Source organism: Scleropages formosus, chromosome 3 (assembly GCF_900964775.1).
Source record: "Scleropages formosus chromosome 3, fSclFor1.1, whole genome shotgun sequence".
Taxonomy (NCBI): Eukaryota; Metazoa; Chordata; class Actinopteri; order Osteoglossiformes; family Osteoglossidae; genus Scleropages; species Scleropages formosus.
Window position 1 is genome coordinate 1,766,362 of NC_041808.1, and position 64,778 is coordinate 1,831,139.

The window sequence follows — 64,778 nt, forward strand, 5'->3', positions numbered from 1 at the left end:
CGGGTGTTCCTATAATAAAGCCCAGTAAGTGCACATCCCATGACGAAAAGCTGTTGCTAAGCAACAAATACATGATCCTGTGCAGTTGGCTGTAATGTGTTGTCTGAAAACAGCTTCCTTATAATGAACACAAAGTTTATTACGTATATATATATGAAGTGATTTACGCCCTCTGTTCTCCTTGTTTTTTTCTTGTGTTTTTCTTTCCTTATGTCCTGATAATTTATGTCATAGGCTGCTGAGAGGATTCACAGAGTAAGAATTTCATTGTACGGTGTAACAAACTGTTTACTGTACACATGACAATAAACTCTTGAACTGAAGTCATTTTCTCAATTTATTTGGTCATGTTTCTCATAATAGTTCACAGAGAAAATATTTCCTTTTTAAAACACAATCTTAAACTAAAAATGTTTATAGTTCAATTTTTTTCTAAGCAGGTTAAGAACCTTAGGCACTTATCACTACAAATTGCGTTTTACAAGGAAAAGTTTTCCTAGAATGGAATGTTTAAATGTAAAGATTAATTTCATGTATCAAATGCTAAAAAATGAAATTATAAAATGTGTCAAATATAAATTGTTTCCTTTTTCTTTCTTGGTTGTTTACATAAGAAAAAATGATTTATTTACCAAGGTGGCTGTTTCTGAAAAAGCTTTTTCCATGTCTGGGTGCATTTTGTGTGGGCAGGTATAACCCTGGCAGGTGAACGCTCAGGTTGTGGTTGTTGCTGTTATTGTCACACCGACAGGCTCACTGGTGTCTCCTTCGGGTGCAGAGGTGGACCCTCCTGACACCACAGCTGGTCCTGCGAAAAAGACTAGGATATACCTCACAGGAGAAGAATAAGAAGCCTCAAATCTAATGATCCTCAGGCTCTGGTAGCTGCTGGTCCGGTGACTCAAAACCACTTTAATCCTTTGTACTTTTTCTTTACCCCTGGGTGGGATACTTAATATAGTCATAGCAGAAACATTTCTCTGAATAATCGGGCATTAAAAAGTGTAGGATGGAAGATTTGTTTGGATTAAAGGAACCTCAACACAAATAAATGGTCATCAAAACTGTTTATAGAGAGGATTGGAATTAAAGGCTGGAATTAACATTAAGGAATCACATTTGCGGGCTCCTGAAAGCATTGGGGAGGTCAGGGACACAAGGTAAAAGCTTACATTTATTCGTCTTACTGATGCTTTTCTCTAAAGTGACTTACAATGTTTAGTGACCCACAGTTATTTACCTATTTACAGAGCTGGGTAATTTTGGGTAAGTACCTTGCTAAGGCTACTACAGGTCTAGCCAGTTCACTACCAGCTGGGTTAGGGTTAGGTTTTGGGTTAGGGTCAGATAGTTTTCTTGGACAAAGGGAGGGACTTCTTTCCACAAACTCACCTTCTCTTTGGGACATACTGACAACCTCATCCTCTGGGGAGTTTATGTTCTCCCTTGAAAGACTGTGCTGCCTACAAGAATGCACATAGCTATATTACAACTTCTTATAAGACTTCAGCCTTATACGTGAAAAGGAAATTTAAATGTTAAGAAATGTGAATACATTTTTACATTTATAGATTTTGGAAGCTTCCTTAGAGCGCTTAAGATTTGAATCTACATTCATTTGGTAGGTTTCATGCAGCATTTTCCAGCTGCCTTTGCAGATTGCAAAACACAAGGTAATAAATAGTTGTACTCTATGAGAAATTTCTTATGATATGTGATACTTACATTCCAAAGAATATGTGATGAAATCCTGGAGGGAAAAACATAACAGAATATTAGAAAATCATGTGTCATGCATTTAACATGTTCAGATTTCTTGCATGGTTAAATTACATGTAAATGATTGTTTTAAGTCTTTGTGTCATTTTTCAGTGCTGTTACCGGATTGGAAAATAATCTCAATAGCAGAGTCACTTTGGAAGTTTTCCTAAGGTGCGAGTGATGGGCAGTGATTGGACAGTGATTGTTACGGAGAATGGCTACCTATTGGGTAACTCACAGAACTTTCTGGAGATAGATGTGCAGAAAACAAGTGCAGACTCAGTATCCTGCATGTATCTGAAGTGTCATGTAGGAATAGAAAGAGGCCACTACTGTGATCTATATTGCTGCAATTTCAATGCTTCACTAGAGATGTGCTGTTATCTGCTCTGTTAAAGTTATTATTTCTGATTAAGACAAAGAATCTAAATGTTATTTTTATTGTCATTTAAATTGTGTTATTGAGTGAATGTTAATTAAGAAGCAGTAGCAGAGGGTGATATTCTTTTTGATGGGTAAAGAACCCAAATGACAATTTTCTACCATGTCTTCAGTTAACCACACAAGATGATGTCAAAGCCCATGAACTGTGACTGTTTTGTATTTCAGTTAAATTTGAATGTGTGCAGTGCAGCCTGCTGGACACGTGAGCCTCCAACGGGCCTCATGCCCTGCAACAACACAAGCATGGTCAGTGTCACCTGCAGGAGACCTGAACCCTTTTTTCTTAAATCTAAACTAAGAAAAATCATCTACAAATGTTGGTGCAGGGAAACTGCTACTCCATTAGACTAATAATTACTCCACTAAGACTCATCAGACAATAAGGTAGAGCAAAAAACAAAGTGTATCCATTATATGGAAGAAAGTGCCACTCTGCACTGCTTCTGGACAGCTTTTACACTGACATAGTAATGAAATTGTGGTGGAGTCAATTCTTTTGAAATGCATACAGTTGGCCCCTGACTTATGAACTTTTCGAGTAACAAACCAGCTCTCGTTCATAAGTCGAGGACCAGCTGTTTCACCTTTTCATCCATCACATTACTCAGCTTTATAAATTAAATTTAAAAAGTCAATAATGTTCATTCCGAGAATGATAACAAATGTTTTTCTGATGCTTAATTCATGCATGTTCATTTTTCTTTTGTATAATATTTGACATGAAAGGAGTCACACAGTCTTCATCTAACTGCATGTATGAGTGACACTCACGAGAATTGCCGTTTCGGATCCTCATGATATACAAGAAGAGTAACATGAAGCCCACAGTTGCCAGTACCATGGTACTGACCACAGCACCAATGATGGTGGGGTACGCATTGAAGGGTGGGTCCTCTGAAAGACACAAAAATCACTCCTAATCAAACCACTGCTGTACTGTCACGATATTTTTCAAGACTGGGTTAAAACTGATGACCTGTCTGCACCATTTGACACCATCAACCATCAGATATACTCTCCTCTTCTAGTCAGCTTGAACTCAAAGCAATGGCACTAAGATGTTTTGAGCCCTACCTATCTGACAGATTCTATCAGGTGGTCTGGTGGACCTCTCGTTATGCTTCTCTGCCTCTCTCAACCGGTGTCCTGCAGGGCTCGGTATTGGGTCCTCTTCTCTTCTCGATCTACACCTCCTCCCTCGGCCCTGTCATAGCCTCCCATGGATTCAAATACCACTGCTATGCTGATGATACCCAGCTCCTTCTCTCCTTTCCACCTGGTGCGTCAGACATCTCCGCACGCATTGCTGCCTGCCTGTTAGACATCTCTTCATGGATGTCTGATCACCACCTCCAACTCAACCTCTCAAAAACAGAGGCCTGACCTCCTGTTACCATCTATTGATCAAACTGGACAACTCAACTCATTTTGCCTACCTCCTTGGCTAAGAGTCTGCGAGTGACGATTGACTCAAGTCTGTCTTTCTCTCAGCACATTGAAGCCACAACCCGGACTTGCAAATATATCCTGCATAATATCTGGAAGATCTGTCCTTACCTCACAACTTACTCTGCCCAACTACCTGTCCAGGCCATGGTGACATCCCGTCTGGATACTGCAACTCTCTCCTGTGTGGGCTTTCCACTACTGCCATCAAGCCTCTGCAGCTGATACTGAATACTGCTGCTGCCCGAGTTGTGTTTGACTTGCCAAAGCGTTCCCATGTACATATCTCCTCTACTCGTTTCTCTGCACTGGCTTCCCATAGCTGGCCAGATCAAATTTAAGACCCTGGTTATTGTCTACAAATGCATCAATAGAACTGCTCCCAGATAGCTACAAGACTTGATCAACCGCTACACCCCAGCCAGACTACTTTGCTCGTCTACTTCTGCTTGCTTCGTGGTCCCGCGCACGAAAGGTAAAGCACGGACTACTGTCTGGAGGCTTTGCTCTTCTGGATTAAACAGCGTCAAGTGGGACATTGGTTCCAACGTTTCGCTTTTCTTGTTGGAAGCATCGTCAGGGTGTGACCACATCTTGTAGAGGTTAGATGTGAAATGGAGTGTTTGATGAGGGTGGGTGTATTTATGGGCGGGAACAGGGTTGGAGGTCGTAGCGGGTGGTCCTAATAGGTGGTGCCCCCGCTGTGTTTTCCCTTTGCGCTGTTTCTTTCGTATTACAGGACAGCTCGCTGAACTGAGTTTTAATTAGAGGCGGTTGGGTTGTTGTAGGACTGGCGTGAAGACTTGAAAGAATTGTACGTAAATGTCTGTATATCTCAAAAAAAAAAGCCTTTGCCCTGAGCATAGCGCTCAACAGTATGATTTCATCCATTCTCTCATCATGTCCTTGTGACATGCTACAGAGTATCTGCTGTGGGTGTCTTCTATAAATCAGGGAAAGATGATCCACCAAGTCAAAAATATGGACAGCAATGAATGTTTAAGCTGTACTGGATGATGGAACACAAACACAGAACATGCAAAAAATGGAGCTAACTTCAGAGAAACACAACCATGCTCCTCAGATGTCCCCCTTCTTTGGCCCTACCAGTCTCTTATAGTAATTGGGGATGGCGTAGTGGTTTATAACTGTCACCTTGTTGCAGGTTCAAATCCTACCTCCTGTTGTGAAACCTTTGATTAAGGTACCTACCCTAAACTGATACAGTAAAATTACTATACAGTATAAATGGGTGAATAACTGTTGGTAGTTCAGCAAAATAAGTTGCTTTGGAGAAAAGTGTCTGATAAATGTATAAAAAATATTACTTTATGAGATGAAGAAGGATGCTCTTCTGTTCAAGACTAAGACAGTTGTGAAAAACCACAACCCCCTGGTAATTTGTTAGGATTCAAACAAAAAGAGAAAACAAAGCTCTTACACAGTTACTGTAAAGCTATCTCCTCTCCTTACCCACAAACATATTGAAAACATTTGTTTATATTTAATGATGCAAATCCTGAGTAATAATTCATCATTACTTGTCTTTCAAGAGACTGGTGCTGGTCAGTGTGTGTGAAGGCTATGAAATGCAGATGGCCACATTGTATTGTATGGTGTATGTGAATTTTGGGACAACATTGTACTATATTTTACAGTCGGGGCATGCTGCGATTTGAGCACCACACAACTACAATTGGTCATCAGCTCCTGAAGAGTGGTCTGAGAGTGGAAGGGAAAAGCCCCTGTTTGCCCCATAGATCTACAGTACACCTATAGTGAATGATGAGGAATGATGGAAGAGACCGGTGATGTACATGGATTTCTACACTCTATAGTGTAATCGGTGTTTCATTACACACTCTTGGTGAGTGTAAATGCTCTTGTTTTTCCTGCGTTCCACTTGCCTCACCTGGAGACTTGACTTCTGAAGGGTATCCTAGGGTGCGGTGATTGATGGCCAGAATGCGGAAGGCATAGATGGAGGTGGGGTCCAATCCAACCAGCTTGTGGTAGCGACCATCTGGCAGGATACTGGTGACCATCTGCACCCAGAAAGATGTCTTGTTCTCTTTGACCTGTGACCCTTGTGTTCTCAACCCCTCCACGATGAACCCGGTCAGGTTGCCTGTCTCCTTGACAGCCCACTGCAAGTCTACTTCTGTGCGCTGATGGCTGCTGTATTTGATCTTACTGATGGTCACGTTTGGGGGAACCGGGTATCCTGAGTTGGGTCATAAGAAAAAAGAAGCAGGTCAGTGTGATGTACAATATTAGAGCATCTCGTTTGGAGCAACCAAGTGTGAAAAGGTGTTGAATTTTCCAGCATGAATTTTAATGTATAGTACTTGGTGGAATGTGAGGGTTAGGGTTTAGGCACAGACTTGATAGGTCTACAGATCTTATTTTTCTTACTCTTGATGAGAACTGTGATGGGGATCTCAGCGCCTCCCACAGCATTGCTGGCTGAGCACCAGTACTGGCCGCTGTCCTGCACTCCATCTGCCTCTCGGACCGTCAAGTTAGACCAGGTGGCCTCGCGGTACAGCAGGTATTTGCTAGGAGTGTCGCCCACCTGCTTCTTATGGTTGTTGAACCAGGTGATTTCGGTGTCAGGATAGTTGGCCTTCAGGATGCATGATAGTTGGACATCGTTGCCCTCATAGACAGACACCACTTTAAGCTGAGTTGCAAGAACTGGGGCCTCTGTGGAGAAAATAAATGCCAAAAAATCATTCTGAGTGCTGAAAAATCATGAGCATAATCGTTGACGTGAAAAGGATGGAGTCAATATATCACACAAAGTGATTTATTCATTAAGTTGAATACCTCGGAGCCTAATAATACCAGCAAAGTTCCCGATTTCCGATGGGGTTGTGCTCCACGAAACCCATCGTAAGTCGAAAATATCGTAAGTCAAAAATGCATTTAATACACCTAATACACACCTCTGTGTGGCAGACTGGGAGATGCAGATCGCTGCCGCTTCCCAGCATCGTGAGAGAGTATCGCAACACTATCGCTTGCCCGGGAAGAAATCAAAATTCAAAATTCAAAGTACATTTTCTACTGAATGTTTATTGCCAGCTCACCACTGTAAAGTCGAAAAAAATCGTAAGTCGAACCATCGTTAATCGGGGACCACCTGTATACTGGCATAGAATTACTTCTGTGTGGCATTCAGTTTTAGACCAGTGACTACTATATCATTAAACTTTAGCTTCACTGTTTCCATCAACAATGAGCTGTGTTGAAGTACAAGGTGCAGGCTGACAGGAGGTGGAAGGCCTTGTTTTTCTGTTCTGGTCATTAAGAGCTGCAGTTCTACACATTGCTAAAAGTTTTGTCCTGGATATTGAAAACATAACTAAAATTACAAAATACATTTTAATAATGCTAGACTGTTATTATGTCAACCACTCTAATTTATTTGGCCATTTGCTCTAAGCAATCACAGTGAAAAACATTACTTGTGTTTAAGTATTCAACTGTAATTTTAGGGTTAATTTGTGCCAACCATAAAAATATGGATTTTTTTTTACAGTGCAGGTGTGACAAGAATTTGCAGCAGATGTGCACATTATGTGACATGCTGTCCAAATATTTGTTGTAAAAAGCGATTAAGAACTGAGGTAGAAGAAAAACCCACTATAGCTAGAGAAAACCGGAACTCCAGACCCTTGCCACGATCACAATTTTCAAAGTGGTTCCTTACCCAGTCTCAAAGGACAGAGCTTGGTGGCAAGTGCGAGTGGATGCTTGGCATGGCATACAAAAGCCTTCCCGCTGAACGTGACGCTTGACCGGAGGATCAGGATGTTCATGCTCTCCTTGAAGTTGCCCTGCGTGACCCCATCGTCTGATTCCCACCAGAGCAGAGATTGAGGGAAGCCTCCCTCCCAGGAGCAGGACAGTATCAGATACTCATTGTTACGTGTGGGATGTACATAGCATTGGGGTTCGCCAAGGGGCAGCACTGCGAACACAGGTGGAATTATTACTAATACCATTTGGGTAAGAACGTGCATACGTCTGTATGTATGTACAGTCAGCCCTCGGCTGAGTTGCGATCTGTGTGTATGCATGTGTGTCTATGTATTCTTTTCATTTTCGAAGCAGCGGCAAAACGTTATGAGTACAATCAAATTCATAACACAAAGACTAAAAATGCAAAATTTTTAAGATGTGGACAATCACCATTGCCCAGGATCTGAGAAGTTCCAAATACATGACTGGACAGACTGAACTTCCACTTAGTATAAGAACATTTGAACATGTCCAGTTCCCCATACTTTGAATTATATTCACAACCCAGACAGTAATTTGGGTATTTATGAAAACAATAATGTGAAGGATTGTATAAAAGATACATCTGCAAGAGGTACTGCTCTGTCATCAGCTCTTTCACACTGAAGCATATATTTAAAATAATTGCATAATATTTATAAAGCCTGCTTTCTCGCAGATAAATGGAGCAAGGAAATTATATTAACAGTATAACTATAGGAAAATTTCCTCTTGTACGCAGTACAGTTTTATACTACAGTTGGTTTCCTGAAATTATTGACATTCATGCCAGAATGTGCTAGCAAATAAAAAAACAATGTTGCAGTAGCTCTCACATGCAGTTGTGCTGCAGCTGTAGGAGGCTGGTGATGCCACATGAGATCCATGGCAGGTGAAGGTGGAGTTGTGTGGAGTTGTGGATCCAGGATGAACCAGGGTGGTGTTGGTGAAGGATGGTGCTGTTCCATTTGGAGTGATGAGAGGAGAGGACCAGTAAAGAGAAGCTGGAGGATAACCTCCTTCCCAGGAGCACCAGAGGGCCACGTCTGTGTAATTGTTGGTTGGTCGAATAGTACAAGTGGGACTTCCATTGGGTGGATCTTCAGGGACACCATAAAGTGTATCAAAGAGCAGAGCAGTCTGGGTAATGAATTTCCATACAACAGCATAAACCACACATGTCCCTTAGATAATGGGGTTGATTAGTTACATGAACCTCCTGCACAGGGAAATCACATGAAAAATTGGGATGAAAATAAATGACGGATTTGTCTCCTACAATTCATGAAAACAGCAACTAAAACATTTAACTTATGTCTTTCTAAATGTAAATGAGAGCTGCTCTAAGGCCTTACCCAGTCTCAGAACGCACACTTTGCTGGTAGGTGACAGTGGATGCTTGGCATGACACACAAACACCTTCCCGCTGTACGTAAAACTGGCTTCGAGGAGCAAGACGTTATTGTTCTCCTTCAAGCTGCCCAGGTAGGACGTGTCGTTGAAGGTCCACCATAACAAGGCTTGTGGAGAACCTCCCTCCCAGGAGCAGGACAGCGTCAGGTTTGTGGAATAGACACGGCACTGGGGCTCACCGGGGGGCAGCGCTGAAAACACATGCAAAGTAGTTGTTAGCACTGTGTTAACATTTATAAAAAGAATAATATAAGTGAAATCTCTGAGAGAGGCGATCCTCTAAGATTAATACTCACAGTAATGCATGGCTGTCAACATTTAAATATGATAAGTATGAAAAAACATTGAAATGTTTATAATACAGGGGGTGCGGTGGCGCAGTGGGTTGGACCGCAGTCCTGCTCTCCAGTGGGTCTGCGGTTCGAGTCCCGCTTGGGGTGCCTTGCGACGGACTGGCGTCCCGTCCTGGGTGTGTCCCCTCCCCCTCTGGCCTTACGCCCTGTGTTACCGGGTAGGCTCCGGTTCCCCGTGACCCCGTATGGGACGAGCGGTTCTGAAAATGTGTGTGTGTGTGTGTGTTTATAATACCATAACAACGAGAAGAAAAAAGTGATTGACAGCTCTGGAAGTTACAATACTTGGAATTTTATGCTCATTTAGGACCAGAAACTGCAACAACATCTGGTTATTCTTCATTAATCATATGTCAAAATATAGAAAATAACTGTAGAATCCCTTGCAGGTGTGAAACAAGACAAAGGAACAGTGAAAAGCTGAATCCTGTGGCAACTGTTTTGTCATCGCACAAACAGCTGAAGCTTGTGTGAATCGCGGTTCTCTCCCATTTAACTGATTTATTGGACTCATTTATTTTAACAGGAAAAATTTACTAAGTCACTTTGACTTGGACATCAAAGGAGGTGCTTTTTTTGCCAGCTTATTTTCTTATAACGGCAAGTATGTTTCACTCACATGCAGTTGTGCTGCAGCTGTAGAAGGCTGGTGATGCCACATGAGATCCATGGCAGGTGAAGGTGGAGTTGTGTGGAGTTCTGGATCCAGGATGAACCAGGGTGGCATTGGTGAAGGATGGTGCTGTTCCATTTGGACTGATGAGAGGAGAGGACCAGTAAAGAGAAGCTGGAGGATAACCTCCTTCCCAGGAGCACCAGAGGGCCACGTCTGTGTAGTTGTTGGTTGGTCGAATGGTGCAAGTGAGATTTCCATTGGGTGAGTCTGCAGGGACACCATAAAGTGTATCAAAGGGCAGAGCATTCTGGGTAATGACATTTCTTTCATTCAGGTAGACTACTGGATACTACAGAAAGCAGAAAACTCTTGGATTCCACTCGAAATTATTTGGCTGATTAAATTTCGTTAATCCTTTACTGAAGTTCGACCAATAAAGCAGAGGTAGAGCTCTCGGTGGAAACATTCCAGAATTCTCCGGTCTTAATAGTTTATGGTCGTCATGGATTTATTATCTGGCATCCTGTGTGCCACCCGAGAGGGAGATGCTACTAGTGCAGCTGACTGAAATCCGTACCTTTGCTCTTTACTAATTTTTGTCTTACGTGACTAAAAATCATAAATTAATATTAATATTTAATACTTGCAATTGAAGTTTGAATTACATTTGTGGATTGAATTACATTATGGATTTTATTTTTCAAGCATTTGTATCATACAGTCTGCAAAGTTTCAAAATTTTACTAGTAGGTTTTTGGATTTAATATGTAAGTAAAAACTACAATATTTAGATTCATTTCCAGAATATTTCTAGAAATAATTACAAGAAAGCATTTGGCCAACCCTACAGCAGGGATCTGCAACTGAGTTTCTCAACATTGACAGTCCTATGTGCAGTGGATGGTAGCAGTTTAGCCACTCCCACTCACAGTATGTGCTCATTAGAGACAATGACCACCAGGTGCAGCCAGTTCTGAGGATTTGGGATTTTGTAAGAATGACTGGAAATTGAGGTTTTCCTCTTTTGGAGAAAGTGGCTGGTGGAATACTCTTCTGGTAGTAGAACAGTGATATTTTGGATATTCTGTTTTTTTTTGTATTTTATACACACACACACACTTTCTGAACCGCTCGTCCCGTATGGGGTCGCGGGGAACCGGAGCCTAACCCGGTAACACAGGGCGTAAGGCCGGAGGGAGAGGGGACACACCCAGGACGGGACGCCAGTCTGTCGCAAGGCACCCCAAGCAGGACTCAAACCCCAGACCCACCGGAGAGCAGGACCCGGTCCAACCCACTGCGCCACTTGCACCCCTCCTTGTATTTTATAGTCTATTGTTAATTTTTTTATTTTACATTTACAATTATTCATTTAACTTATGCTTTTCTCAAACGCAACATGCAATGTTAAGGTACTTTAAATTATTTACGCATCAATACAGTTGATTCATTTTATTGGACTTCCATTTCTTGGATTCCCCAGAAAACAAATGCGTGGGTATTGCATCAGATCAAACCAAAGATGTCATTGGAAGCTCAGATGACAAGGCTTCGAGTCTCTTACTTTGGACACATCATGCGGAGACAACAATCAACGGAAAAGGACATCATGCTGGGCAAAGGGAAGGTCAATGTAGAAGAGGAAGGCCTTCTACATGGTAGATCGACACAATCACCACAGCCATGGATGTCCCACTTTCAAGTCTTAGCCAGCTGGCAGAAGACCAGACACATTTCAGGACAACTTTCCATAGAGTTGCCATCGACTCGACAGCACCTAACAATTTTATTGGAGCAATTTAGGGTAAGTACCTTGCTCAAGGGTACCACAGCCAGGTGGGGATCAAACCTGCAATCTCTGGATTTAAAGGCAGTGACTCTGACCACTACACTTCCAGCTGTCCGAGTTAAACTTTGACTCAATTTGTTTGTGATCTTTGCTTTTTAGAGTTGTTAAAATCCTGAGAGCTGCTTATTTCTTACAGAAATACCATCTGATTTTTAAGTTTTTGGTTCTTTTATTTAAAGATGATGGAAAGAAAAAATAAAACAGCATAAATCCATCCACCACTGCTCCCTGGGCAGTCCTCAAACACAACATGTCCTGACGTGTCACAAGGTGATATACTACCAAAATAATGACTTCAGGAAAAGAATGAAGGACTGAGGCTGAGTAATGCCTGTTGATCCTGTCAATTTATATTTAAACAAGAGCTATTTTAAGCCCTTGGACTCATGGAAATGCCATGAAGCTGACACCAACTTAGTGACCACAGGCATGGTTTCCAAGGCAAGGGAGGAATGGAAGATGGTTTGCTGGTGTCTTAGCCCTTACCCAGTCTCAATATACACAGCTTGCTAGCAGGTGACAGTGGGTGTTTGGCATGGCATGCAAACACCTTCCCACTATATGTGGAACTAGCCTTCAGGACCAGGGTGTTTGTGTTTTCCTTTGAGCTGCCCTGCGAGGATCCATTGTCGAAGGTCCACTGCAACAGAGCTTGTGGAGAACCTCCTTCCCAGGAGCAGGAGAGCGTGAAGTACTCATTATTCAGTGGAGCATTTGCATAGCACTGGGGATCGCCTCGGGGCAGCACTGAGAATACATGGAAAAATATTATGGGTCCAAGCAGGAAACCTGATGTACCCCTAGTGCTTTAAAAATATAAAGGATGTAATTGCTAGAAGCACTCTTCTGAAACTGATGTCTTCAGACTGCAGTATGTCTTTATAAAAGTAAACATGTTATAAATTGCCTCATAAGTGAGCTTCCCTTCAGTAGCTTTCACTCACATGCAGTTGTGTTGCAGCTGTAGGATGCTGGTGATGCCACATGAGATCCATGGCAGGTGAATGTGGAGTTGTGTGGGATCCTATATCCAGGTTGAACCAGGGTAGTGTTGGTGAAAGATGGCTCTGTCTCATTTGGACTGAAGAGAGTAGAGGTCCAGTAAAGAGAGGCTGGAGGATAACCTCCTTCCCAGGAGCACCAGAGGGCCACATCTGTGTAGTTGTTGGTGGGGAAAATGGTGCAAGTGGGACTTCCATTAGGTCGATCTGCAGGGACACAGGAAAGTGTAACAGAGCAGAGCTACCTGGGTAATGAAGTTCCATACATCATGAGCACCAGAGGGCCATGTCTGTATAGTTATTGGTGGGGTGAATGGTGCAAGTGGGACTTCCATTAGGTGGATCTGCAGAGTGGTGAGGTTCTAGAAAGCAAAGCATCCTGGCTAAAGGTCTAATCTATTATTATGGAGTAGTTTACTATGAGTGAAGGGCATACTCCTGGACACCTTTCCAAACTATTTATGTGATCTATTGCCATATTGCATTATTCCATCCTTACCCAATGTCAGTATACACAGCTTGCTGACAGGTGATAATGGGTGCTTGGTGTGGCAGACGAACACCTTCCCACTGTATGTGGAACTGGACTTGAGGACCAGGATGTTGGCATTCTCCTTCGGGCTTCCCAGTAAGGACCCGTTGTTTGAGGCCCACCAGTGCAATGCTTGAGGGAATCCACCTCCCCAGGAGCAGGACAACATCAGGTACTCATTGTTCAGTGTGGCATTTGCATAGCACTGGGGATCAGCAGGCGGCAGCACTGAGGAAATACGGAAGAAATGTTATGGGTCCAAGTAAAAAACTTGATGGACCCCTACTGCTTCTGTTAATTGTTTGTGGTCCAAGCACCGAAACTGCAAGTACCCCCCCTCACATTTGTTCTTTGAAACGTAAGGTCCAGCAATGAGGCTTTTGTATCTGATATATTATTGTTTTTTCTAAAAGGGATCAGAGCAGCTTTGCAATAATTTTACCAATCATGGCTTGTTGATGTGAAAGACTAGAAAGTTCATAAGTTTTGCATCACATCTTAGAGCAACAACAAATCTTAAAAGTATGGTGAAACTCAGCTTTCAGTGCTTAACAATTTACCGTCCTGTCACTCTAAAGTTTGTGCAAGTTTATCAGCATCCAGGGGGTCTCTGCTATGCAATGTGAAAATGGACTGAGATTGCAGAGTAAATTCGTTCTATTTTTCCATGACAAATTATGGAAAATGTTCATAATCCTTATTGCCTTGTAAGTTGGTGCAGGAAAATACCAGCAGCTGTCAGGACAATAGAAGGTGCAGGTTTGAATCCCACCTCCTGCTGTAGTACCTTTGCAAAAGCCACTTACCTTAAAATTGCTCCAGTAAAAACTACCCAGCTCTATAAATTGGGAAATCATAGTCAGTAATGAAAGTACTTCATGTAAGCTGCTTTGGCGAACAGCTACATGAGTACAGGTGGTCCCCGACTTACGATGGAGTTACGTTCCTCAAACCCATCGTAAGTCAAAAATATCGTAAGTCGAAAATACATTTAGTACACATAACCTACCGAACTTCATAGCCTAGCATGCCTGCGATGGCAATTACGGGCTTTCCGCCTTCATGCTGGGCAATTGTATTGAGCTTCTTCTAAATGTCTGTGTGTGTCTGTGTGTGTGTTCTTCTAAAGAGTAATTTCCCTCCTCCTCTTCTTCCCACCAGTAGCAGGAGACACAGATGGGTGTTTTTGTGACATTATGGATGCACAAAACACAACCGGATGGCAGACTGGGAGATGTGGATCTCTTCCACTGCCCAGCATCATGAGAGAGTATTGCACAGCATATCGCTTGCCCAGAAAAAAATCTAAATTTGAAGTACGGTTTCTACTGAACGTCTATTGCCAGCTCGCCATCTTAAAGTCAAAAACATCATAAGACGAACCATTGTAAATCGGGGACCACCTGTAAATGTCATGTAAATATAAGGTTCTTCACAACTGATACTTATTTGTAATTTCATGTCAATATAATTACAAATAACTGTTACATGAGTAGTCACTGAGTCTCACATGGGGTTGTGCTGCAGCTGTAGGAGACTGGTGATGCCACATGAGATCCATGGCAGGTGAAGGTGGAGTTGTGTGGAGTTGTGGATCCAGGATGAACCAGGGTGGTGTTGGTGAAGGATGGTGCTGTTCCATTTGGACTGATGAGAGGAGAGGACCAGTAAAGAGAAGCTGGAGGATAACCTCCTTCCCAGGAGCACCAGAGGACCACGTCTGTGTAGTTGTTGGTTGGTCGAATGGTGCAAGTGGGACTTCCACTTGGTGGGTCTGCGGGGGCATGGCAAAGTGTAACAGAGCAGAGCATTCTGGGTAATGAAGTTCCATGCATCATTACAAACTGCACAATTCCCTTCCATAATTGGTTTAATCACACACACACACACATTTTCAGAACCGCTTGTCCCTTACGGGGTCACGGGGAACCGGAGCCTACCCGGCAACACAGGGCGTAAGGCCGGAAGGGGAAGGGGATACACCCAGGACGGGACGCCAGTCCGCCGCAAGGCACCCCAAGCGGGATTTGAACCCCAGACCCACCGGAGAGCAGGACTGCGGTCCAACCCACTGCGCCACCGCACCCCCTTGGTTTAATCAGTTCTGTGAAATCCTACCCATTAGATGAATTCCTGTTGTGATGAGATTAAATTAAATGAAAAATTATGATCAAACTAATTTCTCCTAAAATTCACAGAAAAACCAAATTGAAACTGTTGATTTATTTCCTTTAAGTGTAAATGAGAGCTGTTCTGAAGCCTTACCCAGTTTCAAAATGCACATCTTGTTGGCAAGGGACAGCGGGTGCTGGGCATAACACACAAACACCTTCTCGCTGTATCTGGAACTCAACCTGAGGACCAGGATGCTGGTGTTCACCAAATTGCCAAGCAGGGATCCGTTGTTGAAGGTCCACCAGAGGAGCGCCTGAGGGAAGCCCCCCTCCCACGAGCAGGACAGCATCATGTACTCATTGTTCAGTGTGGCGTTGGCATAACACTGGGGCTCCCCGGGGGGCAACACTGATAACCAAGAACATTTATTACTATTGGCTTTTGCATTTTTATTAAAACAAGGTCTTGAACACACTCTTCACATCGGTGCCTTCACCATTTCCTTGCAGTTCAGTAACGTGAAGCTTCAGCATGAAAAACTTGACATTCAAAGTTATATTCTTTTCATACATATTGACATTCTGCCAGTGCTTTGGTAATAAATTACTCAGCATGTGCACGACAGGGTACTGTACAACAAAAACTTTGCAAAAGTATTCAGACCTTTCCTAAGTTTTTCATGAGTCCCTTTCAGAATCACAAATGGAGCATTTAAGTTTTGCTTTGTGATTATTTTATTTGATTTTATTTCTTTATATCATAAACATCCATGAGCAAAACTGGCAGAATGTCAGAAGAGTACCCTAACTTGCACCCTCCGCTTGTTGGATGGACTCGGAATTAACGTCCATATTGCACTAGACAAGCGTTAACTGATAAATGAAGATGTATTAAAAGCAAACATTTTTTTACTGGAACTATTTTTATTTTTTTTTACCATTTTAAATAATTTGACCTTATTCAAGGAAATTAACCTAAAGGGGTAATTTTGTGAAACAATTTCCCCTGTTATTTGAGGACTGCGTGGAAAATTTCAAAATGTGATAGCAAATAATTGCAGAAGCAGTTGTCAATCATTGAATCTCACTCACATGCAGTTGTGCTGCAGCTGTAGGAGGCTGGTGATGCCACATGAGATCCATGGCAGGTGAAGGTGGAGTTTTGTGGAGTTCTGGATCCAGGATGAACCAGGGTGGCATTGGTGAAGGATGGTAGTGTTCCATTTGGACTGATGAGAGGAGAGGACCAGTAAAGAGAAGCTGGAGGATAACCTCCTTCCCAGAAGCACCAGAGGACCACATCTGTGTAGTTGTTGGAGGGGAGAATGGTACAAGTGGGACTTCCATTGGGTGGATCTGCAGGGACAGACCAAACTGTAACGGGTCAGAGGATCCAGGGTGAGGAAGTTCCAAACATCAGTTTGAACTTCAAGAATGTTGAAAGAACAACTGACTTCTGAAGGCAAGTAGATATACAAGGATGACCAATCACGAGTAGATGAAGTTTAGAGAAACTCACAGTAGACGTAGAGGGTGATGGTGGTCTTGGAGTTGGTGTTGAGGTAATAATTCTGGGCCAGGCAGGAGTAGTGACCGGAGTGCATCCGCAGTATCTTGGTGATGTTGTACTGCTGGCCTGTGTGGACCTGCGAGTTGTTGTAGAACCACACATACTGGCTGGGTGGGTTGGAAGAAGCCTGGCACATGAGGGAAACGGTGGTCCTCTCGACGGCCGAGTACCCCCTCTCAGTCACCGAGTACGGGGTGACATCGATGCGAGGCACATCGGGGCCAACTAGAAGGTGAAGCACACCAAATCAGATCTTTCAATCAATTCCAGTTTGCATTCTTATTCTGAAGCTATAGTGGAATATTCATTGCAGAAGATTAAAAGTTAATGGTTTATTCCTAACAGAAATGAGAAAGCAGTAATGTTTAATGTTGGACGTAATCACCACTAACATAAGACCTCCAGCCAGATGCCATCGCTACGCTGTTGGTTGACTTCGTTTGTGGCCAGGCACCAGTACCAGCCCGTGTGGTTGCGGTTGACACTGGTGATATTGACTCGGTTTATGTTGCCTTCAGCAACCTTTGTGGTGGTAGTGGCTTCAGCATCACTGCTCTTGTGTTCCCATTTGTAATTGATGGGTGTGCTGCCATTCTCTAGGCTACAGCGCATCCAAATGGGTGTACCCTCCACCGGTGAGCTGTCATCGACCAGAAGGTGTGGTTTGGACACTGGCACTGTGGACAATGGGAAGTGGAGCAGCAGAAAGTGGTGGAATGGTTAAGGCACCGAGTTTGTGACACAGAACAAAATTTCAAGAGGATATGTTACTCCTGCAGCAGTGTGTCCCTGTGTTTTACATGCATCCTAAATCCACAGCCAGAACGATTTGATTTATGAGATTCTCGGTGTTTGAGTAAGTGAAATGGAAGACCCATACCACTGACCCTAAGGGTGAAGGTTCAAATCCCAATAACTGAAATGACTGTGAAAGGTATCTACCTTTGCCTCAGTAAAAATCCACCCTCATGAATGGCTACACAGCCAGTTTGGATGCTAAGAATTTTAACAAATATAACTAATGGTGAATTACATTAGTGGTTTGCAGCCAATAGTTATAGGTGTTTCTTACCGAGAACAAGTAGCTGGACATAGTAATAAATGAGCTTGGCACCCTGGGGGGTGTCGTAGAGGGCTTGGCAGGTGTAGAGCCCCTGTGCGGCCAGGGGAAGTTTCTCGATCAACAGAGAGGCGGTATTTGTGATGACGTTCAAATCGCCCAGGGTTTTGGCCAGTGACTGCAGCTTTGGGCCCTGGCCGAAGTTGAAGACGACCGCACGTATGTGCTCAGTGCCCGGGATGGTGTAGCCCCAGATATAGACATCTGGCACCGTAGAACCACACTCCAGTATCACAGTCTCCCCTACTACTCTTTTGGTCTGGAGCTCTATGTACACCACCTGCCCTGAATCCAGGATGTCAAGCCCTGTATATGAACAGGAAAACATATCACAATCAAAATGAGAAGGTATTATGTATGGTCCTCTGAGTAGATTAAAATAGTAGTGCATCAGTGTAACACTTGTCTTGTTTTTATTAACTTCAGACTACATTAAAGCACTTTTTATTCAGTCTTGACAGTTGGATCCAATAAGCGGTGTTCGTCAGCCTTCGGTCACTTTCAGCTTCCTTCGTCTACACTGTAAGAAAAGGCTTAATACACATGCCCATCAGTTTATTTGAGTTGAATTCTCTAAAAGTTTCTGATATATAGCTATAACACATAAAAAAATTTTTAAGGGTTTTTATTTTTGTTTTTATTAAATTTGAGTTTTGACTGAAAAATATACAAAGTACTGTTTATCTCAAAAACATCTGAATGTGTTTATTGCCAACTAATGAACGGATGTGGCAACACAGCTCTCACTGCACAATAGACAAATTTTACAGTATAAGGATGAAGAAAAATATGCTTTTAAAAAATGTATGCTTGAAAATCCATACTTTGAACATTCGCAACATGACAAACTAATTTGTTTATTCAAGTGGGCACAAGAACAGAGCCACCTCACTGGATGACACAATAATAGATCATATTCCCTCAAATAAATTTAAGACTAAGTGTTGAGATGTTAGAAATAATATTATACTGTGTTGCAGAAATATATTTTCCTCACAGAGAAAAAAATACACACACACACACACATTTTCAGAACCGCTTGTAGCGAAGAGAAAAAAATAAGGAAAGAAACAAAAAAGAGGGACCGGGCTTTGGAGCTGAGGACTGGAAGGTGAAGCAGGGAGGATCAGAAAAAAATGTTATTTCATAATTTAAACAGCAAGAAAAAATAATTTCGCTGTTCAAGCATTTTGCCCTGCAGGATATAATAAGACATCTGAGATTATTAGAATGGTTCAGAAAGCTGCTGTTACTCCTTTCACAAGATTAACATTATTGCCATTAACATTTACCAGCTTCATCATGTGAGCGACCTGCTGCTCTGCTCTAGAGTGCTCAAAAACAAAATAGCAACATGGACTTTCATGATGTTACAAGTAGTCTCAGAGAACCTTACCTTGCAAGATGCTGGGTTGTAGGAAGAAGATCAGACAAAAGTAGGGGAACCCACCCAGTCCATACCTCATGATGTCATGATGCTCTTGAAACTAATCTTACTGCAGAATAAAAGATTTTTAAAAAGTCTGAGATATGACATCCAAAGGGGACATCATCAAATGATGTAGTAAAGCTCGTAGTCCATGCTGAGTCCCCATGTGTGCCTCATACTGACTACTGAATCAGGGGCCTGAAAAATAATATTATAAGGCCTGAATAATTAACCAATCTGCCTCTGAGCAGCCATAGTGTGTAAGGGGTAAACCAAAGTATAGCGTGTCAGGGTGATATTTCAGCAGCATACATTATTAATAGGCATACCATCCCACATTCCATCACATTTTGGAGATGACTTCTGCATAAGCAGACGTGTTTAAATAACTTAACTACAACATTTTAAGTGGAAAACTCATATTTCAGTGTGTACTTTATAGTGTATCAAATATATATCAATTATCGCATACTTAAGCATCCATCTATGTATCATTACTTTACCTTGCAGGGTGACAGTAATCCGAAGCCTATCTCAGAAGCATAGGAACAAGGCAAGGCTGTGGGCGGGCCGCCAACTTACTGTAGGGCAATCTTTCTCTCTCTCTCACACACTAGGGGCAATCACCAGTCTACCTGAAGCACATGTCTTTGGACTATGGGAAGAAACCAGAGCACATAATTAAATATTTCTATTTCATTCTATGAATGTTAAATATTTCTCTTTAATTCTGTGCTATGATTTCTAAATCTAAGATTGGAAGTCCACACAAACACCATCCAAGGAGTTTGATCACCCAAGAAATATGCAGAAAATGTTGTCTAAATGGGGGGGTGCGGTGGCGCAGTGGGTTGAACCACAGTCCTGCTCTCCGGTGGGTCTGGGGTTCGAGTCCCGCTTGGGGTGCCTTGCGACGGGCTGGCGTCCCGTCCTGGGTGTGTCCCCTCCCCCTCCGGCCTTACGCCCTGTGTTACCGGGTAGGCTCCGGTTCCCCGTGACCCCGTATGGGACAAGCGGTTCTGAAAATGTGTGTGTGTGTGTGTGTTGTCTAAATGCAGATACTATTCGTAATTGTTATTAGATGGGTGGGACTGAATGAGGAAATATGGTTTTCAAAATCAAGGATGCATATTGGACTGCAGTGTGGGCAGCAACACCAGGAGCTTTACTCATGGAATGCTTTACAAAAGCAATGTGTCCACATTTTTCTCCTATGCGACTCAGTGTTCAGCTACTTACATTGATTTACCCATTTTTCGAGCTTTGTAATTTTAATTGTGTCAGTTCCTGTCTGTTTTAGACACTAGCACACTATGTATTTTTTCTGTAAGTTTTTCACATCTGTACTTTTATTACTATTAAGAAAGGAATAGCTAAGTGTATATATTTTCATTTATCGATTTAGCAGCTGCTTTTTTCCAAAGCAACATACACCACTGATCATTTATAGTGGATGTGAAACTGCAGAACTTTTCAAGAAAATTCCATCCGTAAGGAAATAGTTGAACAAACCTTCCAATTTCCGATTTTTATTTTTCATTTTAGCAACAAAATACTTGCACAGCTGAATGAAATGGCAATTTCTAATGGCATGGTGTTTAATGTTTCAAAGACTACGAAGGTTAAAATTTTTAAAGACCCCACCCAATGTAGGACCTCTTTACAACAGAGAATCAGGAGTCCAAGGTGACAGCACTTCACAAAGTATACAAAATAGGAAAAGCAGATGAATGCTGTTCTTTCTTTTGATCTGCCTGTGTGTTACGTCAGTTAGCGAAGTGTGTGTGTACAGCCATGTCTGAGCACTCAGGTTGTGGCTGTGACAGTTATGGTCACGTTGACCGGCTCGTTGTCATCTCCTTCGGCAGCAGGTGGCTCCGCAGACATGGAACTCCCCGACACCACAGCTGGCCCTGCAAAATTAAACAGAAGATCTCAATTAATTTATCTGTGTTAAAAGTGAGTAATTTCATTATATCACAGCAAGACTAACACTCGCTTGAAGGCGCATGGTGGTACAGTTCTGGGATACTGATCAAATATTACCCCAAGTCCAGGGAACGCAATTGCTGTTTTACCCTTGGGTAAAGCACTTCATTTCAGAACAAATATCCAGCTCAATAAGTTTGCAAATGTTCAGACTTGGCAGGTAATTTGCTGTGGGTAAATGCAGGTTCCGTGTCAGTTACTCAGGAGATCTGCCATGAGAAGTTATGCATGAGTTCAGACCAAAGAGACAAAGAACATAACCCAATGACTGAAAGATGAGCCATGTACCGGCTCCTGGAGAGATGGTTGGGTCCTCGAGTTCCCCCTCGCTTTGAGACCTGCTGACAACCTCATCCTCGGGAGAGTTGATGTTCTCTCTCGACTGACTGTGCTGCCTAAAAGAACGTGCATATCTGTATTAAAACTCATTAACATGGCTTCAGTCTTGGCCCATTTACAAGATGATGTGGCTGGCTTTACAAAATTCTTCAGTCAACTTTGCAACAAAAATAATTCTGCTTGGGAGAGGTTCAAATTACTGTAGCCGCACTCCACCAGAATGAACTATTAATGAAAATGTACCCCGCTGGCATTATCAAGGGAACATGTAATTGTTTCAGAATGGATGGACATTTAGTCATCCTGTCCTGTAGAGGGCAGTATATGCACAGTAGGGTGAAGGAACATTTACTGGTCAAATTAATTAATGAGGTTGAACAATGATGGCCTAGCAGCAACTTCTGAAGTCCATAATGTATTAGAAGTCCTTGCTCTGAGACTTAGATAAAGCATTGAAATATTCTGCAGAGGTAGGACAGATGTTGATGTAGGAAAAATTGATGTTAAGGTGCATTTTAATCATGAACATGGTTCATGAGTGTGTGTGTTAATAAAGTTATCACAAACAATTAAGTAAGAGAAAACAAAACAGCTCTTATACTTACATTCCAAACAACATGTCATGAAGCCCTGCAAAAGCAAACAAAACACAAAATCAGTATCAGTTTGCAGTTTTATTAATATACATGTATCTACGTATATGTTTTTAATATAGCCAGGCATACCTACTGGAAATGTACATTTTAAATGTTTATTGTAGGACTCAGATTATGTTTAATAATCACTTCTCGATAGATCCGTACTCATGTATGGATGACCATTGTAAGTAATGTATCTAGCAGTGTAAGTCACTGCGGTGAATAAGGTGTGTGAGCTGGTAACACTACACAGAGTTCATTGAAAGTCGCTTTGGAGAAAAGTGTCTGATAAATAAGTAAATGTTAAATGTAAATGTAAAATGTAAAGCATGTCTCAGCTATTGAAGTACACAATAAAATTGTTCTTCAAAGAAAAATTTCCCAGCTCTTAAGCCTAAAAGTTACGTAACTATGCATATGTACTTCTTTTTCACCTTAGTGTTATGACTATTTTTCAGCAATTAAATGTTTCACAAAATGTTTGTGTATTTGTATAATTTTGCTGATTTTACAGGTGACAAGACTCTTTCTGATGTGACTAAGAATAGTCTGATTCATTTCAATTCAGTGCAATTCAATTCAGTTCATTTTTGTAAAGCTCCCTCCCTAATGAGCTGCCTCTGGGTGCTTGACTAGTACCGCAGTAATCAAGGTACCAATAAAAAGTATTCACACCCTGCCCCGTTTTGTGTTTTTTATTTGTAAGTCTGACCTGATTTGAAGAAATGTGTTTTCACTTTGATGTTAAAGAGTATTTTTCTGTTCTCAGTGTTATTAAGATTCAATGAAACATCCAAAGTCTAAGGGAGTGAATATTTTTTGACTGCTTGGGGTCAAAGACCAACTGGCCACCCACCACTCCTGGCATGTTAACAGGGTCCAGTAAACTTGATCTGTGTCTCTTTTAAGTGACCTGCACCTTTTGAATTTGGATGAATTTACTGCCATGGAAAAATCTACAACACATGGGCATCATCACGCATGAGCCCTCTATACCCACAGCTCCAAGAGCCATTCCAAGCAACAAAATGGAATCATTTTTCTTACCACAGTGCAGTTAATGTGGATGCAATTTTAAAAAACAGCAATACACATTTTGTGGAGACATGCACTTGAAAATGATGCATTAGAAATGGTGAAAAAATATCGACCATCATAATAGTTTTTAATATTGCAAGTATTTATCAGACTTGTGTTCTGCTGCTGTAACATAATAATTTCCCTTGTGGGATTAATAAAGTATATCTATCTATCTATCTATCTATCTATCTATCTATCTATCTATCGTGTCGGCATCAATGTATCAACCACATTGTGCCACTGGGCACAGAAATAAAGATAGCACAACTGGCTTCCAGGTATGTTCCAGATTAATTCATGCGACTGAAATGGCGGTAGTGGAATGATACCTACTTTGGAAATTTAGTCTAATTTGAAAACAGTTTTGTGCAGATCGTTAAAAATGTAATTTCCAGCCACCTCTTTCCTGAACTTAAGCAAGTCCTCATATGTCCAAGAACTATTAGCTGAGTGCAGCTGGGGCTTATTTATGCATTGTCAGAAGAACTACCCTTAGAAATAATTCAATACTGCTGGTTTCACTGTGTGGCCGCAGTGTTTGTATGTGGGACACTCACGTGGGTTCGTGTTACGGTTCCTCACGATGTATATGAAGAGCAGCATGGTGCCCAGGGTGGCCGCTATCATGCCACCGATTGCAGCACCAATGACAGCGGGGTATGCGTTGAAGGGGGGGTCGGCTGAAACATATAAAAGTCCCTTCAGCCTTCCCCCTCGATTCAGGTACATGTGGAGATGATTTGTGTTCACTTTACTGCACCGTATTCCAATCTGTCCTTCTCTTCCAGCATTGCTACTTTAACAATAGGCTGCTATTGAATGTATCTGATACAGCATTTTTACACATTTGGGAAGCTTACCCAGATTTCCTGGATATGCCCTGACAAAACTGTTTGATCTGTGGAGAGGCAGAGCCATCATGCCTTTCTGTTCATTGATATTGTCATAATAACAGTGTTTGACAATGATTGTATGAGAGTTTTGATCCTCTTAATCCTCCAAAGCAGCTTCAACATTAGAAGTTAATAGCAATTACAAGACAAGTGAAAGCTCAAGTGCAGATCAGGACACAAGTGGATTGCATGCAAAGGACAGGAGACATATTCTGTGGAGTACAAGAGTTTTTTTGACTGGTGGGTTTGTGGAGTTGTGTTATTGTTGTAGGAGATGCTGAAACCATGAGTGCCTTTCACCTGAATGGAGTGCAAAACAGAAGAAACACAGTTAGAACTCCAGTGACTGTGGATCCCTCTTCTTTTCATCCACTGTCACACAATACCCTGTCAGTCTACCAAAATGATAAATTAACACTAAAGACAGAAACTGCTATTAACAGCAACGGTACTGTGGCTATGCAGCTGTTATAATTAGAATAACCGATCATAATTTTAATTCAGTTTGTTAAAAAATCTTGAGCGTATGAATCATGTCTTATAATAATGCAATAAAATGACTCTATTCACATCAAAGGCATTTGCTCACCTCTGACAATGTGAAGCGAGCACACCTGGGGGAAGGAGTCATCTGGACTCCCCACCTCTCAGCTGTCTAACTGAATATTAAGGCAATAAAATGTAGGTGACTGGTTCACATGCATCTGAGTACCTGTGTGGCTGTATACGTGTTGAAACATGGAGGTGGGCTTTGTTATACATAGCAGTTGCAATATTATAGATTTATACACAGTCAGAAATATTTATGGGGCACAATTTTACCCTGGCAGGGAAATCTCCTTCCCCTCCCCTAAAGAAAATTATGGTTATGGTTAGACACGTAAAAACTGGCTCCATGAGAATAAACAGGCCAGTGATTTATATGTAGTCCTCAAAGGGTACCGTACCCTACAATCTGATATGCTGTATGAGTGATCCTTTAATAAGTGTGAATATCATTGCAACCGCTTAGTCATCTCACCTGGAGTCTTGACTTCTGAAGGGTATCCCAGGGTGCGGTGATTGATGGCCAGAATGCGGAAGACATAGATGGAGGTGGGGTCCAGTCCAACCAGTCTATGGTAGCGAACATCTGGCTGGATACCAGTGACCAGCTGCACCCAGGAAAAGGTGTCATTCACTTTGAGTTGCAGTTCTTGTGTTTTCAACCGCTCCACGATGAACCCGGTCAGGTTGCCTGTCTCCTTGACAGCCCACTGCAAGTCTACTTCTGTGCGCTGTTGGCTGCTGTATTTGATCTTACTGATGGTCACGTTTGGGGGAACCGGGTATCCTGAGTTGGGTCATGAGAAATAAGGAGCAGGTGACTGTGACGTACAACATTAGAGCACCTCGTCTGGAGCAACCAAGTGTGAAAAGGTGCTGAATTTTTTAGCATTAATTTTAATGTATAGTACTTGGTGGAATGTGAGGGTTAAGGTTTAGGCACAGACTTGATAGGTCTACAGATCTTATTTTTCTTACTCTTGATGAGAACTGTGATGGGGATCTCAGCGCCCCCCACAGCATTGCTGGCTGAACACCAGTACTGGCCGCTGTCCTGCATTCCATCTGCCTCTCGGACCGTCAGGTTAGACCAGGTGGCCTCGCCGTACAGCAGATACTTGCTAGGAGCGTTGCCCACCTGCTTCTTATGGTTGTTGAACCAGATGATCTCAGTGACAGGGTTGTTGGCCTTCAGGATGCACGACAGCTGGATATCATTGCCTTCATAGACTGATACCAGGCTACGCTGCGTCACCAGAACTGGGGCCTCTGCAGAAAACAGGAATTCTATACATTACTTTGAACAAGTGAAAATGACATGATTTCTTAAAGTCAATCCATAGCACGTAATGCAAAATCTCATTGTGTCTTCTCAACCTTTGATCCTTTCCAAAATCCACCAGTGTCTCTGACATCTTCCTGTATCACTCCTCATAACTTTCCCTGTCTTTAAAAAGTTGCCAGTTAACTCACATGCCATTGAAGAATATACTCCATATTTACATCTGCCCTTTCTATTAAAATCAATACGAGGAGAACTGAACCATCAGCTCTCATTTTGTCTCATCAGCATGTTCTCCAGTTTGCCTTTGATAGAAATGGCTCTCGTCTTTGACAAATCTGAGTGGCATGAGAGCAGAGGCACCGTGAGGTCCTCTTCTGAGTTACAGTTTGGCTTGTGCTGCAATAAGCTAGTTTCACTTGTTATAATCTCAAAAATCATTGGCTCCCATTTCACTTCTCCAGATGATGTCAATCTGGGTGAAATACGTTTACATGCCATTTATTAACTTTGCAGATGCTTCTACAAGGGACACACGTCTCAGAGAACAATACAAAAAGTGCACAACTTCATCAGAAGGAGAGATTTAGATGCAGACACATGATTTTTGAGTACAGTCCATTTGTCACATTTCACCATAGAAACCAGTATACATTACACGAGTAGCAGCTTTAAGGCTTTTACATTATTAGTTATTAAAAACGATTAACATAAACACATTTATCATAGCCTTACAAGATCAGGGGAAAAGTGAAACCAAAAGAGATGAGTTTTGAGAACCTTCTTAAATGTTGAGGGAGATTCAGCAGTTCTGAGTGAGAGAGAGAGGTCATTCCACCACACTGGAGCCAGACCTGAAAATCTTTCTGCTTTTGATTTTGGACCTTTTGTGCATGGGACCACCAAGTGGGCAGCTGTGGAGGAGCGTAGCAGTGTAGTTCAGGTGTGGTGAATGATCCGGTTTTGTAGTTATCGGGGAGCAGATCCGTTTATGGTTTGTAGGCCGTAACCAGAGCCTTGAATTTTATCTGGGCAGCTATAGCAATCCAATGCACAGAGATGAGGAGGGGGATGCATGGGAGGGCTTTAGCAGGTCAAACACATTTACATTTACATTTATTCATTTAGCAGAAGCTTTTGTCCAAAGCGACGTACATCACAGCAAAAGTACAATTTATGCATTACATTAAGAGAAGGAGACATAACTGCAGACAGGAAAGTCTCAAGTAGACCTAATTTTTTACCTACCACTTGCTGCACCGAGGTTCATTGTTCGAGTAGGTGCATTTTTTTTTTTAATATTCTAAGATACACAAATAAGCAAGTACAATGCTGGCGTAGTGGCTGAATAAAGGTTGTATCAGGGGATGCTCATGAAGTTATGATGCGTGAACAGTTACATCGTAAATGAGCTGGAGAGATCTTGGGCGAAGTGGATCCGGAAAGGTGAGTTTTCAGACCCTTCTTGAATATAGACAGAGTTTCCACAGTTCTGAGTGACAGGGGAAGGTCATTTCACCACAATGGAGCCAGAACCGAGATCCTCCGAGCTTTACCTTTCGTGCGCGGGACCACCAAGCGAGCTGAAGTAGACAAACGAAGGGGTCTGGCTGGGGTGTAGCGGTTGATTAAGTCTTGTTAATAGCTGGGAGCAGTTCTATTGATGCATTTGTAGACAGTAACCAGGGTCTTGAATTTGATTCTGGCAGCTATAGGAAGCCAGTGGAGAGAAATGAGTAGAGGCGATACATGGGAACGCTTTGGCAAATCAAACACAACTCGTGTAGCAATGTTCTGTATCAGCTAAAGAGATTTGATGGCAGAGACTGGAAGGCCAGACAGGAGTTGCAGTAGTTCAGACACGATATCACCATGGCCTGGACCAAGAGTTGTGTAGAGTCTGTTATGAGATAGGGGTGGATTCTCTGGATTTTATGCAGGATCTATCTGCAGGTCCATGTTGTGGCTTTGATAGGTTGAGATAAAGACATACTTGAGTCAATCATTACTCCCAGGCTTTTTGTTGATGAGGTAGGCAGAATGAGCAAGTTGTCCACTTTAAAAGAGTTCTCAACAAGAGGACAGAAATATCTCTGTTTTGGAGAGGTTGAGCTGTAGATGGTGATCAGATATCCAGGCTGAAATGTCCTAGAGGCAGGCAGCAATGGGTGAGAAAATGTCTGTACCTCTGGGGAGAAAGGAGAGGAAGAGGTGGGTATTGTCGGCATTGCAGTGGTAGGAGAATCTTTGGAAGGTAATGCTACGGCCATGGAAAAAGATGTAGATTGAGAAGAGTAGGGGGCCCAGTACCGAGCCCTGTCGGACACCAGTAGAGAGAGACTGAGGAGGTGATCGGGAGCCTCACCAGACTACTTGGTGGAATGTACCTGATAGGTTGGACTCAAACCATTTCACTGCAATTCCTTCGATGCCGAGCAGTCCAAGGCAAGAATTAGTTTGCATTATTTTCATTGATTTCTTTTGTCTTTACTACTGCTGTCTGTATGTCTTTAACTATTTACTGTTTTACTATTTATTTTGTTAACGCCCAGTTTATCTTGAGGACTCGGACTGGGAATTCCTGCTGTGAGTTGGTGAGTGGTCCACCCCAGGGTAGGAGGCAAGAGCTGCAAGAAGGACAGCTGCCAAAGACCCAACCCAGCCCCGACTGGATAATGATGGCCAACTGCTGATACTTATTTTTCCAAGTAGAAGGACCATAAAGGCGATGGGCCTAAAGACTTGGGGCAGTCTTTTGGGAAGAGTTTTGCTCTGAATCTTGCCAAGTGCTGTTTTGTTTGGTTTTGTCTGGTTGCATTTGCCCAAAAGGGGGCTGTATTGGTTCCGTTGGCTTGTAATAAACCAATTTTTGTTGAGAAGTCCTGCTGTCCTCTGCCTTAATACTCCCATTTGGCTGCCTCCACCTCACAACAGGCTGCACTGCCAAAAAACACATGCAAGCAACGGTCAGTCCTTACCCAATCTCAATACACATTTCTTGCTGGCAGACGACAGTGGGTGCTTGGCGTGGCACACAAAAGCCTTCCCACTATATGTGGCACTGGACTTGAGGATGAGGATGTTAGCATTCTCCTCTGAGCTGCCGAGCAAGGACCCATTATTCAAACTCCACCAGAGCAGAGCCCGTGGGAATCCCCCTTCCCAGGAGCAAGATAGCATCAGATACTCATTATTCCGTGTGGCATATGTGTAGCACTGGGGTTCACCAGAAGGCAACACTGTGAAAACACAGAAAATTAATATTTTAATTTTTGTCATTGTTGAGCACACAGTATGTCTTCAAACTATGAATGTCTTCCACTGTTTTCGCACCCTTTTACAGGAATTCCTAATTACGAGCAAAAGAAATTTTTACCCCGAAAATTTGGATAGCAAATTGACGTGACCCAGACGAGAGTTCCCTCCCTCCTTCTGTGCATATATTTGTAAAGAAAGCTTACCTGTTGTAAGCACGGTAGAGACCTGAAATCAATTTCATTTATTTGTGTTGATCATTATACCAGAATACAACAAATAGAAGTAGTAATATAAGAAGAAAAGAGTATATGAAAAGGAACAAATGTATGGAGGCAATTTTTGTTTACATCTGGAGACTGGATTTAAAACTGTTCAGTAAAGTGTGATATTTTGGACTTAATTTTGAATTAGATTTTCGAATTATTTGAAAGATAAGTCAAAAACTTTGCATGTTTAGTCTCTAAGCAAATATGAGCCATCATCCTCCTCTTCTATCATTGCTGTGACAGTAATACAGCTGTACCTTTACTTAAGGTCAAAGAGCTGAAGGTTTTCTGTTTCAGGAACACATCAATGTTTTCCAATTTAGATTGTCACTGAAGAGTTCTTTTTACAACAGTTTATGAGCAGATCTTTGTGAATGAATTATGCAAATCAGATGGTGAAAGCTTTGACAAATCCTGTTTGTCACGTGACATTTGTGTATCTAAATTTTGTTGTGTGAGTTGTTATATCATTTACAGCCCCATTTATTCATTATTTACAGCTCTATTGTTGGAAGTGGTCAAAGTGGTAAAGGACACCGTTGTTTGTAACTCAAAGGCTACAGATTTAAGGCCCAGAAGGCATGCTTTTGTACCACCTGTAACGAAAGCCCTTAACCTTAATTACTCCTCTAATATATCCAGCTGTGTAATTGTGCTAAGTACCAAGCGATGATGCATTCTGTAATTTAAAGCACAATGTGATGAGTCAAAGGCTTGTTTTTATCTTCTTATTCCAAAAAAAATCATGGCAAGAAGTGTTTTTTGAACCTGTCACCAGTGGGTCTCACTCACATGCGGTTGTGCTGCAGCTGTAGGAGGCTGGTGATGCCACATGAGATCCATGGCAGGTGAAGGTGGAGTTGTGTGGAGTTCTGGATCCAGGATGAACCAGGGTGGCATTGATGAGGGACGGTTCAACTCCATTTGGACTGATGAGAGGAGAGGACCAGTAAAGAGAAGCTGGAGGATAACCTCCTTCCCAGGAGCACCAGAGGACCACATCTGTGTAGTTGTTGGAGGGGAGAAGGGTGCAAGTGGGACTTCCATTGGGCGGATCTGCAGGGACACAGCAAAGGGTAACAGAGAGCAGAGCATTCGGGGTAATGAAGTTCCATACATTCTTACGAATGGGTTCACTCCTGCGAAAGGTAGAACACGTCCTTGGATTTCACTCCGAACCGTTTGTCAGATCAAGTTGCTGTAATCCATTACTGAAGTTGGACCCAACAAGCAGGAGAAGCAGGTGCCAGTGCAAACGTGCTGGAATGTTTCGGCATCCATGATATTCAAAACCTGGTTTATTATTAATGGCCAGTTTAAATTACATTCTGAAATGAGTCCTCTTAGGAGTTCTATGTGAGTAACTACAGCAGGCCCCAGTAATTGTTTTGTTACATTATTTTGTTGTTTTCCTTTATGAATATCAAAATAATGTACAGATAAAGAGGGGGGCGTGGTGGTGCAGTGGGTTGGACCGTGTCCTGCTCTCTGGTGGGTCTGGGGTTCGAGTCCCGCTTGGGGTGCCTTGTAACGGACTGGCGTCCCCTCCTGGGTGTGTCCCCTCCCCCTCCAGCCTTACGCCCTGCGTTACCGGGTTAGGCTCCGGTTCCCCGCGACCCCGTATGGGACGAGCGGTTCAGAAAGTGTGTGTGTACAGATAAACTGTTTCAGATTTTGTGCTGATGCAGAAAGAAACTATAACTATTTTAAAATGCTTCTCAAGTCTTGCGCACATATCTGCATAATTATGCTGGTCACTATATAATTGATTCGAAAAGCTGTGACAGTGACAGTGTGGATCAGTTTCCACAGAATAAATCACCATAAAATGGAAAATAAAGAGCAGGGCAGTTAAATCACCATAACAGAGTAACAAAGGACATTCAGAAGACATTTAAAAAAAAAAAAAAAAAAAAAAAACACTGGGACAACCAGAAGCCCCATGTCATGTCAAAGTATGTCATGCCACAGTGACAGTCACACCGGCTGTATACCTTCAGGTCTCAGAGATGGCGTTTACTTCCATCATCTCCTCCCTGGATGCTCCTCCGGTGAGAGGATGAGATTGTGCTGCTCTTCCAAAATCCGGCGTCAGTGGTAAGAAACCGTGGTACTGAACATGTACGTGTGCATCATTGTGGGTATGTGTGTACATATAAGTGTGCGTACATAACGAGAAAATGGATGTGGCTTGACCTTAAACAGTAGTCCCTAAATTGGCATGAGGATGTGGGGAAAATAACAGAAGGAAGTAGAGCACATAGAAAAAGTGGAAGAGAAACTGAAAGATGTAGGAAAAGATGACAGATTGATGTGAAATATGAAACTGAACAGCCTTGATTTTAGGACCTTGAGGGATGAATGAACTCACAGTAGACATAGAGGGTGATGGTGGTCTTGGAGTTGGTGTTGAGGTAGTAATTCTGGGCCAGGCAGGAGTAGTGACCGGAGTGCATCCGCAGTATCTTGGTGATGTTGTACTGCTGGCCTGTGTGGACCTGCGAGTTGTTGTAGAACCACACGTACTGGCTGGGTGGGTTGGAAGAAGCCTGGCACATGAGGGAAACGGTGGCCCTCTCGAGGGCCGAGTACCCTCTCTCAGTCACTGAGTACGGAGTGACATCGATACGAGGCACGTCGGGACCAACTAGGGTTGAAACACATAGAGGTGCACATGCAACATTGCAGTATCAGGACTACCCATGTTATAAAAGTCACATTGAAACACTAAAACAGTTGCAGTTTCTTTATATTTACAGAAAAATACGCAATGCAGAGTCAAAATTAAGTGTGCCTATAGTAAAAAATTGCTGAACGCAAGGTATATAGTCTTGAAAAGGACCACCACTCACAGATAACATTTAGCCAGATACGGTCGCTTCGTTGATTGTTGACTTCATTTGCTGCCAGGCACTGGTACCAGCCCGTATGGTTGCGGTTGATGTTGGTGATGTTGAGTAGGTCGACACTGTCCTCGGCAAAACTGATAGGGGTGCTGTCCCTGCTCTCGCGTTCCCATATGTACTTGATGGGACCGGTGCCGTTGTCTAGACCGCACCGCATCGACATGTGTGTGCCCTCCGCTGGCGAGCTGTCACTGACCAGGATGTACGGCTTAGACACGGGGACTGTGGTAGGATGGGAAGTGGAGTGAAAGAAGGTGGAGGGGTGGTTAAGTCGCTGTGTTCAGGATCAGACAGATGAACATGGATTTGAGGGGACACTTGTGTTCATATCTGCCTTAGTTTTGAGACATACGGCCATCTGCTTTCAAGAAAGCTGTTGCTCCCTTCCACCCTCCCCCCCAGTGGTAACTAATACCAACTGTAAAACTGCAGCCTTAATACAGACTGAATTATAAGTCAGTCTGGACACTTCCTTCTTAAAAAATGAATTAACATATACAGTACACTAACACATATAGTCACAAATTACAGAAGATACAGGCAATCTGACAGAATGTACAAAATAATACTGGTGTTTCTTACCGAGAACAAGTAGCTGGACATAGTAATAAATGAGCTTGGCGCCCTGGGGGGTGTCGTAGAGGGCTTGGCAGGTGTAGAGCCCCTGTGCGGCCAGGGGAAGTTTCTCGATCAACAGAGAGGCGGTATTTGTGATGACGTTCAAATCGCCCAGGGTTTTGGCCAGTGACTGCAGCTTTGGGCCCTGGCCGAAGTTGAAGACGACCGCCCGTATGTGCTCAGTGCCCGGGATGGTGTAGCCCCAGATGTAGACATTTGGCAGTGTGGGACCACACTCCAGTATCACCGAGCGGCCCACTACTCCTTTGGTCTGGACCTGTATGTACACCACCTCCCCTGAATCCAGGATGTCCAGCCCTGCATGTGAAAATGAATAAGCAGATCCAGGCTGCAGTAGTACAGTTTTTGGCCCGCCTAGGCAAGAACCAGGGCCACTTATGTACTCTTGATATAAAATGAAATAATGATATTTAGATGTAAAAATCTTCACATCAAGATATTTAGTGACGCACCATAGCCTTGCAGAATTACTTTATCAGCGAAGTCTTTTTTTGTTCTTTCAGCTGAATTGTTTTATTTTACAATGAGTGCAGGTTCATTAAATGTTTTTCTCCCTCTTAGTTCAGACTCAAGACTGCTTAAAAATTAATTCCCAGACAACACTGAGACCGTAAGTATTTTGGTACTTCTTAAATAGCTTCAGTTATGTCAGTGTGCTTGCTCCGTCAGGTCATAAACAATTTTACCTCCCATCATACGAGAGACTTGCTACACAGCCTTCTCTGTAAACAGTACCCGTTAACAAAGTTCAACGGAATGCATAAGACAATATAGACTGCCATGAAATATATCTTTTCTGAAAAACCCTTACCTTGCAAGATGCCTGGGGGTACATGTAGGTAGAAGATCAGGAAAAAATAGAGTGCCCCACCTAGTCCATACCTCATGATGCCATGACGCTCTTGCCACTACTGGCCAGTCCGGAAGAAAAGTGATTTAAACCATCACAAATATGACAGAGGGGCTGAACATCCTTCAGTGATGGGAAACTTTCTGAGGTCCAGGCTGTTGATGCACATGTTTGCTGGACACAGACTGACTGAGTCAGTGAGCTGAAAATTCTCCAAACTGATTTGGCCTGAATTATTAACCAGTCCACCTCTGAATGATCATAGCTCTTACAGGGTAAACCAAAGACAAGTATAGTGTGTCAGGATGGTATTTCAAGCTCCGTCCATTATTGAAGAGAGAGAGACAGGCAGAACATCATCTTATTTTCTGCTGCAGTACTGCAACATTTGCCCATTTTTAAAGTTATATACTAGATGTAGCCATATACACTCACAAGAGCAATTTTTCAAGGATACTTCAGCAGGAGTAGGATTCAAACATCCTCCCATCTAAACTTGCTCCCTTTCTCAGTGAACCCTGCTGCTTTGTGCACTCACACTTTCCTTGATTACCTGGTTTATGCAAATTAAAAACAGCAGGAATGTAAGAACAACAGGAGTTACCTACTGAGAAAAAGCAAGTGAGTGGTTATTCATGGGCCACTGTGAAGTTAATTTGCTGAGGTTTACTCAGTTTCCAAATAAAGGTATATGAACAATAATATAGTAATATTCAATCTCAGATTCATCCTTATGTAAGAACCATTTTCCCAGGTGTGTTTCTAGCCTAAATAATTGAGGAGGCGTATTACAGTCGATCCGTAGTTAGTTGTGTTTCCGTCCCTGGCATCGCTGACCTGACTTCAGCCAAAACACGAAACATGATCAGTCCCTTGGATTCATGAGTCTCTTGCATTACACGTTCTTGTAATGACACACATACAAATACCATAAATATATATTTACACCAATATAGCTCTGACAACTGTGATGGTCCATTGGGCAAGAGGACACGGACTCACCCAATAGCACTTTTCCCTGGGTTTGCCTTAAGTCTGGATCACCTTAGTGACCTTGGTGCAGCCCCGAGGTGAACGAGGTGCCTCTGCCAGTCATTGCTGAAGATGATGACATTGTCCAGGTAGGTAGCATCACAGTTTGTGTTTGCATGTAAAATTTTGTTCCTTCGCTGCTGGAATGTAGCAGGGGCGCCATGAAGGCCAAAAGGGAGGGTTAAGAACTTGCGCAAGCCAAATGAGATTGAGACGGCTGAGATCTCTCTGGATTTGGGGAATAGAAGAATCTGCCAGTAGCCCTTTGTAAAGTCCAGCATTGAGTAAAAGTGAGCCAAGCCTAGGCAGTCCAGGAACTTGTTTTCTTGAGGCATCAGATATTCATCTAAATCGCTGTTGGTTTTCACCTGTCTGTTATTGATACAGAACTTTATTGAACAATTAGCCTTAGGTACAAGTACTGTCACGGTGCTCCTTGTAACTACAGCTTTTTGATGTCCAGTAACAAGATTTCACTGATGTTGTAAATATAAAAACTGAATGTTTCACAATAATCTCACCTTAGCATAAGTGAATCATCACAGTGGACATGACAGTGATTTTTGATATATCATTAAAATGATACTGTTTCATGTCTGAACCCTGTAGCAATTCCAACGTATAAAATGTCTACTAGTAGAGTTTACCTAAACTTAATATATTTTATAACCATTTCTGCAACATTGAGAGTCGCTCCTTCACACTAATAATACAAAAACTGAAAGGAATTTCATTACTGTCATATTCAGTATAACAAGAGTTTAATTAAATTTTTCATCGTTGTACAAATATAATGAAATTCAATTTGTATCATATCTATAATTTTTTTATTTGTATCTTCAGATACAATAAATAAAAAATCCCATTAAACACCAAACGGCAACACACAAGCAAAGAAAGTTGTATGACGCTGAATTCAAAGTTATCCCTATTATCTTTGTAAGGCATGGAGCTCAAAAGCCACCTAACGGCATTAAACCACCGTGACATGGAGAGTGTTATTTGGTTCATAAGCTTGCAGACACTGCCTCCATGGCCATTAATAAGGATTGTATGTTCTTTTAAAGAAAGTTGAAAGTTGCCTGTTGGAATGGAAAAACAATTTCTAACACTTGTCACCAATAAATAACATCTGTTTTATAGCTGGGCCGTTGTGATCTTTGTTTATGCTGGGTATTTTAAAAAGATTTTTTTTGTTTTTAACGTACAGTGTCACAAAAAAGTATTTTCTCCCTTCCATTTTCTCCATTTTTGCTGCTTTTTAGCATGTAATTTCATCAGATCTTTTTCTCAGTTATAGTACACTAGTCACATTGTTATTTTTACATCACTGGTGATAAATGAAAGGAGGACAGACATTTTGTTCTCATAACCATGTATGTACTTGCAGGCACTTCAGAAATATTGTAACTGTACCATGTATAACAACAGTGAGCCCTAATACAAAAAAAAAAAAACATAAAGCTAAAAAGTACAAAATGTGTTAAATTGAAAAAGCAAAGAAAAGCCTTACCTGTCGGTTTCTTTACTGAGCTCATAATGTCCTGTATGGCAAAGGGGGTGGGGTATGTCTTTTGGTATTGAGCTTTTTCTTCTGTGTTCCCCACCTGCTGCTGAAATATGAATTAGGGAAATACTAAGGATTCTCGTGTCTTTTTTCCTGTCTCCCTGCCTTCTGAAACACACTGTCCCCAGTTGGGGGAGTCAATGGGATCCAGGCCCCTGTGCTTCAGCGCGAAGGAGTACAAACCGCGCAATGACAACAAATCGTCAGTGCAGAGGAGCATAAAGGCACAAACACGCTAATGGGTAAACAAATTATTCTCCGAGATGCTTTAAGGAGTGAGAAACGTACTTTCGCTCCTGTCTCTAACCACACGTCCCCCACAAACTCAGGGCACTGTACCCTTCGGGAAGAAGGAGCCTCACGTTTGTTGCAGCTGGGGGTCTTTCTCAAGGAGGCTTTACAGCATTAAAATATTTTGGAAAACAAACTTGAACCCTGAAGTGGTTCTCCCATCTGGAAGCAGTAGAACGCTCGTCCGAAAGAAGGGAAAAAAAAAAAAAAACTGCATGAATCGTTTCTGGCAGCTTTAATATCGAGTCTGGAGTCAATTACAGCAAAGGGATGCTGAGAGGGAGCATGGGGGAGAAGCTGGAGGCCAGTGTGTGTGAGTGAGTGTGTGTATGTTTGTTGGAAAGGTCTACACACAGATTGTTCTTCATTATCCTTTGGCAATAGAACTTCAAAGCAGAGTATTTCCCGGGTTTTAACTGCACATTCCCATATCCACCAGCCTGCCAGCATGTTGTACTTTACGCAGCGTTCTCTCTCTGCCATCCACCTCCACAGATCACGTGTCCTGCTTTTTGCTGCTTCTGGCCATTTGACAGACTGTATTACTAGGGTTACATTATTGTTTTCCTGTTTTATTGTTTTATGCTAAAAAGGATTTTCCATTTCCTGGGATGGAAGTATCATTCAGATTCGGAGGACTTAAATATGTTTAAATATTCTTAAGCTAAATGGAAAACCGGTTGACTCAAGGGTGCATTTCATTGTTTTACAATGGAATTATTTGAGTTTCTATTTAAACTTATTTCCTGGCATGTCAGTATAATTCAGATTCTGAGTATTTAAATTTAAGTATTCTTTAACTGGATGGAAGATCAATCTGCCGAACGATGAATTTTAAACTTATTCGACCCCGTTTTCGCTTCACCTCGTTCAGCTTTTATAATAATAAACAGCAGAGGATATGAATGACCAAAGCGGTGAGTTTTCTTCTACAGAAAAAAAAAAATTAATCCGTTTGATGCCTCATACACACTCTGGGCTCCTTTTTGGGGACTTTTGCTAATCAATTAAAAAAACAGCAGCTCAACTACAAGGTGGGGCTGCCCTGCTATGGGAGTGGGGTGGGCGTCTCCGTTGGGGGTCGAAAGGGCTGGTAGTCGACCCACGGGGGGAGACGGTGCACGTCGACTTCACCTCATAGATTTATGTGGCACACAAAGGCACATGCGCTCCAACTACAGGCACAAAAACATGTGCGATGCAGCTTGGCGATGTGAATTCTGGCACGATCCGGGGGGGTGGAATGATGGAATGAAATAAAAATAGTGCAGAGCAAAAACAGCAAGCTAAAAAAAGGGGAGAAAGAAGAAAAGGTTCTACAGAATCTCAAGTCCATACTGTTTTCATTATTCCACGTTCCAAAATACTCATAACCATAGGTTGCCAGACATCATTTCTTCATATTGCCCAGAACTGACCACAAATCTGAGCTGCTTCCCCATTCTCTAAAGGTCTTTTTGGGACCCTTTCTCTTGAGGGAATTTCCCCAGACACTAAGGATGGGGTCGCCTCCTTACTTTCCTTCAAGGGGCTTCACAAGCGGACCAGCGGCCACAGGACACGCAGGGCTTTTTAAGGGTTTTCCCGAAAACCACACCTAATTTCCCCTGTAATAAGCGATGGAAAGCACAGAAATAGGCCACAGTCGACAGCGGGCGTCTACAGGATTGGCGTACGTGGATCTGAAAAGGTGATAATTCCACAAAATGCTTTGTGTGAACCCATTAATAACGCGTCATGTTCAGCGTTCTGCTGAACACAGTTAGTGTAACTGCGCCAGCAGGAGGCACAGTGGTTAGAGCTGTCACCTTGCAGTTGAAGGACCAGAGTTTGAATCCCACCTCCAGCTATAGTACCCTTGATCCAATCCTTGACTGATACAGTAAAATGGGGTGAATGGAGAGGGCAAGATGGCGGAGTGTGTAGACGCTGCAGCTTGGCTCTCCCTCAGAACGGCAGTAGCTTTCAGCCCATATTAGCGATCTCAGTTATCATCAGTATCATTGTTTCATCAAACAATATCATTGTTTTCATCAGAGAAACCACTTTCATCCCTTTGGAGATCCTATGCTCCCCAGAGTCCTTCGGAATTGCCATCCCATCAGTGAGACAGCGTGGGTGGCGAAGGGAGGGGAAACAGAAGCGGGGAAGCGATCTGGGTCATGTGCTCGGCTACAAGCTAATCCGTACAGGCCAGCGCTTCCGAGCCTATTCCTCATTACCTCCAGCTTCAGATTCTACACCCCTTTCGGCCGACTCGGAGATCCTACACCGCCCAGAGCCCATTGGAATCGCCATCCCACCAGCAAGGCAGCACAGGTGGCAGAGGGAGAGGAAATAGAAGCGGGGACGCGATCCGGGCCACGTGCTCGGCTACAGGATAACCTGTAGAGACCAACGCATCCGAGCCTATTCCTCACCACATCCAGATCTGTTCTTTTACCAACAAGATGGACAAGACCAGCAGCAGATTGAACGAGGGAAGAGCAGAGGAGGAGGACTGTGCATCTATGTGAACAACAGTTGGTGCAGTAGGCTATACATTCCTTTACAAGTCAAGACTACGTTATCATTAGAAAATCTACATGAAAGGACTTCAAAGTCTCAATTGAATTATTACTTGATATTTATTTAGGAGGTGCGTTGGCACAGTGGGTTGGACCGAGTCCTGCTCTCTGGGGGGTCTGGGGTTCAAGTCCCACTTGGGGTGCCTTGCGACAGACTGGCGTCCCGTCCTGGGTGCGTCTCCTCCCCCTCCGGCCTTACGCCCTGTGTTGCCGGGAAGGCTCCGGTTCCCCGTGACCCCGTATGGGACAAGCGGTTCAGAAAGTGTGTGTACTTATTTATGATTTCTTTATTTACTTATTTTAAGTGTTCTTTCTTTTTACTACTGCTGTTGTTCTGAGGGCTGCCACACATTTTGTTGTATTGCATTGCATACAATGACAATAAAGCATCTCATCAAAAAAAAAATTACCCAGGAGGGTAATCAATGAATCAAATCGCTGCAAGTAGCCTAACATTGCAAGTAGCTTTGGAGGAAAGCATCAGATACATTTGTATTTTTTCTGCTGTTTACCTTCCAGATTTTTATATTTTATTGTTGATAAGACACCCATGTAATAAGTTGGTTTATTAATTGTATGCTAGCAAGCTGTTTCACTCCAACAAGCCTGATATATAGCCCCAAGGCAGCCCAAGTTCAAGTCATACACTCCTGCATTGTAATTTTTATTATCAATAACTCTCCTGCCCCCTAGTGTTTCCTGTATGGATTTACTGGTCTACAAAGAAGTCTAATTATGTGTTCAGAATTATTTTAAAAATAATATTTTTTGTGTTTAATCAAATTTGAATAATGTATATTATTTATGATATAAGTAATATTTCCATTTTCTTTTTTTAAAAAAGTCATTTAAAAATAATTTAATTCACATATTATATTTTAAAATATAATGTGTCAAGAAGTCTATAATCATAATATTTTTCAGCAATTAATCACAAAGAATATCATTGTAATTAATATTAATATCTGTCACTTAGAAGTGTTTGTTACTGATGGCACAAGCACATAAATGCTTAAAAACAGTTTAATTTTTTTGTTGTGACTCTTGAGGTAAGAAGATTATTATCATGTACTATTCTGTGTGGTGTTGGCCTGTGTTGGTCATTAATAGTTTTGAGGGGTGAGGGGGGACTTTTGCAGCACATTGGAGCCAGAACCGAAAACCTTTGTGCTTTTGATTTTAGACCTCTTCATGTTGGACCACAAAACAGTTAGAGGTGGAGGTGCACAGCCAGTGATCAGGTCTTTTAGATAGCGCGGAATGGAGAGGATCCGTTGATGGTCTTTTTGGGCCATAACCAGAGTGCTGAATTTGATCCGGATAGCTATAGGAATCCAATGCATAGAGAAGAAGAGGGGGATACATGAGAGAAGAAGAGGGGGATACATGGAGGGATACATGGGAACACTTTGGCCGGTCAAACACAACTTGTACCATGGTATTCGGTATCAGTTTGAGAGGTCTGATGGCAGAAGTCGGAAGGCCAGACAGGAGAGCGTTGCAGTAGTTCAGGCAAGATATCACCATGGCCTGGACCAGGAGCTGTGTAAAGTCTGTTATGAGATAATGGCGGATGTTATGCCGGATCTATTTGCAGGTCCAGGTTGTGGCTTCAATATGTTGAAAAAAAGACAAACGCGAGTCAATCATTACTCCCGGACTCTTTGGCAATGAGATAGACAGAATGAGCAAGTTGTCCAGTTTGAATGAAAGTTCTCCACAGGATGGTGGACCAGCTAGGAGGTGAAGGATCTCTGTTTTGGAGAAGTTGAGCTGTAAGAGGTGATCAGACATCCAGCCAGAAATATCCGAGAGACAGGTGGAGATGCATGAGGAAATGTCTGTAGCTCCGAGCAAAAAGGAGAGGAAGAGCTGGGTATTGTCTGCATAGCAGTGGTAGGAGAATCCGTGGAAGGCGATGACAGGGCCAAGGAATTGGGTTAGACTGAAAAGTAATAGTAGGGGACCAAGTACCAAGCCCTGTGGAACGCCAGTTGAAAGAGACTGTGAGGAACTACAGCAGACCACTTGATAGGATCTACCGCATAGGTTCAGACTCAAACCATTTCAGCTGAATTCCTTCGAGGTCAAGCTGTCCGAGACCCAGCAAGGATTTGTTGAAACAACAGAAAATCGCACAAAGTACTTCAATTGTGCAAATTCTACAAACTCTTGGCCATTTGTTCATGCGCTTTAATTTTCTCAGATGATTAACTCTTCCTGCTCCTGTAAACTTTGTACAGCTTCTGTATAACACTAACAGTTAATGTTTTTAAAAGCCAATTAATACTTTAATCCCAAAATTGTGCTGTTTGGACAAGCGTTTCGTGGACAGTAAGTTCATTTCTCAGGTACTCATCCAATGGCATTACAGTGCATTCACCATGGAAACCGTGTGTTGCTAAGCAACCAGTCCATCATCTGTAGCAGACAGGAATGTAATTGTGCTGAATGTTAGTAAAATAATGCAATATCAGAAAGAGAGGAAAAGGAAAGAGAACCTGAAGAACTCATACATCACCCCTCCCTCTCGCACCGTGTCCAAACTTTTCGCTGTGCCCTCTGAGTGTGTGACAATACTCTCCTTTTCTCTTTGTGCTTTGTGCCTCCGTGATTTGATTTTTTTAAATGTATACGTTTGAAATCTCTTTGAACAAGTTTTCAAGTCACCTCTTGCCCTGCTGGACTCTGTGTGGTCGTTTTGCATATTTATGAGGCTACAGGTAGCATTCCACAATCCTCAGGAAAGTATATGGAGGAACGAACACACACACGCACACACACACCTCTATTCTGCCCAAGAAAGTTTCAGAAAGACTGCTGAATGCAATGAAACTTGTGCAGCAGAAATTCTTTATTAAACACGTCCCATAATTACCAATAATATCAGATAGTCTTGATAATTACGTGAAAATAACTTTACACACACATTTTCTGAACCGCTTGTCCCCTATGGGGTAGCGGGGAACCGGAGCCTAACCTGGCAACACAGGGCGTAAGGCTGGAGGGGGAGGGGACACACCCAGGAGGGGACACCAGTCCATCGCAAGGCACCCCAAGCGGGACTTGAACCCCAGTACCTGGTCCAACCCACTGCACCACTGCGCCACTGCTCCCCCCTAAAATAACTTTATTCTGGATAATAATTTTCAGATCATCTCCAGATTACTAGATTACTTGTTCATCTGTTTTGTTGTTTTCACACTGGTTCTGATTATACACTTTGTAATTTATTTGTCTTCTCATAAACAGGATTTAACATGTTAAAACATGCTTTTGACAACTAGGATATGTCTTTCTTAAAATCTTGGTATTATAAGAAAATTATTACCTCTTATGGGGGCGTGGTGGCGCAGTGGGTTGGACTGGGTCCCACTCTCCAGTGGGTCTGGGGTTTGAGTCCCGCTTGGGGTGCCTTGTGACGGACTGGTGTCCCGTCCTGGGTGTGTCCCCTCCCCACTCCAGCCTTGTGCCCTGTGTTGCCGGGTAGGCTCCGGTTCCCCGCGACCCTGTAGGGGACAAGTGGTTCAGAAGGTGTGTGTGTGTCCGTGTCTGTCCGTCCTCTTATATCTTTTTTGGATCTATGTCCTGTCCCATGTCTCTCTCTGCATAGTTTTCAGACTTGGTCACACTTTTGTAGGGTAAACTAATGGACATTCTTGTTTTGGCCTTCAATTCTTTGGACATTTCCATGACAACGGCACTTTATGTCAGCCTCAGTGTCCTTCCCTCCAGCTGTATCTCCTCCTCAAATTTTTTATTATTTCCACCTTCTCATCCTTCCTAAACTTTTGTCCTAACGTCTTTCTTTTTACACTTTCCCTCTGGAAAACTGGAAGATGTTTTGCCCCAAGAGGATTATGCAGTCGGTGGAGATGAGGAGCATTATGTCAAGTTAATTCCATTTCCTTGTTGTCTTTGGAAATAGTGACACAGTGGGGGAAGAGGACAAAAAAAAAAAGTTAAAAAAAAGAAAAAAGATAACACTTGAGTTAAGAATTTTCAAAGATATGAACATTTTCCTTTTTTCAGAACAGATGGTACACCAGCATACTGTAGAGAACCCTAGAAACTGATGATAATAAAGAATGTGGTTCTGTGTGTCCACCACTAGAGGGAATAATGACCAAAGAAACTGTCCGGTTACAGAACTCAGACATCCCCAGTGGGCGCAGTAAAAAAAAATGCAATATGGAACTTGAGTTTATATGAAAAAAACATGAAAAAGTGTGACCTTAAAGAAAAATGTGACAGTTATGAGAGCTCGTAACAGGTGTTTATCCCTAAAGTTCAACATGGAACAAGCAAATGGGGCTAAAAAATACTATAATAACTGTGGTGAAATCATTGTTCCAGTGATACTGAAATTAATTAGGTTTACATACAATAACTATCATTTTACAGATTCTTTGTTCATAAAACAATTCATATTGAAGCCGCTAAAGAAGCTGTACGAACTGCTTTTATCTGCTGTATTTATATAAAATGTTTCTCTCAGAATAACTTGTTTTCTTGTTTTAATTGGCCAGATCTGTATATTCATTTACATTTACATGTATTCACGGGGGTGCGGTGGCGCGATGGCGCGGTGGGTTGGACCACAGTCCTGCTGTCTGGTGGGTCTGCGGTTCGAGTCCCGCTTGGGGTGCCTTGCGATGGACTGGCGTCCCGTCCTGGGTGTGTCCCCTCCCCCTCCGGCCTTACGCCCTGTGTTGCCGGGTAGGCTCCGGTTCCCCCGCGACCCCATATGGGACAAGCGGTTCTGAAAATGTGTGTGTGTGTGTGTATTCACTTAACAGACGCTTTTTTCCAAAGTGACCTATGTGGAAGAGCGTAGCAGTCTGGTTGGGGTGTAGTGAATGATCGGGACTTGTAGACGTCTGAGAGCAGTTCTACTGATGCATTTGTAGGCCATAACCAGGGTCTTGAATTTGATTCGGGCAGCTATAGGAAGCCAGTGCAGAGAAATGAGTATAGGACATACATGCAAACGCTTCAGCAAGTCAAACACAACTCGGGCAGCAACCTTCTGTATCAGCTGTAGAGGTCTGATGGCAGATGCAGGAAGGCCATGACAGAGAGAGTTGCAGTATTTAGGCAGGATGTCACCATGGCCTGGACAAGTAGTTGGGCAGAGTCAGTTGTGAGGTAAGGGCGGATTCTGCAGATGCGATGGAGGATGTATCTGCAGGTCTGGGTTGTGGCTTTGATGTGTTGAGAGAAAGATAGATTTCAGTCAATTGTCGCTCCCTGACTCTTAGCTGAGGAGGTCGTCAAAATGAGTGAGTTGTCCAGTTTGATTGAGAGATCATAACAAGAAGACAGGCCAACTGGGAGGTGCAGGATCTCTGTTTTTGAGAGGTTGAGTTGTAGGTGGTGATCAGACATCATCCATGCAGAGATGTCCGACAGGCAGGCAATGATGCACTCTGAAATGCTCCAGGTGGAAGGGAAAGGAAGAGCTGGGTATCATCAGCATAGCAGTGGTATTTGAATCCATGGGAGGCTATGACAGGGCCGAGGGAGGAGGTGTAGATTGAGAAGAGAAGAGGACCCAATACCGAGCCCTGCGGGACACCGGTTGAGACAGGCAGAAGAGAGGAACGAGAGCTCCGCCAGACCACCTGATAGGATCTGTCAGATAAGTAGGACTCAAACCATCTTAGTGCCGTTCCTTTGATCCCAAAGTGACTAAGAAAGGAGAGTAGAATCCGATGCTTGACAGTGTTGAATGCTGCAGACAGATGGAGGAGGATGAGGACTGAGGAGACGGAGATGGATCTAGCTGACTGGAGAGCATCAAATACTGCCAGGAGCGCCGTCCGGGTGAGGAATTCAGATAGTTCATCAGAGGCCACCCGCTCTAGAGTTTTAGACAGGAAGAAGGCGAGGGAGACCGGTCTGTAGTATTGGACTGAATTGAGACCCAGTGAGAGTTTCTTTACCAGAGGTGAAATGAGAACAGTTTTGAAGGCAGATGGGAAGCAGCCAGAGGAGAGCGAGGAGTTGATGATCTTGGTGATGAAAGCGGAGAGTTGCGGGGAGATGGTCTGTAGGAGTGAGGATGGGATCGGATCTAGCGAACAGGTGGTGGGTCTGTATGATATCAGGAGGTTGGAGACTTCAGGAATATGCAGCAAACAAACTACTGTTTACTGTATTTATTGGTCCATTGTTAATATACTATGTGTATATTTTGCGTGTATACTGTAAATACATGTTTTTTTTTATATGTATAGTATGTACATGTTTGCACTGGCATCAGAACTATTATCGCGCATATCTCTCTCAGACATTTTGAGGAGAGCAGCACAGCTACAGCAAGGAGGTACAGCACGTTCCCGGGCGCGACGTTTAAGTGTAAATATGTAAAATGATTTTTTCAGTCATGATTTGTGCGCGACCTAACGCGACTCAACCGTACAGTGCGCGCACGTGGCAGGAAAAGAGAGTCTGTGACGTCAGAGTCATTCACTTCGGCAAAGAAGGTAAGCTAATAATAATAATAATAATAATAATAATAAGAAGAAGAAGAAGAAGAAGAAGAGGAAGAAGAAGAATAAATCAACTTCTGTGAGCACAGAACTTTTAAAACGGAATGTATCCACTCATAACAAACACGTCACATTTATTATTTTATTAAACAAACAGGACAGGGGATGTATGTGGAACACCATTAACACACGTTCTTTGTCACCGATAGAACCTATTATGTGCACATACGTGCGCAACGTCGTTGTAATTCTGTTGTCATCTGATCTGCTCGTATTCCGCGCGTGTGGCGTTCGCGCGCCGCGCGCGCTGTCCGTGCTCTCCGTTTCCGTCCGCAGCACAGCGGTCTCGCGCCGCTGTCCCGCCAGACTCTCCGTGTCACCCTGGAAGCGGCGCGCTTGAGGCTCGAGCCCCAGCGCCCCCTGCCGCGAGCCGGGGATTCTCGCGCTGTATTCGGCCGCCGAGAGATGTCCGGCCACGAAGAGCCACAAGTGGTGCATGAGGTAAAATAATAATACTAATAATATCAGTAACCGTTTCCATCACATTTATTTTATATTGTTGTTGTTTTTACCTAGAAGAAGAAGTAAAAGAAAGTTTATTTTCCGTTTGCCTGCGCGTACGTGGTACCGCGAACGCAGACACCGGCGCTGACGAGACGCCGGGCGGACGCAGTTCGCGGTTTCGGCTAAAAAAAAGCCTTATTTTGAACCGTCAAACAGATGGTAAACGAAGCAGAAAAGTGCACACAAGCGATTTATATTAAAACAAAACTTGACGTTTACGTATGAAGGAAAATACAACTTACCACTTGATGTGGTTATATAAATGTTCAGTCTCTCTTCAATAATAATAATAATAATAATAATAGTAATAATAACAACAATGAATGAAGAACCTGGGAGAATTTGTGGCGCAGCATCCCTTCGCTGCCGCCTATTGGCTGCCGTGAGTAAAGCGGTATTACCATGGTACACTGACTCCAGTTTGAGTGGGCGAGTCACACTAATTTCTGTGTCTATGTCCTTAAACCTCTCTAAGCCGCTCTTATGAGTGAGCGATGAACTTCCAACAAAAGTTCATCAGTTTTGTAAAGTATTTAAAGTCAAAGTGGTAAATGGCAGCTGTGTGGAAGAGAAGGAGGAGGAAAAGTGCCTCCATCCCCCTTGGAGCTCCTACTACTGAGTCCCGGGCTTTTCAGCAGTTCATGACTGTATAATGTGTGTGTTTTTTGATGATTATTAACTCCTGAAGCGCACTCTGGCACTCTTATTAACCTGCAGTTGTGCTCTGTGTCCTACAGCTGAGCGTGGAGGTGGAAGAAGTGCATTATGGGTCAGAGGTCAGCTTTTCTGCACTTGTTTCCTCCCCGTGGTCACGTGCGTGGTTGGGGATGGTGTGTCTCCTGGCTGTAAGGTAGGTGTCGTGGCACTGTTTATATGTCCAGTGACACACACGGAGCAACGTGTAGTGCAGTTGGCTCATGGCAGCTGGCTCATGGCACACGGGCTGTCCGGGTGTACATTTGAAACCATCTCGGTCTGTGTGGAGTGTGTGTGTTCTACGTGTCTTTGCACAGGTTTCCTCCAGGTGCTCCAGCTTACCTTTACATTTTCTTATTTAGCACACCCTTTTCTTCAAAGTGACTTCCAATGAACTCTGTGTAGTGTTATCAGCCCACACACCTTATTCACTAAGGGGACTTAACACTGCTAGATACACTACTTATAATGGGTCACTCAGCCATACATGTGTGGAACACACTCTCTCTGTCACTCACATACTATGGGTGATTCTGAAATGCATATCTTTGGACTATGGGAGGAAACCAGAGAATCTCTCTCTCTCTCTCTCTCTCTCTCTCTCTCTCTCTCTCTCTCTCGCTCTCTCTCTCTCTCTCTATATATATATATATATATGTACAGTAGAGGGGCGTGGTGGCGCAGTGGGTTGGACCACGGTCCTGCTCTCTGGTGGGTCTGGGGTTCGAGTCCCGCTTGGGGTGCCTTGCGACGGACTGGCGTCCTGTCCTGGGTGTGTCCCCTCCCCCTCCGGCCTTACGCCCTGTGTTACCGGGTAGGCTCCGGTTCCCCGTGACCCCCTATGGGACGAGCGGTTCTGAAAATGTGTGTGTGTGTGTGTGTGTGTATATGTACAGTACGTATATATATATATACATGTACAAAAATATATATATAGAGAGATGCATTTGTTTAACATTTTCAAGAAATTAAAAGGAATAGGAATTTTACTTATGTATTTATTTCTTTAATAGATTGTTTGTTTTTTAAATTAATTTATTTTAAAATTTATTTAAAGTAAACACCGCTATTGAACCTTGCTATTTTGCTACATCAAATGATTTCACTAATAATGCATTTGTACAAGATCTGTACCTTACACAGACTTAGTTGTCTTTTACTTACTGTTGTTTTAAATTCAAGAACATAATTACTCCCCGTTTAACAGTAGTTTAAACTTGTCAAAGTTTAGAATCCTTTTTAACAATCCAATTCCATCATTTTGTCTACTGGAAACTTATGAACCCTGGACTACATTTTGTATGTAATGAAAATCATTTCGAGGGGGCACAGTGGCGCAGTGGGTTGGACCGGGTCCTGCTCTCTGGCGGGTCTGGGGTTTGAGTCCCGCTTGGGGTGCCTTGCGACGGACTGGCGTCCTGTCCTGGGTGTGTCCCCTCCCCCTCCAGCCTTATGCCCTGTGTTGCCAGGTTAGGCTCTGGCTCCCCGCGACCCCGAATGGGACAAGCGGTTCTGAAAGTGTGTGTGTGAAAATCATTTCATTTTTTGTATGAAAATGAGCACCTACACCATTTTTGAAAACCACAGGCCATAAGAAAAGCCATATCAGCCCCACCTGCACACCTTTGCGCAGCAGCTGACGCTGTGACACAAGATCAATGTGTCCGTGGAGCCATTCAAAGAATGGATGGGTGAAGCTCAGTGAATTTTTCAAAATAGCACTCAATATCTGTTTCAAAATAGCAGCCAATATCTAAACGACCCCTTGCCAAACATTAACAAAAGCTGATGACATTATTATTATTTTTATTATTATTATGTCATTCTGATTTCGCCCAGGGGGGTCCGGTGGCACAGTGGGTTGGACCGGGTCCTTCTCTTCAGTGGGTCTGGGGTTCAAGTCCCTGTTGGGGTGCCTTGCGATGGCGTCCCGTCCTGGGTGTGTCCCCTCCCCCTCCAGCCTTACGCCCCATGTTGCTGGGTTAGGCTCCGGCTCCCCACGACCCCGTATGGGAGAAGCGGTTCAGACGACGATATGGTTTCAACCATGCACTCTGTGTTGTTTTGTCATTCTGATTCAGCCCACTGTTGGTGTTACTGCATTACATGTGTCATGATTGAGGACAGAGACAGGGAAGTTGGACCCAATTGCGGGTGCTTTTATTCAAAGAGCAAACAAGGAGTAGACAAAAGATGTTGTCGGGGACAGGTGAGGGTTGATCGATGTACTGACGTGGTTCTTTGGGTAAGACAAGAGACATGGTAAAATAAACAGAGCCAAGGGTTGAAAAAGCCAATACGTGGGAACAGGAGTACGGGGAAGGGATGAAAGGAGAAAAGGCAGTGAGTTGCTGATGCTGAAGATGATGTTTGTCTGAGATTCCGCAATCAGGTGTGCAGGCGCAGCCTCTTTATACCCTGCCTCCCTGATCTGGAGCAGGTGCAGTCATCAGGCACGAGGTCGTGGGCATGACAAAATGTGTTTTGTCGGAAATAAAGCGCTGAAAGTCCACTCTTTGTGGTCACTCGCTGCACAGGAGACACTGCCATGTCCCACATAACTATTCACTTTCACTGACGTATGAAGGCAGTGCTTACACTGGGAGAAATGGCTTTTTGTGGAATTGTGGATCTACATTTACATTAACATTTATTCATTTAGCAGACACTTTTCTCCAAAGTGATGTACATCTCATACAAAATACAATGTTCATTACATTAGCAGAAAAAGACATAGATGCAGACACATGATTCTTAAGTACAGTTAGTTTTTCCTACCATATGAACCTATTTTCATCACATGAGTGCATGAGTGTCATGTTCTGTTCCGGAAGTAAGTTGTCAGACCCAAGTGCAGAGTGATGGTGTGTATTAAGGGAATCCAAGAGATGTGGTCACAAGACAAGCAAAGGGTAACCGATGAACGTACGTGGTCAATGGGACAATCCAAAAGCCGTAATCACTGAGACAAGTGAAAGATGGAAGACACCACCAAGGAGTCGTGGGAAGGCAGGAGAAGGAGCAGGGGAACAAAGTCGAGGATGGGCAGGACAGGAAAGGTAGGAAGGCTAATTTGCATTAGATGAGCGAGTCGCAAGGCTGAACAAGGTTCCGTGTTCACCCATGCTTTGCGCACGCCTTTTATGCTTCTGCCCATGAGCCATCGCAGATGTTCCTTGTTGCGCCGAGGTTGTGGGCGTGACAGTACCCCCGCCCAGGAGTGGCTTTAGATGCTCTGCGGTGACTCGGAGGGCGACGCCGGGGCCTGGGTGCTGGACCGTCCCTGTGGAATGCAGAGATCAGGTCAGGGTCTGATATATCCCGAGCAGCTACCCAGCATTGTTCCTCTGGCCCGTAGCCCTCCCAGTTGACCAGATACTAGAGTATCCCACTCCGTCACCGAGAGTCCAACAGAGCTCGCACTACGTATGCAGGAGCGCCCCCATCCTGCAGGGGGAGCGGTGGTGGTGACTCAGGCTGGGGCTGGTGCAGGGATGTGGCGCGCAGCTTGAGGAAGGAAGCATGGAAAGTCAGGTGGACCCACAGATGCTGCTGCAGCTGGAGATGGTAGGACACTGGAGTGACATGACGAAGGACCTTGAACGGACCTATGTACCTGGGACTAAGCTTCTTGGACATGTAGGACCCCCAGAGGCCCCTGGTGGACAACAAGACCCTCTTCCTGGGTACAAAGGAGAGCGGACGCCAATGGCAATCGGCCCATTGCTTTACCTGGGCTTGGCTACGAAGGAGATGCCTCTGGACTGTCCGCCATACCTCCGTGCTGGTGTGGTACCAAGCGTCCGCTGTCGGTACATCACTCGTGCCAGGTTGCCAGGGAAACAGTGGGGGCCGGTACCCTAGTATACATTGGAAGGGAGAACATCCAGTGGACGTATGGGTTAGCGCATTATGGGCACATTCTGCCCAGGGTAGGTACTGAACCCATTGATGTGGTTTCTCTGAGCAATAGCTGTGCAGGAACCGACTTATATCCTGCTGGAGCCACTCCACCTGGCCGTTTGCCTGTGGATGGTACCCCAACGTTAGACTTACGGATACTCCTAGCTTCTGCCAGAAAGCCCTCCAGAGTCGGGAGGTAAACTGGGGCCTTCGATCCGATATGATGTCCTCCGGCAACCCGAAGAGGTGAAAGATGTGGAGAAAAAGGAGCTCTGCGGTTTCCAGCGTTGTGGGTAACTTGGGGAAAGGCACCAGATGGCAACCCTTGGAGAATTGGTCGATAACCGTCATGATAGTGGTCTTACCGTCGGAACTGGGCAGGTTCACCGGGAAGTCCAGAGCTACGTAGAACCAGGGGCGATTAGGCACCAGCAGTCCCGCAGGTTTCTGGTTGGAGGGCTTGGATTTGGTGCAAGTCCGGCAAGCCCAGATGTAGTTTGGGTGTCCTCTTGTAGGGACAGCCACCAGAACTGTCTCTGCAGAAGGGCCTGGGTCTTACTGAACCCTGGGTGGCCTGCCGCCGGATGATCATGGGCCCACTGGTAGGAGAGCGGGCCGCATCCTAGGGGGTACATATTGTTCTTCCTCGGGCTTACCCGGTGTTTCCAGCTCCGTGGCTTGAGCTCGGTCGAGGTCCTGGAGGAAGTCCCACTGATCCAGGGCAACGAAACACGTTCGGGGCAGAATGAAGTCTGGGTTCCATTCGGCCGGCTCTCTCTCATACATGCGAGATAGGGCGTCCGCCTTGGTGTTCTTATGGCCAGGTCTGTAGGTGACAGTGAAATTGAAATGGGAGAAGAAGAGTGCCCACCTGGCTTGTCTGGGCTTTAGATGCCAAGCCGTCTGTAAGTACTCCAGATTTTTGTGGTCGGTGTGGACCACAAAGGGGTATCGGGGCCCCCTCGAGCCAGTGTCTCCACTCTTCCAGGGCCAGTTTCACCGCCAGTAGCTCTTGGTTCCCGATGTTGTAGTTTCTCTCGGCCTGGGACAATTTCCTTGAAAAGAAGAAACGGTACAATTTGGCTGGGTTACCTTGTCTTTGGGAAAGAAGCGCCCAACCCCTGTCTCTGAGGCGTTGACTTCCACAACAAACGGCGACTCTGGATCTGGGTGGCGGAGAATCAGAACTGACGTGAACCTGCTCTTCAGAGCATCGAATGCTCGTTGTGCCTCTTCTGACCAGGGAGTCGAGTTGTTTTGCTGGTGGTCAAGGCAGTCAGAGGAGCGGTGAGTGAACTAAACACTCGGATGAACCTGCGATAGAAATTGGCGAACCCCAGAAACCAATGGAGAGCCTTCACCGTGGTGGGGCGAGGCCCTTGGAGGATGGTCCTAACCTTGCCCGGGTCCATGACGATGCCATCTTGGCTGAGCACGAAGCCTAAGAAGGAGATCTGCTTTTGGTGGAACTGGCACTTCTCGACTTTCACGAAGAGGTGGTGTTGGAGTAACCTTCTCAGCACCCGATGCACCAGCTTGACATGCTGATCCAGGGATGGGGAGTAGATGAGGATACCGTCCAGGTACACCAACACTCCATTGTTTACAAGGTTTCCTAGGACATAAGTCACAAAAGCCTGGAAAACACTGGGGCCATTAGAAAGGCCGAAAGGCATAACAAGATATTCATAATGCCGTTGTGTGGTGCTAATGGCCGTTTTCAACTCATCCCCCTCGTGGATGCGAATGAGATTATTGGTGCTTCGCAGGTCAAGCTTTGTGAATCATTGTGCCCGGTGGACGTGTTCGAGAGCTGCCGTGATCAGTGGAAATGGGTGCAGGTACCTAACTGTGATGCAGTTCAATCCCCGGTAATCAATACAGGGACGGAGGCTTCCGTCCTTTTTCTTTATAAAAAAGAACGTGGCAGAAGCGTGGGAAGTGGAAGGACGGATGATACCTGCTGCTAGGGCCTCTGAGACGTATTGTTGCATGGCCTGCTGCTTGGCTAGGGACAAAGGATAAACCTGACCCCGCGGAGGGGTCATGCCCGGGAAGAGGCCAATAGTGCAGTCCCAAGGTCGATGTGGAGAGAGCATGGTGGCTTGCGCCTTGCTGAAGACCTCTGCCAGATTCAGATACTTGGGGGGAATGGACACCTGTGGGGGAGAGTCTGCACTTTCGATCGAAGTGGCCCTGCATGGGAGTCACAGACACTTTCCTTCACACTGGGATCCCCATGACACCGGAAAATGGGATCGTGCAGGGAGAGCCATGGGAAACCAAAGATTACTGGGACGTCGGGCGAAGCGATCAGATAAAACTGCATCTGTTCCTTGTGGCAGACCCGCACTCTCAAGTGCACCGGTTCAGTCTGGGTGTCCATGAAGCCCTTCCCCAGCGGTTGTCCATCCGGCGCACTCACCCTCATGCAGACCTTACACTTTCGCCTGGGGATGCTGTGGGCTCTCGCGAACCTGGAGCCCATAAAACAACCTGCAGCTCCCGAGTCTACCAAGGCTTGGGCCTCCACCTTGAAAGTACCCCAGGACAGGACAATAGGGATCGTGAGCTGATTACAGTGAAGGGTTTCACTCACCTGAGGTTCTGGGCGGACTGGACAGTTGAACTGGAGATGACCTGAGTTGCCACAGTAGAGACACAGGTGACCCCAGAGCCAATGCTGACATTCTGCTGCGGTCAGGTGGCCATGCCCCAATCGCATGGGTTCTGACTCCTCTCGGGGAAGGGGGAACTGCTCCTGGGCCGGCTTCGGGCAAGGTTCCCGTTCCTGGACAAGGTTGTCCATTGTCACTGCTATCTCGATGAACTGGTCGAGGATCCATTTCTCTCATTGGAAAGCCATCTCTTTTCTGAGCCTGGAGTTCAGCCTGCATCGGAAACATGTCAGCAGGGCGGGGTTGTCCCAGCCGCTGTGCTCTGCTAGGGTGCGGAACTCGATGGCGTAATCCGCCACCGAGCGATCGCCTTGTCCAATATCCAAGAGGTGTTCGCTGGCGTTCTGGTCGGGGAGTGGAAGCCAGTGAAGCGGGTTTTGAAGTCGTCATACGAGCCCTGGGAACAACTTCCCCAGGCGGCAGTGGCCCAGTCCAGAGCCTGACCCGTCAGGAGAGAAATCAGATAAGTGATCCGGCTCTGGTCAGAGCGGTACACCTAGGGCAGACTGGCAAATATGAGTTCACATTGCATGATAAATCCTGCGCACCGGGACGGGGTGCCATCATACCTGGCCGGGGTGGCCAGCTGTGGGTCGTGCTCGGGCAGTGGCGGAGGCGGTGATGATGGCGGCGGGTCTGGCGTTGCGGGGGCGACTTCCTACGGAGCCGTATCTGCCAGTGCGATCAGCCCCTTATCATGCAGAGCGCTTACCAGATCTTGAAATGCATCCGTCAGGTGATTGATCGCTTGTTTGTGTGCTCCCAGTAGTGCCCCGTGGGAGGCGAGCTTGCTCTGGAAGCGCTCCTGCTCTGCTGGGTCCGTGTGAGAGGCGGTTCCTTCTGTCATGTTCCGGAACCCAAGTGCAGAGCGACGATGTTTATTAAGGGAATCCAAGAGACGTGGTCACAAGACAAGCAAAGGTAACCGATGAACATACGTGGTCAATGGGACAATCCGAAAGCCGTAATCTGTTGAGACAAGCGAAAGATTGAAGACACCAAGGAGTCATGGGAAGGCAGGAGAAGGGGCAGGACAGGAAAGGTTGGAAGGCTGATTTGCACAAGAGCGAGTCACAAGGCTGAACAAGGTTCCGTGTTCACCCCTGCTCTGTGCACGCCTTTTATGCTTCTGCCCCGTGAGCTGCCACAGGTGTTCCTTGTTGCAACGAGGTTGTGGGCATGACAATAAGCAGCTGCATAAAACTTTATCCAAATATCCACGATTCCAAATTACCTTCATTGTAATAATTTTTTTTTTTTTTTGAGATTCATGTAAATATTTATGCTACATTACAGGAGCAGCTGTGTAAAGGTTTATCCGGGCATGATCTTAAAGTTATAGTCCATGAATATTTACACCTTACATGGACTTTAGAGATCATTGGAGAAGTAAGTCTGGAAGAGGTGAGTTTTAAGACCCTTTTTAAATGTGGACAGAGATTCAGCAGTTCTCAGTGAGTGTGGAAGGTCGTTCCACCACAGTGGAGCCAGGACCAAAAACCTTTGTGCTTCACCTTTCGTACATGGGACCACCAAACGGGCAGATGTGGAAGAGCGTAGCAGTCTGCTTGGGGTGTTGCAGATGATCAAGTCTTGTAGATGTCTGGGAGCAGTTCTATTGATGCATTTCTATGTTTAATATTATTTTTGTTGTCATGAATAGCCTTGGATATTTGCTGAGCTGATTGCCAGTTGTTTGAACTGTACATACTGTTTATTACTCCAGATGAACTGGGACTTGTGCTCTTGCTGTAACACTCATGTCAGCACACAAGTGGCAGCTGAGAGGCCAGTCAACCTGAAAGTAACTTCAGAAGGAACATGTTTCCTTGTCAGTCATGGTTTAGTGGAGGGGGCTCTTTTTATGTGGTCATGCAAAGCAGATGATGACAAATGCGTGAGTGACCTGAGCCTCTAACTTACAGAGGTTTACCTTATTAGTGTGCGGTTATGGTAATGTACATTTTCGGTAAGCTGAAACGAAGTTACAGTATCTTTAATCAGTTTGGTCAATAGTTTGTACCCTTGGTACCTTGGAATTTACAGAGCGCTGGTTGTGGTACACTCCCTATTCTGATGTATTTATTCCCTACAATGAAGGTGTGGAAGAGTGAGTGACTTGTAGAACTCTGAAGGATTTCTGTGGTTGCTCTGCACATTTTTTAGTAACGTGATTTTATCCTTATTGTGCTATTATGTGCACTGCAATTTTGAGTTGTATGGTTAGATGTTAAATGCAATGTTTACAAGTTAAGTGCAAATGTCAGATTTATAGTAAAATGGACAGTAAAGTCTTGAAACTGAAAATGCGAGTGAATTGAACTGGATCCCATGTTTCCTAGGGAGATGTTAACTTTTTTCCTTTTCATGGAGCAGTAATTTGATTGTGTTCTTCAGGTGCTGAGTCCAGCTATCAGTGCCTTTACCTCATAGTTTACAGTGTGCTTTATTCTTCAGTTTTTGTCCCATATGTTCAGACTTCACAGATCCCAATTTAGGACTACAGTAGATTCTCAGTGTAATTGTTTAATTTTTATTTTTCAGACTGGAAGCAATGTTCTGATGATGACATACCAAGATCCTGCTTGTTCCCCATGATTAAGTGTTTGCTTATACAGTTTAACTACAAAGTTCAGTGCTGACGCTGTGTCCAGTTGAATATCAGGCCAGCTTGAGAGCAACCATGTCTCCTTGGATTTCAGGCTTTGCTGGGCACTCTGCAGCCAGTGAAGGGCCTTTTTGGCCACGATTTTCTGTGTCTTCAAGTCTTGGGGCTGTGTCTGCCTTGCCTCTGCACAAGGTGATTGCCTCCAACCAGAAAGGTTTATCACCTCCATGCTCCAACCTTCTTCTAGAGAACTATTTATTTTGGCATTATAAAATATCCTAGGGTATACAAATTTATCCCCGAAGGTGGTAGAATTAACTTTCATTTTGTTCTTGCTTTGTTAAATCTGACACTCAAATGGAAGGGACATAATCTACAAATAAGAACTACAGTTAACTGCTTAAATATTGTCACGCCCCCCACGGCTGCGCAACAGGGAACACCTGCTTCGAATTAGCAAGCACAAGCCTAAAAAAGGGGCTGTGGAACACAGCCTGATGCGGAACCTTGTTCAGCCTTATTGATCACTCGCGTTCCTAGACTAGCTCCTCGATCTTCATACCTCGCTCTATTCCTCGATCCTCGTACCTCGCTATGCTCCTCGTTCCTCGCCATGCTCCTCGTTCCTCGCCCTGCTCCTCGATCCTCGTTCCTCGCCCTGCTCCACGCTCCTCGCCCTGCTCCTCGTCTCCGACTCACTGGTTTGCCTGATCACTCGCCTGTTTCTTGGATTACGGTTCTTGAATTTGCCCCTTTGGATTCTGTTTGTACATTGGTGACCCTTTGCCTGTTCTCTGACAATATCTACTGAACCGCCCCTTGACCAAGCTTCCTCTGCCCCGCACTTGGGTCCGACGGAACCGCGCCGGGGGAATAGCATGACAAGTATAATAAAATCTAGCACACTGCTATGCCTTGTATAACTTGAATTGTGTACCCTTACGTACCTGCTGCTTTCTGTGTTCCAGTACACAACAAGAGAAACAACATGTAGTAGACAACTACATTTGACTGCAATTATGAAGGTCAGTTATGAATTTTGAAGTGAAATATGAGCCCAAATGTAAATCCCCAGTCCTATTATTTTGCTTGATTTCAGTTGATCATTTTATTCATTTGATTTCATTTTTTTTTTGTATTTTACCTCGTATTTGGTGTTTTTTGGAGGTGATAACTTGATATCTGATTAATGATATCTGATTGATGAATAAAAAAGTGCAGGAGGTTATGTGGGTCATTTGCAGTATTCAGATTAGAGCCGAAATCAATCAGACATGTTTCTTTATTATGTTAAAAATACATGAGGCTGTGAAAATTTGTGAATGCCTTTGGTACCAGTAATCTAATCCTCCCATTTTGAGTAGGATGTAAAGTTAACTGAATTATGGGTACGATCAGGATTAGTGACTGCAGCTCAACATTGTCATCATGATCTGTACAGGCAAAACGGGCAGTGCTTCCCGTGAATTTTTTGTAATATGGCAGAAAAATGCTCAGTAGGGGATTCCATCTAAATAAAGAATGAATTAAACTTTCTCAGCCGAGAGGGAAACGCTTGCCTTTAGCATTTAATTTTATTAATTTAGTTGATACTGTTCTCCAAAATGCTTGCAATGTTAAGCTGCTTGCAGTTATTTACTCATTCTACAGTCATTTTTACTGTAGCAAGTTAGGGTGAGTACCTTGCATAAAGGCACTACAGCCAGAGTTGGGATTCAAACCTATAATTGTTGGATGCAAAGGCAGCACCTCTAACCACTATGATACCAGCTGCCCAGTGCCAAAAATTTTGTGGAATAAATTATTAATGGTACAGTTAAATTATGCTGTTTGGGGTCTTCAAACTCACACCCTGTCCTGAAATATTTATTACATGTTCTGTTTTGGGATTCATCTTAGTTTTTATTTCTTGTTTTGTGTGACAGGACTGCTACCTTTCTATCTGCCCTGCAAATGCCTTTATTCATGTTCTTATACAGTATACCACTGCATTTCAGAGAAGAGCGGCGCCCTAGTGCAGATGTGGACATGTTCATTTTTGACACCTGTTCCTCTAGACCAGGATGTTGGTCCCTGTTAGAAAATCATAAAGAGGCAGTAGGAAGCAGGGGCAAAGGGGGTGATGCAACTGCCTGCAACAAAATGCTTGATGATGGAGGCCAACAACAGTATTGGCAAAAAATGCACTTTAAAATGCAGTGGGAAAATGTAAATCTAACATGATTGAATACATAGAGAAAAATTGCATGAATACATTGCTGTTTTAATGTAAAGTCAAAATATGTATAAAAATAAGACACGCTAACTCGAAAAAGTCAAGCACAATAATTGCATTTGTGTTTGTGGAATCTCTTAACACAAAGGTTAAAAAAAAATCAAAATGGTTTTAAATTAAATATTAAAAGTCTCTCAAAAGTAATCAAATCTCCAGCTCTCTGAAGCCAGATCTGGAGTAGAAACCATGCTCAAGATAGAGTGAGAAATGTTTGTGGGGCAGCTGGTAGAATAAGGGTTAGAGCTGCTGTCTTTGAGCCCAAAGGTCTCAGGTGCGAATCCCACCTCCATTTATAGTACCCCTGAGCAATGTAGTTACCCTAAACTGCTCCATTAAAAAAATAAAAAAAGTGCCTAACTGTATAAATGGCTGAATAATTATACGTAGTTTATCACTGTAAATCACTTTAGAGAAAAGTGTTTTCAAAATGAATAGATATAAATGAAATAAACTGGTTACACAAGCCAAAATTACTGCACTGTAAATATTTTAAATTTTGACATATACGAGGTTCGCAAGCAGATGTACTAACAGGCTATGGAGAGAGAAATCAGGGAGTTTCAAGGACACGAGTCAAAACGGCTATATGGGAGTGACGCAGATGAAGATACAGACCGACAGTGAGAGCAATGAAGTTTATTGCATTATATTTCTGAAAAAAGAAAGTAAGTGCAGAACTGGGCTTTGATGATGTCGACAGAGAAGGATCACTCAATGTCCTTATCCAAATTCTGTCGCATTCATCATTCTCATATCTCTATAACTTTCTGATAAGAATGAGCATAACTACAGAAAGTTTAATTGCAGTCAAGGCAGCTGAAGTTGGTGAAATTTGTTACTGACTGTGGGGGGAGGTGGGCTGGGGGGGTTGTACTTTTCCACTCCTGTGGTTTCACAATTCATTCTATTTCACACCAAAGAAACAACATAGAACAATATTGGTGTCAGTTTTTCTCTCTCGGGTTCCATTCATATTCTTTACGAACTGAAAAAAGATCTGAAAAAAATTTTACAGCAAAAAACTGCAAAAACAGAAACTGTTGGAAATGAAGCAAACAGTTTTTTTTACAGCAATTACTGGTGTGTTAAGCACATTGTTTTGCTTAGGCAAAGTCTTTGGTAAATAAGCTCTAACTCTAAGCCCTGACCTGTGCTCCAAGATAATAAAGTAACCCACCATGTAGAACCACTGAGAAGTTCACAGTCTCAAAGCTCGATGTAAATCATGAGCAGAATCCTCTAGCTGTCTGCAGCTTGGGCTCTAAGGGGCTGGGGGTGATGAGCAGTGGGGCCAAAGCCAGCGAGATGTCTCCAGGAGAAGTGGAACTGAAAAGTGCCAGCCTGTTGAGGAGCAGTGCTGCAGGTACGCTGCAAGGCAAGACTAAGCAGGAAAGGAGCATGTCCGTAGGGGCCGGGGAGCAGAGAGACCCCCGTGGGCTTGGCCTGAAACTAAATCATAAAGGTACATCTGCACCAGCTGCTCCTAAAGCAGAAACACATAAGCAGGGTAAAAAGCACTCCACCTGTTGTCTGGACTATGTAACTTTTTATTCGTTGCTTTTGAGAAAGGTATGAAATTTAAAAATTCAAAAAACTTTGTTTAAAGTCCAAACAATTTAGTAAAATAACTTTGATGATTTTGAATTAATTTGACTTTCTCTTTTGTAATACAGGTATACAGAGCTATAGGTCCTATTGGATGTATTTGATGGGTCGTAAACTTCATCTTTTACGGGACTGATTGTGGAAGACAATGAGATTTAGCCAGCTGCAAAGCCAGGGCATGTTTTCGGTCAGTGGAGAAGGGATTCTGGGCAAAACAGAAAAGGGAGGTGAGCTGTAGTGACTACCAATGCGTGGCTGAACGTGCAGTTCAAGAATGAGTGATATGCCGGAATGTGTGGGTTTCGGCAAACAGGTGTCGGGAACTAAACCACTGTAAGGGATTAAGTTTTGGTGCGGCTGAGTCATTCTGAGCCTCTGGTAAGCGTCGATTGCCCTCAGCTCAAAACAGAGATAGAAAAAATTACGTAAAAAAGTGTGTCAATGAAAGAGGATGTGTTTTTTTAGGGGAAACCCACATTTTCTCATCCTTCACACTGGTATCAAAAACACCCTGTGGACATAACAGTGGGAAATGCAGGCTGGGCCTCTGGCACGACACCTGTACTGTGAAACCAAGCTCAGATCTCAGCTGCAGGAAACCTCATTTATACAGTATATAAAGTCTTGCTCTTAGTTTCAATGTATAAAACATTGTTTTACGTGATTAGATTATTTTAACTTGGAGATAACATGTGTTTTATGAGCATCATCTTTGATTAACCCCCTGTCCTTAACAGACATAGCAGTGTTGCCCATGTTGAGCTCTCCTGACTACTAGAAGTCGTGATGCGCAGCAAGCGCCGCTGTGTGGTGAAGAAGCAGCCATACAGTGGGTACGAGTGGTGCTCAGGAGCTCACACAGAGGATGATGAAGAGGAACTGCCCAAATCTTCTTGCCGTAAGTACCTACTGGGAGCCAAAACTGCAAAGGCTGTCTAACTCACTAGACGCTATATGTGGAGTTTACTTTCCCACATTTTTTTTCAGTTGATCCTGCCAGGCCGGGTGGCCCATGCAAACGAAGCTCCCTGCTTGCTTGTCACAGGACTTTGCAAGTAATAGATAGACATGGAGAAGTCCTTAATCATTTATGGCAAAAATGAATTTTTAGTCATCAACAACATGACAAATCAGCACTGCACACACCTTAGTGAAGTATCTTATGGTCTCTATCTATGCATACTCTCTACTTGTATAATATGCATATTTTAGTTAGTGGAAAACTTAATAGATTTTTTATGTAATTTATGAGCAAATGTTACTTGGTTCAGGGGGGTGCGGTGGCGCAGTGGGTTGGACCACAGTCCTGCTCTCCGGTGGGTCTGGGGTTCGAGTCCCGCTTGGGGTGCCTTGCGGCGGACTGGCGTCCCGTCCTGGGTGTGTCCCTTCCCCCTCCAGCCTTACGCCCTGAGTTGCCGGGTTAGGCTCCGGTTTCCCGTGACCCCGTATGGGACAAGCGGTTCTGAAAGTGTGTGTGTGTGTGTGTGTGTTACTTGGTTCATTCTGTTTTGCGCCAAGGTGTATTTTTGCAGTAGAAAAAAATCAATGCAGCCTCCAAAATGATCCATAACGATTGCTTGCATCACTGCCAGAGTTAATTCTTTCACGTCATATTTTTTTATAATCTCTTAACTTCGAAAATACTTGCCGCATCCATTTGTAACAGCAGGCTCAGTGTATTTGTCAAAAGTGACACCTAATGCAGAGAGCAGGATATAAAAATGGTAACAAACCAGCTGTTGTATTTTGAGTTACGCCTGTAAAAATATACATGGGCTGTGCTCTTTTGCTGGACAATAATATTTAAATGTCAAACAGCTAACTTTTCCCGATCTCATTTAAACCAGATTGTCTCTGTAGTATTCTGCATTCTACAGACACTAGTGGAACGATTAATTAACAAACCTCCCCGAGGCTTTGTAAATAATGCGCTTAAAATAAGTGCATTAATTTGGGTCAAGGAAAAAATGGAAAAGTAATAGAAATATGCATGTACGTCATTTTCATGTGCTGTGGTGTCCCCTTGAAACTGATCTGCTTCACATGGTATGCAGTGGTCTCAGTGTTTCCATTTTGGAAATCTGTAGGTGTAATGTGACGAAATTCTGCCTAACTGCCTAATTTTACTTTTTGGGAATAGAAATAAACTCACAGGGTAAAAAAGGGAGGGTGTTTATCTCAAGAATAATTTTTCCACTGCTAGCTGTGGGATGGTGGTTGATGGTTTCTGTACCATGATGTGCTCCTCCACATACTGCTGTCACACACTGCTGTCTTTAGTCAAGAATTTTTGGCATAAAAATACTAAATGATAAAAAACAGATGTAAATGCATCAGCTGTTTCTATATACGTATACGTAAGCATTTTATTATTGTGCTTTAATTTTAATATAAAACATAATTGCTTAAAATCCAAGAATGGCTTTTTTATGTATGCCTTTTTCAATATTGGCAGGTTCCCTTAAGTGTGCCACCAGGCCTTCTGCAATCGGCTCGGTCAGTGACCCTGCCCATCTTGTGTCCCACCAGCTTCAGCAGGCTCTCTATGTCTTCACTACCAGCCTAGCTAACAGGTTAGTGCCCGTTACCGAGAAACTATGTATATGCAAACATACACACCCAGGCGTAAATATTAATCAGTGTCACTAAAATAAAAGTTTTGGATGCCAGCAGCCTCACATGAAAGTCTTTTAACTGATAGGTGGGTGTGATAGAAAATTACCATCTGGTTACCTGAGAAATTTAATGCACTTTATTTTATATATATTTAAAAAGGTGTTTATGGAGCAATTTTATGCTCCGCTTTTTTTATGTAAATGTCTGATTATATAAAAGTACCTCTTTCAATTTAGCATGCATTTTATTTTGACATGTTCCAAAATAGTTAGTTTAATAAAAAAAAATAGTATACATTATTTATATAACAATTTTAATATTAAAAACTGGCTATTTTGGTAAGTATAATTAATATGTAAAATTACATGTTGTAAATACCAGGGTTCAAAGTAGTTAGTCTTAAGTCGTTTTCAGTTTGTGTTGTCATTATACGCATTAGAGCATACAGGAATAGTTTCACACACATTTTGCGTTTACATTTACTTTTGTTCATTTAGAAGAAACTTTTGTCCAAAGTGAAGCACAATGATTGCTAGGTAGTATTTAGCTGACACCTTTATCCAACTTGCAGTTCTTTGTCAAAATTTCATGTCACGCTCAACATCACAATTTCTCACACACACACACACACACACACACATTTTCTGAACCGCTTGTCCCATTCAGGGTCGTGGGGAGCCAGAGCCCAACCTGGCAACACAGGGCATAAGGCTGGAGGGGAAGGGGACACACCCAGGACAGGACGCCAGTCTGTTGCAAGGCACCCCAAGTGGGACTCAAACCCCAGACCCACCGGAGAGCAGGACCTGGTCCAACCCACTACGCCACTGCGCCACCCCCCCCCCCCCTCGAGCATCACAATTTCATCTGTGTCTTATTTCCTATCTGTATGTTTACTCTGAGCGGCAGAATCGGTGACCAATGGCAAAGCTGACTCCATCTTACTGTTTCACCAGCAGAATGTGCTGTGTGGCAAACTGCAGGTCAGTGGCTCCAACACCTCCGGTCCATGTGATATGCACACTGTCATCATACATTTTCACACCTGCTGGAAGACTGTTGACCTGTGTGTTCACACCTTTATATGTGGACACAGCCTATGGCGTCATTTATTGCAAGTGATCGCTGATTATCTGTATTTTACATGTTTCTGACCAAGCTTACTTTTACTCTGTTAACATCTGTAGCCCATAGGGTGCCGTGCAGAAAGCTGTTACTGAGGTTTTTGAGGTGAAAACAGATGACTTGCAATTGTTTATTTCCACCAGTGTAGCGGGCACATAAGGAGGAGAGGCGCACTGTCTGGCTACTGCAGGTGTTCACAGTGTGGGAAATTGTTTTTGTCTTTCTTCCTTTTCTATTTTTACAGTCTGACATTTAGCTTTGTTCCTGTTTTTTCATGTAAGCTATCAGCCAAAGAAACAAATACAGCTACCCCCAACAAGTTATCTTTTAATAATTTTCATTTTGTGTTGCACCTTATAATAATTTATGATATCCCACCTTGTTAAATGCTATGCTTTGTAAACATTGTTCTATGCAATCCATTAATGTCGTCTGAAAAAGTGAAATGGAAATGTGTCACAAATTTGTTACTTGATGTTTTTGTGGTTAACATTGACTTTCCTTGTTATGTACAAAAGTTCAAGAAGGTGGTAACATACAGTATTAGCCTCTGTATGCTCTGGAGTGTGAAAAGCCACCTGGCCATTAAAAGTTCAAAAGGTGCCTATCCACAGAAAGAGATTCCTCAGCTGTGTAG

The 64,778-nt window shown here is 43.5% G+C and overlaps 2 protein-coding genes across 2 annotated transcripts; both read right to left on the minus strand.

Annotated features, from left to right (window-relative positions):
* Positions 1 to 713: 713 nt before the first annotated feature.
* Positions 714 to 19,471, minus strand: LOC114910170 (V-set and immunoglobulin domain-containing protein 10-like 2). Its single transcript, XM_029250097.1, has 12 exons — positions 19,402 to 19,471; positions 17,958 to 18,311; positions 17,278 to 17,562; positions 16,835 to 17,110; positions 8,274 to 8,537; positions 7,367 to 7,627; positions 6,067 to 6,357; positions 5,564 to 5,875; positions 2,977 to 3,099; positions 1,726 to 1,750; positions 1,393 to 1,463; positions 714 to 808 (listed from the first exon to the last, which is right to left on the minus strand). The coding sequence occupies exons 1-12, from the start codon at positions 19,469 to 19,471 to the stop codon at positions 714 to 716; spliced, it is 2,427 nt and encodes an 808-aa protein (XP_029105930.1).
* A 1,557-nt stretch (positions 19,472 to 21,028) lies between these two features.
* On the minus strand, positions 21,029 to 34,498 carry LOC108924729 (V-set and immunoglobulin domain-containing protein 10-like 2). Its single transcript, XM_029250608.1, has 12 exons — positions 34,082 to 34,498; positions 33,214 to 33,567; positions 32,578 to 32,853; positions 32,097 to 32,372; positions 30,518 to 30,781; positions 29,180 to 29,440; positions 25,898 to 26,188; positions 25,395 to 25,706; positions 24,038 to 24,160; positions 22,368 to 22,392; positions 21,712 to 21,818; positions 21,029 to 21,347 (listed from the first exon to the last, which is right to left on the minus strand). Exons 1-12 carry the CDS (start codon positions 34,155 to 34,157, stop codon positions 21,241 to 21,243), a joined length of 2,472 nt encoding a protein of 823 aa, XP_029106441.1. The 5' UTR covers positions 34,158 to 34,498; the 3' UTR covers positions 21,029 to 21,240.
* Between the last annotated feature and the right edge of the window lie 30,280 nt (positions 34,499 to 64,778).

What these genes read in the sequence shown, in the direction of transcription:
- LOC108924729 (XM_029250608.1), bottom strand. Translation starts at nt 34,157, where the DNA reads ATGAGGTATGGACTAGGTGGGGCACTCTATTTTTTCCTGATCTTCTAC. An exon ending in CATCACCCTCTATGTCTACT is followed by an intron (nt 30,782 to 32,096) that starts GTGAGTTCATTC and finishes GTGTCCCTGCAG; the next exon opens with ATCCGCCCAATGGAAGTCCC. An exon ending in CAGCTGCAGCACAACCGCAT is followed by an intron (nt 29,441 to 30,517) that starts GTGAGTGAGACC and finishes GTGTTTTCACAG; the next exon opens with TGTTGCCTTCTGGTGAACCC.
- LOC114910170 (XM_029250097.1), bottom strand. Translation starts at nt 19,471, where the DNA reads ATGAGGTATGGACTGGGTGGGTTCCCCTACTTTTGTCTGATCTTCTTC. An exon ending in TGTCCAGCTACTTGTTCTCG is followed by an intron (nt 17,563 to 17,957) that starts GTAAGAAACACC and finishes CATTGTCCACAG; the next exon opens with TGCCAGTGTCCAAACCACAC. An exon ending in CATCACAGTTCTCATCAAGA is followed by an intron (nt 5,876 to 6,066) that starts GTAAGAAAAATA and finishes GACCCAACTCAG; the next exon opens with GATACCCGGTTCCCCCAAAC.